This window comes from Onychomys torridus, chromosome 9, assembly GCF_903995425.1.
Source record: "Onychomys torridus chromosome 9, mOncTor1.1, whole genome shotgun sequence".
Taxonomy (NCBI): Eukaryota; Metazoa; Chordata; class Mammalia; order Rodentia; family Cricetidae; genus Onychomys; species Onychomys torridus.
This window is the reverse complement of record NC_050451.1, coordinates 91,611,320-91,683,408: the sequence shown is the minus strand read 5'-3', so window position 1 is coordinate 91,683,408 and position 72,089 is coordinate 91,611,320. Positions and strand designations below refer to the sequence as shown.

Below are 72,089 nucleotides of genomic sequence, written 5' to 3'. Positions count from 1 at the left end.
AGATACCAAAATCCTGCTGCATCCTTGAAACCAGTAAGAACTAAGTGGAGTAGAAGCCATCAGGCTCCTAGCAAAGGAGGAACAGTCTGACACAACATGTCAAGAAAATTGTCAGGGGTTGGAGATTTAGCTCAGTGGTAGAGTGCTTGACTAGCAAGCACAAGGCCCTGGGTTCGATCCTCAGCCCCCCCCCCCAAAAAAAAAAGAAAAAAAGAAAGAGAATTATGAGAAAACAGCTGAGAACACATTAATAGACCGGTTCCGGGTTGTGTGGACTGTGTCTGCCTCATTGTTTTAACCCTACTGTGTGTGTGGATATTTTCCTTATAACTACTGCACCTGCGTGGAGATCAGGGGTACGGGAAGTGAGTGCATCCAGCCACTGCTTACAGAGTCCAGCATGGTTACTGAGAAAGGAAAGGCATATCTGTGCATGTCTACTGCAGGTGACAATAGTCTGACCTACCTGCTTTAACTTCTTCTCTAGCTGCCTATTGCACAATACTGAATGATCTGTCATATCAATTTTATTTTATCGTTTCCCTATTATGCTACTGTGCAAAACACTTAGAACTAAGTAGAATCTTCTTGCAATTTGTGTTTTTTCATATTTAGCACATGACTTTCAAAAGGTCACTGTGTACACTGTCTCCTAGAGTAGATTTGGAAAACAATGGGACAGAAAAAAAAGGATTAGGAATACTTTCATACTTACAAGCTAGGTAGACTCTCAAATGTCTCTTGATAAATGAATGCATATGAAATTATGTGGGATTCAACAATAATTTTACAAAGAATCTGAGCATCAAGGAAAATACATATTATATAGAGCATATGAGATATGTTCTGTAAATTAAAATCCAACCATCATAGATCTTCTTTGATTCAGGGCTTGATACGTCCAAGAAGGAAATTTGGTTTCTGAGAGAAAAAAAACCAAAGTTATTAAGACAATTCTCTCAAAAAAATCACAAAACAAATTGGACATTCATTCTTGCATAGCAGAATCAGTTGGTCAGGTAGAACTTTTCATGAATTGTAAAGTAACTTTGTGCAAAATTTTCTAGTAATTGATATATTGCTGTCATTTACCCAATGCCTCTTCCACTCACCCACTTCAGTGTCACTGCTAGTTAACTTATCCATGTGACCCTGTTGGAGAAAGTGACTTCATTTTCAAGTCATCAAATAATCACTGAGCTGTAAATAGGTGTATGTTTAAAAACGAAACAACATGGCTTCCTAATGCAAAAAATCATTAATATGCAATATTTTTTCATTGGTTATGGTCAGTCAGACTTTAGTTTACATTTACTTTTAATTATGTAATTCCTACTAGAATATAAAATATTTAGGAGTCTATGTTTATACATGCATATACATGGGAGTACATATGTTATAAATATTTATACATGATTATATAAAGAGCAAACCACGTTACAAAATGGAATGGCTTTTCCTTCTATCTAAATTTGAATCAATTAAGTTTTGTAAACAGTGGTCTACAACAATGTTTCCAACTCTTTCAAGTATGTTAATGCTTACAATGTTAATATAGTTCATAAACCTTTTTGATGTAACAGTGGTTTTTCTTTCACATCATATATTGAGACCACACATGATGACACAAAGCTCTCACAAAGTCAGTACTTTTAAAATGGCTTTCTCATTCTTTATGAGCAGTCATCTATGTGTATATATGTAAGTCCAATTAAACTCTGGTAGTCTTTTAATAAATATTTAAATAGTTGTTATATAGTTATTTATGCATAAAAATTAATGCAAAATTCAATAACTTAAAAGTATCAGTCATTTATCAAATGTAATAGTCTCTGAGATCATAATCAGAAGTCCTGTACCCGAGTGACCTGCATCAGGGATTCTCATTGAACTGTGGACTAGGAATTTAATCGTATGAAGCCTGATTCAGCTTTGAGGATCCACTTCCAAGTTCATGTTCATAAACATGGGCCAGTTCATTATTGGATTTTAGCTATAGGCTTTGGTTAGTCTGTAGGAACACCATCTCTTCAGGGGAAGTCCTGCTAGGGTAGAAGAATTCCCTCAGATCATGGTGTGTGCTCAAAGAAGGAAGAAAAGAGACATAGAGGGGAGGAGAGGAAAGACAAGAGAGAAGAAGTAAAGTGTCTGATGGCCAAAACCTGGTTTCTGCCATATCCCTGGGGGCTTCTGTCTTAGCAAAGTGAAACAGAAACCATTTAAGAGAAATCTCTACAATTTGTCTGAGTAGGACAGAAGAGGGTTCCTAGGTAACTAGGTACTTAATTAACAAAGTGCTCACTCTTGATTTCTGGACCAAGCAGAAACTCCTTTGATTGCAATGCCTGTGGGAAGATGACCTACTGAAAATAATCTGGAAAGGGGAGTTATATATACTCCAGTATTTGAAGACTATAAGATATTAGTACTGTATTTGGTCTCCATGAGCCCGTAAGAAGAATGAAAGTGAATTGAGCCCCCTCTTCACCCGGCTAGCTGGATACATTATTCTAATCATGAAAATTTTCTGCTTTATTCAACTTTCAAACAAATAAACATGAATAGCTATAAAAGACAACTTCAGAAAAGGTCTTTTGTGGGCCAGAAAGGGTCAGGTTCTTTCACCAATTGGCTACAGCTAGTTGGATCTTACCGCACAGAAAAAATGGTTTCTCAAAATAGAGTGGAGCATTCAACTTTATCAAGATGATTCTCCAAGAAGAACCATGCATAAGTGAAGAAGCTTTTCTAAAAGTATCAATTATAAGTAGGTTGAGTAGAAGGATAATGTTAATGACTTCCAGGAAAATTCACCTACAGTGTAAGAAAAGGAAGATTTGAGAGTAGGATTTTAAATACAAACTCTTATAAGACTGAACTGCTTCATCGGTGTCCTTATAACATTTGAACTTTCATCTGTGTCAGTCCCTGTTATACATCTGAGCCTTTCAGTCCTCATACTGGAGCAGGAGGGGGAGGAGGAGAGAGGAGAGGAAGAGGAGGAAGAGGAGGAGGAGGAGGAGGAGGAGGAGGAGGAGGAGGAGGAGGAGGAGGAAGGAAGGAAGAGGACGAAGAAGAAGAAGAAGAAGAGAGGAGGAGGAGGAGGAGGAGGAGGAGGAGAAGAAGAAGAAGAAGAAGAAGAAGAAGAAGAAGAAGAAGAAGAAGAAGAAGAAGCAGCTGACTTTATGTGATGCCTTCAGGAAAACAGGCTGAAATACTCTTCTCCAACATTATCGTGACACTGGCCAGCAAGTGTTTAGATGCTGCCTTTCAAAAACAGCATCTGGAGACTGGATTCTTATTTCTTTTTGGCTTACAAAAATCACATTTTGTTGCTAAATATAGGACTATGTATAATAGACATTTAGAGTTTGGGTCTTTACCTTATAAGGTAAAAGTAGGTGTGGGACTGTCATAAAATAGATAGTGCTACAAATTCCGCTGGCACCATTAACAAGACCCAGCTGTGCATCTTAGACGCCTCAAAGATCAACTTGTAGGCACTATGTGCATTTAGCCAAGTCTCATTATTTCTGAGAACATTTCAGAATTGCTAACAGTTCTATTTTTGCATGTAACAGATGTATCAACAAATGATGACTTCTTTAAAAATAACTTTTTAAAAGTACTTTTGAAAATCCAGCAAGTTACAAACTATTAAGGTTTATGACATGATACTGATCACAGATCATCACTAAGAGATAGTTTATCTCTAACACTCTAGAACTTCATACCAAAAACCTTTTATCCATGCCAACACTACAGTCTTTATGTAAAAAAAGAATTCCAAATAGTAAAGAAATCAATCATACTAATTCAGAATGCCATAATTTATATGGATAATAATGTTAAATACAAAGCTTTAAGTAGTGTTCAGGGGCTGGTGAAATGCTTCAGTAAGTAAAGGCACTAGCCACCAAGGCTGACAGCCAGAGTTCTATGCTAGGGTCCACATGATGAAAAAAAGAATCAGCTTCAGCAAGTTATCCTCTGATATCCACACAGGTCTTATAACATAAATACACACACACACACACACACACACACACACACACACACACACACACACACACACTGGAAAAAGAAAGTGGCATTCTAAAGTAAAATTTGAGATTTCTGCTGTCTTGAACCAGGTATTTATACCTTATATTACCATCTATAAAAATAGCTTATCAGGAGCATGTTTTGTTTCAATAACAAACATGTCATCTGAGCTGGTATAGCTCTGAATCTGATGTCTACCAAACTGTTTTTGCTGCTTTCTGTTTTGTTGGATTGTTTTTAAACAGTTATTGTCAAACTGTCAAAAAGATCTCCCCTTTGTCTTCTGACCAGTGAAGCAAGTAATTGGTGAGTTTCTCCCCACCTCCCCCCAACTCAGAATTCCTGATTATCAACACAGTTGATCATCACACGGAAGCAATTCAGGGCAACCACAGATGCTGATGGTTATGCAGATTGAGCTATTGATAGTCCCATGAGTCCATCAAGGGTACTGGGAGGACACCCTTGCTAACGACACTCCAAACTGCAGTCAAACAATGTCACCACATCATCCTTACAGAGAACCAGGAAATATTTACATAAAATAGGTCTCTGAAAGCTAGATACAGTGGTTCACACCAGCAATCCCAGTACTTGGGAGACATAGTAAGATGACTAAGAGTTTAGTGTCATCCTTAGTTACAACCTGAGCTAGATGAGACCTGATGTCAAACAAATGAACTGTAACAACAAAAATTATCCACGAAACAGCAGTAGCAACAGCAAAAATCTTTGATGTTTCCTAGACAACCAACCACTCTATTCCAGACACTATACTAATGTTTTCAAATCTGTAATCTGAATCTTACAGTGGTGACACTATTCTCCTTTTCACCCAGGAGATGTAGTGAGCTGAAGTGATTGACATGGGCTTCACAGGGAAGGGAATGGCTGAGGAGCAGAGCCACTAGGCTCTATGTCCAGCCCCCACTTTCCTGAAAGCCTGGACGCACTCTTGGCTCTAATCCAGGGGTTTTAAATGAAGTTGTTATCAGGAAATATTTGCCAGCCATGACAAGTCAGTCTTTTAGGCTTTGACTATTAACTATTAGTAACTATGTCATTGCTCTGGTTTAGGAAGATTCTAATCCAAAAACTTAAAGGCAATGGTTATCCATAGAAGAGGAAATCTACTATAGAATGCAATCCTATGAAAATAAAGGCCATCTAAAGAGCACAGACATTACCCTATGAGTTCTAGATGAAGTCAGTATAACATTGTTAATATCAACGAGTATTCTCACACATATATAAACAAAAATACCCATTTATTATGAACAACCCTTGCATTAATTCCCTTAACTTCATTCTACTACATCGTATCTTTGATTCTTAGGTAAGATTTGATGCTATGTATTTGGTCCCTTTGCTCATATGCTATGAATATTTCTATGTTTGTTATATCTTATTTGTGTGTGTGTGTGTGTGTGTGTGTGTGTGTGTGTGTGTGCGTGCGCGCGCGCGCACGCGCGCACGCACGCATGTATAAACCCATGTGTGTGGAGGTCAGAGGACAACTTGTGGGAACCAGTTATCTCCTTCCACTATGTAGGTCCTGAGGATCGGACTCAAGTTGTCAGACTGGCATCAGACACCCACTGAGCCTTTTTGCCTCCCCACCGTGAGTATTTCTAACAGTCAAAACAATTGTCGGGTTTGAGTCTGAAATGTATTTCTTCATATTGCACAAAGAAGACATCTGCAGGGTTATTTCTGTTGTCAGTCACTTCCAGAAACTGGCTGTAAAGAGCAACAAAATGACAAGTACAGGAAGTGAATCACTGGCCATCTGACCTTCATCGATGTCCTAAGATGTAAAGCACACATGTACTTGAACATCAGTTTGTCAGCTGCAATACCTATCCCTGAAGCACCATTGTTCCTCCAATCCCACTTCAGCTTTGCTAATGGAGGAGGCTTCACATACATTTGACAACTATAGAAATTAAGTTGCGGCTTGGAAGATGGATTTGGTTATTGTCAAACTGAGCATTAGAAATATCAGGAAATACTCAGGAGTCTTAGATAATGTGATGAAAATGCTGCTAAGACAGTAACATTATGCCTTTCTTTCCTATCCCTGAAACAAATTCATCTTCTCCCTGGGGTAAAGGTAAGAATAGATAGCATTGTGCTCAGACAAGGTTTTCTATTGACGGGAAGAGGCTATGTTGTGTCTGGAATTCCGAAGGAAAAGGACAGTTTTGGTTTGTAGGCAAATCTATTCGCATTTATATACTTTGGATTAAATAACTTAAGTATATTGTTTTTCAGAGCTAATTTTAAATCGAACACTTTGTTGATGTTTCCAGTGACACCTTCAGGAAAGACATTCCTCCTGAAAACAAAAGCTCCTTAAGAAAAAGTCGTGTGTTTCAACTAGTTCTACACCAAAAATACCCCACTATTCCCTCTCTCTCCCTCTCTCTCTCTCTCTCTCTCTCTCTCTCTCTCTCTCTCTCTCTCTCTCTGACACACACACACACACACACACACACACACACACACACACACACACAGAGTAATAGTCACTTTGTGGTAAAGTAAAGGAATTAAATGTGCCCATAGAATAAATGATCAGATCATGTCACTGAAAATATAATAACAATAGAGAAAAATATAATATAGTACATATATGGAAAGAATAACATTTAATCATTTGAATTATATAAAATATTAATTGCTTATCTATTTGCATGCATGAAAATGATTAAATGTAGACAAATAATAGTAACATTTTTCTAGCACATGTATTACTACAAGATAAGGATTATTCATTGAAAATGCACTAGCAACACTTCCAATAATTATTTAAGAACTTATTATTCAAAACAAATTTTCTATTTAACATGACAATAAGAAATTCTATATTACATATTCAAACTTATAAAATAAATTTCATAGTTATTATATTTACTTAACAGCATAAAGATTAATCAAAGGGTTGGGAGAAATAAAGCTGCCACAATCTAAATCACAACTCATGCTGTACATGACTTCATCTAACACATCTCAGCAGAGATAATCACTCACTCTTTCAACTAACTTGAAATTAGAAAATTAGAGAAAAATAGAAAATTGTTGTAAAACTTTTTCTATCATGTTCCTAGTTGCCAGATTCACCTAAATCCCAGGTATATTTTCCCATAAAATAATTGTTAAATTTGTTAACAATTTCTTAAAAGAGGGAATTTGTCTCAGATTGGTCTTGAACGCTCCTTCCCTGTCTCCTTGTCCTTGTCACTAAATACAGACTTCCTCAATCGCAAATTCCCAGATGGGTGTACTCAAACTCTTATATAAAGCCTAGTTTGTCCAAGGCCTTAACCTATAACAAAGCAGGGTAAAGTTCCTTAGCCCAGCCATCACCCTACCTTTACTACAGAACGGGATCTGGAGACTCAAAGCACTTAGTGTTCTTCAACCTCAGACTTCTATATTCAGGAGTGTAAAACTAAGTAGTTATGAACAATGGATAGAGATAGATAGATAGATAGATAGATAGATAGATAGATAGATAGATAGATAGGAAGGATAAATAAATAGTAGAAAGGTAGCTATTTTATATACCTAAGAATCCATGTGAACAGATACATTTCAATGGATTATCTAAAATAATATGAAGTAATGCTGTGGATATTGCTCTGTGTAAATAAAATGCTGATTGGCCAGTAGCCAGGCAGGAAGTATAGGCAGGACAAGCAGAGAAGAGAATTCTGGAAACAGGAAGGCTGAGGCAGAGAGACACTGCCAGCCGCCACCATGACAAGTGAGTTGTAAGATACTGGTAAGCCACAAGCCACTTGGCAAAGTATAGATTAATAAAAAATAGGCTGAATATAAGAGTAAGAGCTAGACAATGGTAGGCCTGAGCTAATGGTCAAGCAGCTTAAATAATATAAGCGTCTGTGTGTTTATTTTATAAGTGGGTTGTTGGACTAACAAGGGTTGGCAGGGGCTGGAGAGAAGATCTCCAGCTACAAAGTAATTAGTTTTTAATGTACTCAATTTAATCATTCTACAATGTATATATGCTTCAAAACATCAAGCTACATTTGTGTATGCCTGTACTCTTATCTACCATTTTAAAAAGCCAATAATGATGTAGGCCAAGGCCACACCCCAAAGGAGCCTCTCATTCTGAATCCCCTTCTGTTGCTCTAGGGATTCCCCAACTTCATTCTAGGAAAAGACAATTGATTTTTTTTTTTTTTTTTTTTTTTTTTTTTTTTTTTTTTTTTTTTTTTTTTTTTTAGTTTTTAGTTTTGCTGCCTAAGGGAGACACAAATGGGAGTTCAGGATATACATGGGTGAGGGTCCTTTAGATTTCCCCACTTTCGGATAGAGATTCCAGAGTGTTACCTCTTAAAAATCTAGTGTAAGCCAGGCAGTGGTGGTACATGCCTTTAATCCCAGCACTCGAGAGGCAGAGCCAGGCGGATCTCTGTGAGTTCGAGGCCAGCCTGGGCTACCAAGTGAGTTCCAGGAAAGGCGCAAAGCTACAGATAAATCCTGTCTTGAAAATCCAAAAGAAAAGAAATCTAATATATTTACCATAGTAACTGAAAGGCGATGCGATTTCCCATCTAACTGCAGTACAGCATCAAGCTATCTGCCAGCATCATCCATCCAAGACTAGTGCCTCCCACCCTCAAACCAATGTTTATCAACACTCTAGTAAAGGACACTACACACCCAAAGATTTCTGTTTTCTGGACCCTGCCTGTCATTTCCTTCTTGTCAGTCTCAGGCCACCACCTCCTGAACAGGAGACTTCATGCTTACATGTCTTCAACTGGCTATTGAAAATCAGCCATGAGCTTTCATCCTACTCAAGGGACTTACAAACCTCATCTTCCATGAGTACTGTCCTTTGGCCTACAGTAGACCTGCTGATTCTCTCTCACCCTTTTTCAGTATTTTTAGCATGTAGATGGGCACATCCATCCTCATGTCTTCTGAATCATACCTAGAACCATCTCTCTGTGTGTGGCTAGACCTACCAACATGCTTATTTAAAAAAAAAAAAAAAAAAAGTAAGACATAATAGGACCATTGCTCCCCCATTCTCTTGCCTACTTAGAAGGAAACTGGATACAAGCCATGAGCTGCCCTATAGAGTGTCCCATGTAGTCAGAACCTGGTGTCTGGTAGTGAAGATAAGGAGTGTTCCAACAGTCACCTTAGGAGCTCAAGCAGATTGCCTTAGTTTCTTTTCCAGTTGCTGTGATAAAATACTCTGATAAAATCTACTTCAGGAAGAAATGGTTCATTTCAGCTCACAATTCAGGAGGCAGAGTCCATAACTTCTGAGAAGTCAAGCCGGTCACATGGCATCTTCCTCCAGAGGAGAACTATGAATTCATTTTTGCTAGTGCTTAGCTTACAGTCCCCATCAGCTCGGCATCTCCTTCAGGGAAATGGTCTCACATACAAATAAAATAGTTCTTCCAATATCAATTAACACAGTCAAGACAATCCCCAACTGGCCAACTCAATCTAACAATCTTTTCATTGATACTCCCTTCCCAGGTGACTCAATTCTGTCAAGTTAATAGCTACATTGAACATTTCATAGACCTGATGCCCTCACTATCAAGAAGTCTGTAGTTCAGAAGGCATCTGATTGTATCCTTAGAAAGATCCAGAGCAAACACCACTCACCTAAAAAAATCTCTAGGATTCTTGACCAGGGGGTTTATTTAACATTGTTTCTGATTCTAGCCACCAATCTCCTGCCAGCCTGCCTAGCATCTGATACCACCCCTTCTGGTATCTCCAAATACACAATTCTCTCTTTACTTGAACAGCCTCTGTTAGAGTCAGTCTCTATAGTGGAATCCATTTTTTGTTGGCCTTTTCCCACCCTGGCAATTCTCCCCACCTACCCAGTAGAAAATGCTTGCCCTTAAAGGAGCCAGGATGAGCCCATTTGTTTCAAAGTGTGGAATTGCAGGCATGAGAAAGTCAGAAGGAGAGATAGGTGATAGTGAGAGAAGGGGATTAGGCTTCCCAAATGTCCTGCATCCTCACCTTATTATGAAGGCAAGCACACTTAATGCTGCACTCCAGTGTTCTTTCTCATTCAGCCACTAGCTTCATCCATTTGAGCTCCAAAGGACGGAACAGCAAAGATTTTCAGTTGTGCAGTTTACATTATAATTTATTTATTTTGAAATCAGTCTTCTCCATTTCATTACAGAAGTGAGGGAAGGGTGATAAATCAGTTTCTTTAACCCCCAAACATTTAGAGAGTTTTATGATTGGACTATTTGTACTTTCCTATTATTGGTATTATAAACTAATTAATTTCTGGAAGATAGTTTGGTTTAAATATGAGCAATGGGTCTTATTGCTGTGGCAAATTAATTGAAAGATGAGTTTATTTTGGCTTACAATTTTTTGAGGGGGCACAGTTGATCATATGAGGAAAATGATGATCATAGAATTGTGAGCAGTCCAAAAGGAGAGAAAAATGAATGTTTATATGTGAGGCCCACAGAGACTCCATAATGTGGCCTTCCATCTTGACTCAAGGTCAGAGAGTCCAAGCTTATTTTGCCCCACAAGGCTGCATAATAGGATGCTTTAGCCAAAGATGTAGTTACCAAATGTCTTATACTTCAGGCTTAATTACAGGATACTTTGTCATAAGGCATGACTACTAGATGTTTTGAGAATTAAGGAAGTGTATACACTCATCTGTACTTTGTCCTTGAGAGAGGGAAATCTTTTGTTTCTTCCTTTGCTGGTGTATAAGAAGCCCATGAGAAATAGACTCTGTGTGACTATGGTGTTGACCCAGAGCCCTCCCGATGCTATTCTCTGTCTCTGTCTTTTTCTTTTATATTTACTTCTCTATTTTTAATAACTATTATTTCTCAATCTTCACTCCTCCTTCAAGACAGTCAGACGAGACTCAGAATTTACACTCAGCTCACTTTTTTTTAATATATATATTCTATGCTTTTTACTTATAGAATGGCACCAGCTACATTTAGGGTTGGATGCCCACCCTAAATAAACCTTTCTGACATCTCTGAAGACCATTCAGAGAATGTCTCCCAGGTGATTCTAAATCCAAGAAACTTGATAATGAAGATTAACCATCACACAGTTTAACTTAAAAAATTAATTATGCTGTTTGCTCAGCTATGTTCATATCAGCATTGTTTGTAATATCCAGAACCTGGAAACAACCTAGATGCCCTTCAACTGAAGAATGGATAAAGAAAATATGGTACATATACACAATGGAGTACTACTCTGCAGAGAAAAACAATGACATCATGAGGTTTGCAGGCAAATGGATGGATCTGGAAAAAATCATCCTGAGGGAGGTAACCCAGACTCAGAAGGACAAACATGGTATGTACTCACTCATAGGAGGATACTAGATGTAAAACAAAGATGACTAGACTGCTACACAACTCCAGGGAGGTTACCTAGAAAACAGGACCCTAGGAAAGACACAGGGTTCACCCAATGACAGAGAAATTGATGAGATCTACATGAACAACCTGGACGACAGTGGGAGTAATGAAGGGCAAGGTTTGAGGGAAAGAAAGCTTAGGGGAGCAGGAGATCCCAGCTGGATCAAGAACAGAAAGGGAGAACAAGAAATAACAGACCATGATAAATGATGACCACATGAGAACAGGAATAGGCAGAGTGCTGGAGAGGTCCCCTTAAATCCACAATGATACATCCTCTGTAGACAGCAAGCAATGGTCGAGAGAAAGCCTGATCTGACCTAGTCTGGTGATCAGATGGCCAAACACCCTAATGGTCGTGCTGGAACTCTCATCCAATAACTGATGGAAGTGGATACAGAGATCCTCAACCAGGCCCCAGGTGGAGCTCCAGGAGTCCAATTGTTGAGAAAGAGGAGGGACTGTAAGATTTGTTGAGACCAAGATTGGAGAGGCACAGGGACAAATAGCCAAATAAATGGAAGCATATGAATTATGAACCAAAGGCTGTGGAGCCCCCAGCTGGAGCAGGCCCTCTAGATAAGTGAGACAATTGAATAGCTTGAACTGTTTGGGAGGCACCCAGGCTGTGGGACCAGGACCTGTCCTTAGAGCATGAGCTGGCTATTTGGAACCTTGGGCTTACACAGGGACACTTTGCTCAGCCTGGAAGGAGGGGACTGGACCTGCCTGTACTGAATGCACCAGGTTTAAATGAATCCCCAGGGGAGTGTTGGCCCTGGAGGAGATGGGAATGGAGGGGAAGGGATGGGGGAAAGGTGGAGGCAGGGGGGGGAGGGAGGGGGGAGGACAAGGGAACCCATGGCTGATGTGTAAAATTAAAACACAAATATAATAAATTTTAAAAAAAGAAAACAAAAAAATTACTTATGCTGTTATTTTTCTTCATTGATACATACTCATTGTACATAGTACCAAGTTACATAAGGAGAGTTTCATACATATAAGATACTATGCAGCTATGCAAAGGTTTAGCCACCCTCTAGATTCCCCATTGTTGAACTCTGCCTGCCTCTCTACAGGCCACTTGGTACCTACCACCTCAGCAGCTTTCCTCTAGTGCCAGACTTGTATCTCCCGGCTGTCCACATAAGAAGTGAGTCTCTAGGTATATACCATGAGATGGCGTGAGTAGTTTCATTTGGATAGCTTAGTTGCCAATGAAGCCACTTCAAAATCACTTTCTCCACAGGTAGTGCTGGTTCTTTCTTCATGGACCCAAAAACAAAAAGCAATTTCCTGTGCATGAACATTACAGAGACTAAAAACAATCTAGTGACTTTGGGACAGCTCTGAAAGCGCCAGTGGTTCCTTCACCGAGACAAAGGAGTGTCGTCACTCTGAGCACCTCATTTTTAGAGGACTGTAGATCTCACTGTGAGCACCTCATTTTTAGAGGACTGTAGATCTCACTGTGAGCACCTCATTTTTAGAGGACTGTAGATCTCACTGTTCATACAATGTACAGTTAATAGAACACCCAGGAAAATCCTTGTTTCCCTTTAAGCTTCGGTGCCAGCAGTTCTGTACCCCTATGACTCAACTCCAAAGCATGACGGGAAACCTTTGTGTTGGGGAAGCTGGCCTCAAACTCCTGTTCCTCCTGCATCAGCCCTCTGAATGCCAAGATCACAAGTGTGCATCCCCACTTCTGTCTGTCAGCAGATATTGATGGCCAAGGTTTCTATTGTTAGAGCTTAATAATGCACAGAAATGAGGCTGAAATGTCTAGTTGGTTAAATACAATTGGAATACGGAACACAAGCCTGCTGTGGAAATTCTACTTGATGTCTCCTAGGATACTCTATTCTGTACTGCAAAGACCTCTTCCTGTCTTTAAAAGAAAGAGACTTCTATTCACCACTGGTTATTTAGGCCAAGTCTCTCTATTTCTTCTTTCTAACCTCTGAATGTTTCACACCCCTTTGACCACTTCTGATATCAGGAGAATGGAATGGGGAAGTAGAAACAAAAGAAAACAATTGCAGAAACTCATTGCAAATTACACACTACTACAATGTGAACTAATGTCCCCCATTGGTGCTTTACATGTGATTGAATTGTTCAGACCTCAAATTACAGTTTTATCTATGACTAAATGATATAAAGTTTCATAGATGTCCCGTGCACTGGCAAACACAGAAAACAAAGGTGTGCTTGCATTGGAATTCTGGAATTTTTAATATTGTGTCAAAGAATTCTGTGAACACTTTTGAATCTATAAGTCAAGTCATACATAGTTTTTGTTTACGAAAATTTTTGCATAAACATGGTAAGGAAAGATAATAACTATTTAAATACTATGATAAATCATTATGAAATAGCTGAATTACAATTCATTTAAAATAATTTATAAAGGAAGTGTGGTCTTTCTGGTTTTACTATTTCCTGTAAGGAGAAAATAATTGATTGTGCTTTGCTCATTGTAATTATTAAGCCTACCAACTACCCATTATATCGGAAGCACAGACTGTAGCTGGCAACCATCTATCACTATTAAAATTTCAAATCTTACATTCTCTTATAACCATACCTTTAATTACAAGCCATGTGCCAACTACAAAATCTGATCATGTGTATAAAATAAATCAGTAAGACAGAAACAATGTTATATGGATTTTTAGAAAAAATAATACCCAAATATAAGGATTCAGATTTTGCCATTTTGTAAGAATACATGTGGTTTATAAAGGGAACACTAGAATACATTCCTGTAATTGCAGTACTCAGGAGAACATGGGCCCTGGTATACACACCTATCATCACAGCCCTCAAGAGGAAAGATGATGCCAGGCTGGTATACATAGGGAGTTCCATGCCGGTAGGGCTATATACCAAGCCTGCCATGCAAAATAGGTTGTTACATATATATTGGTGGCAGGGTATACAAATTTCTCAAAAATCTTTAAGTTGCCTGTAAGATGGCTAAGTGAATAAAAGCACTTACCACTAAGCCTAGGTGATCACTAAGCTCAAACCCCAGGACCTATAGGGGGGAAGAGAGAAATGACTCCTGAAATTTGTCCTCTGACTTTCACACATGCATTGTGGCATATATGTCCACACATGCAAATAACATTCACATGCATACATGCATAAAAGGAAATTAAAATGCAATAAAATATTCATCAACTTGTGTACTTGTTCTCCATTTAGCTGTTCACAAACTGTACCTTAAAGTAACCACTAGACCAACACAGCTACAGAAACTTAATAGAAGAGAAAGAAAGGAAGGAGTAAATAAGTAAATAAATAAATATTGGTGCTGTTTGCTGTTGGTTCATATGGCGACTTTAAATCTTTTTTCTTCTCTCACTTCAACTGCCATTTGATCACTGGCTCTGGTCCTCAGGGAGTGTGTGGAGAAGCAATGGGGCCAATGCTGTCTGGTCTTTTCACACACCTTGTCCCTCAGCACCCATGACTTAGAGGGTTCAAAATAGGTTTCAAAGGGTACATCCATATCAAGAGGATTATATGAAAGCGGTAGCTTTTTTGTGGCTAAAAGGGTTTTTCTTTTCTTCTCTCACCAGCGGGAAATGTCTGCCTTGAGCAAGCTCCCTGTGGCAAACCTCTTTGAAGAATATATTCTGAAGTGTATTCAACCTTGTCTCCAGCTTCTTCTCAGCTAAAGCATTTAAAGATGTTGGGACATTGCCCACCACAGCCTTTCCGACTTTGGGAGGTTGCCTTAGCCTACGTGAAGCCTAGAGAAATTTCCTAGAAGACTGTCTTCATGAAAGGTACTTTGTAAATGTATTCCACATGGAGGTACTCTCCCAAAATCAGTTTTTCATAAACACAAAGTTAGATCAACTCCAAAAGTTTTAATGAAGTTATTCTTAAACTTTGGTACATTTCACCCAACATGCAAATAAAATTTTCACAGAACTAGTAAATTCATCAATAAAGTTAATAAGAGATTTCATAAAACAATGCAAAGAAAGAAATAGGTGTCTATGGCAGTGCAGCCCAATCCGTGATGAGACAGTGTGGAGGAGGAAGACATTTGGTGGAGGTTTGTTCCTTCCAGTGGATTCCGACACTCAGGTGGCTCTCCTTTACCCTAACCTCATTTTAGATTGTAGTTTTTTAATAAATTTTACTCACTCTGCTGTTTAAAAGTAATTCCCAAATTATTAAAACACAAGCTTCAGAAAAAGCTTCAGCCACTAGAGTTGGAATATTTCCCTCCATTTTACAAACTGAGAAATCGAGGTTTAACTTTGAGTGACACTGTGAAGGCCATCCATGAGGATGGGATTTTATCTTTGCATTTCATACAGTTTCCCTTACAGGATAAGGCTAAGTATTTAAGGTTCAATTTCAATTAAATGTCACCAAATCTATTAGTTAGTTTTCATTCTGATTATAAAACACCCTGACTGGGCTGGGGAGATGGTTCAGTGGTTAAAAGAACTGGCTGCTCTTCCAGAGGACCCAGGTTCAATTCCCAGCACCCACATGGCAGCTCACAACTGTCTGTAACTCCAGTTCCAGGGGACCCAACACCCTCACACACACACACACACACACACACACACACACACACACACACACACACACACACACATACACACACACACACATACACACACACACACACACACACACACACACACACAGGAGAAACACCAATGAACATGATATAAAAATAAATCTTAGCCGGGCGGTGGTAGTGCACCTTTAATCCCAGCACTCAAGAGGCAGAGGCAGACAGATCTTTGTGAGTTCGAAGGCGCAAAACTACACAGAGAAACCCTGTCTCAAAAATAAATAAATAAATAAATAATAAAATAAAATAAAATAAATCTTAACAAATAAAATTTAGAAAAAAAAAAAAACACCCTGACCAAAAACCATTTAGGGGAGGGAAAGGTTATTTGGCTTTCAGTCGCAGGCTGAAGGCCATCCCTGAGGGCAAGTCCAGGCAGGATCTCAAGCAGCTAATGACATCACCTCCACATATCCAAAGCAGAGCAGCTTATCTACTACAGGCAGCATGCCTGCTGTTTATGCTCAGCCAGCTTCCTTCATTCTGTGCAGTTCAGAGTTCAGCCCATGAACCAGGTGGACCCTCATTCTGAATGGGGCTTCCCACCTCAACACATATCAAGATGATCCCCCCCCCCACCACTAACAGGTCCACAGGCCAACCTGATCTAGATACTCTCTCATTCAGGGTCTCCTCCCAAAGTGATTCTAGGTTGTGGCAAATTGACATTTAAAGTATCCAGGGCATCAGTCAAGTATTAAATTATGTTAGCAGTCCAGAAAAAAAAAAAAATACTATAAAAACAGGGACAAGGTAGACCTCATTGGGAACTAGCAGGGACATTCCTGTTGCATGATGGACATGTGAACAGAGATGCTGAAAAAGAGAGAGGTGGAGGACAGAAAGTGACCAGGGAGTCCTGTGCACCGCAGGGATGAAGCCTTGCCTAAGAAGGTCAGGTTCAAAATTGCCCTTGGTGGAGTGAGCTGGGCACATCCTTACTCCAAAAGCACTCAAAGAATTCCTTATTTGCACAACAGTATATGTTGTCACTTGAGTCTACTGGGAAGCGGTTCAATGTTAACCCTGTCTTCACCAAGAAAGTAGGATGAAAAGACAGACTGGCATTAGCACTCACACCCAGACCATAGTTCTCATTCCTTAAGCCTCACTCTTAATCACGTTCTTAACTATATTCCACATTTAAAGTTAACCTTTTAAAATAGACATTCATGTTCTGCTTCCGGCTCCATCGAAAACCGTTTGACAGGAGCCAACAATCTAAGATTTGGGTCCTAGCTGTACGATTAACTAGTTGTGAAAAAGGGGGACGGGGGAGGGAGGAAAGGCTTCCAATTAACTGGCTGTGAAGTCCCTGGTCGCTAGGAGAAACTGCTGCATGGGATGATTTCTTCTGCTGTTTCAACTTTGCAGGCACTACAGAATCTTGCTGACAGCAGAGTAAAGCACCCGCACCTCATAGCTTTGAGCAAAACCGCGCGTTCCCTTCTTTTCCATAAGTACGGAACTCAAGAACCGACAGGAAAGAATTTGTTTCATTGCTTTATCTGGTAAAACAAGCATCAGGTTGAATTTGCGAGTCTGCTTCCTGATTATTTTCCTGTCTCTTGTCTCGGGTCCCTTTTAGGCACAGTAGAAAAATCCCTGTAGGGCTTGATGACACTTCAGCACACAGGAAGGGCTACACAGCACACAACGGAGGAGGTCTTTTAATCCTTTGGCTGGGCAATCCCTCCGCCTGAGAAGAAAGAATCCTGCCCGTCATGTTGATTTGAAACTTAAGAGCAAAACAAAAAACTAAAGGCAGTTCCCCCAAACCAACCAGATTTCAAGTACCACTATGGGACATTTCTGTGAGAAGTCAGCGTATTCAAAGTCAGGTTAATACAGAACCTTGCCCTGGTCTCCAGCTCCCAGAGTGCCATGGGGTATGTTAGGATCTTAGTTAAACGGCAAATAAACAGCTTCGTGTGGGACACAATTCTGAGCTAGGACTGCCCCGTCCAGTGGGCAGCTGGGGCTGACACTGTCCAGGGATCGCCCAAAGGGAAAGGTTGTGGCAAGGTCGCTCAGAAAACGCGGGAGGAGTCTGGCGGTGATTGATGCTGAGGAAGGGACGGATGAATAAAAGTATTTGTCTGGGGACAGCCGAGCCCCCAGTGAGCTGCTGAAGACCCACTGCCTGGCATTCTCTCAATTTTCGTCAGAGCCAGGGCTACCTAAAGCTGTAGGAGGCGTGCTGGGGAGCGGCTGAGATCCGGCTGCGAGCTGCAAGCCCCCTAGGACCTGGGAAGGAGGTTCCCTGCTGGTGGCTCTGAGCCTGGGGCTTCCAATTTGTAAGCCGGTAACTAACCACTCCGATTTAGTGTTGAAATTAAAATCTGTGAGACTGGATCTTGCTCTGAGGCTTCCCGCTTGGCTTAGTAGTTTGGGGACTTGGAAATAAGTGCAACTTAACACGTTACAGCGATTCAAACTGAGACTGTGTTGTAAAGCGACTGAGTGAAGTCACTGGGAAAACAGGAGAGTTGATGCACACAGTCTTTCCAGTTCGTGCTGAGTGCATTGATTCATGCCCTTGCCCGCTAGGTGCCTTCATGCCGGGTCCCCACGCTTAGCTTCTTCCCGGCAAACACGAGTGTTCTTTCCCTGGGACACCCAGCCTCCCCTGTCTGAAACACCCTTGTCAAAATGCTCCGCCCCGCCGCGAGTGGTCTGTGGCAAGGCCAGGAGCTGGGGATTAAAACGCAGAGAGCAGGGTCAGGAAGGAGACTGGATGCGGGCGGGCGGGTGGCGCACACCCAAGTTCCCCATTGGCGCGCAAACTTAAGTTACTGTTACGCGGGTAGTGGCGACCGGGCTAGTGTGAGTGTTGCAGAGGCGTGGCTGGCTGGGGTAGCTGACAAAAGTGTCCTGTCTTCATTCCCGTGTTGGTCTCCAGACTGAAAACAGCGGAGCAGCTACCGGACTCTCACTGGAGCAAGCTGTAACATGCAGCCGCCGGCAAGCCAGTGCGGACGCGCCTTGGTGGCGCTGCTGCTGGCCTGCGGCTTGTTGGGAGTTTGGGGAGAGGAAAGAGGATTCCCACCTGCCCAAGCTACACCGTCTCTTCTGGGGACTAGAGAGGTAATGACGCCACCCACTAAGACCTCCTGGACAAGAGGTTCCAACTCGAGTCTGACGCGTTCCTTAGCACCTGCGGAGGTGCCCAAAGGAGGGAGGGTGGCTGGAGTCCAGCCAAGATCCTTCCCTCCTCCGTGCCAACGAAATACTGAGATCAGCAAGACTTTTAAATACATCAACACGATTGTGTCCTGCCTCGTCTTCGTGCTAGGCATCATCGGGAACTCCACGCTGTTGAGAATCATCTACAAGAACAAGTGCATGCGAAATGGTCCCAACATCTTGATTGCCAGTCTGGCTCTGGGAGACCTACTACACATCGTCATCGACATCCCCATTAACGTCTACAAGGTAACGCACCTGATGTGAGGGGCTGGGAGCGGGAAGGGGGCGGGGAGTCGGTAAGTGAAACAACCTCTAAAGTATGGGGGAGGGCTTCCTCGAGAACACTGCTCCTCAACTACTAGTGACCACTGAACCACATTTTCTTCTGAGTTTTTTTCTCAGCCTCTGTCTGACAAGTGTAGCGTTTTGAGCAGTAACATTGCTATAATTGGAGACCTGTTACGAAAGAAGAATTGGAGTTCTCCAACCCAAGCATCCTGAATCAGGGGCTCTGGAGTAGATTATCTCAGTTATATATTTTTAAAAATCCTTTCTATGGGACTATGACAAAACTTAACGTTTGAGGATCACAAGTCCTGAAGTCAGTCTTTCTAGGTACAGTCTCTAAAAGTCTGGTCTACTAACTGAGAGTTTGCTAGGAATGCAAATCTTCCCCAAACAGATTTTACATCTTTAGACGGGCAAGATAATTTTAGAAAGCATTGTTTTGAGGACCCAGAAAGTAGGGGTCCAGTAAAGTTTTAGGAAACAAATGGCTTAGAAGAAAGAGGCCCGGACTGGTGAGTAAGTAAAACGTAATTCTTTGCTGCAAGTAGCCTTGGATACTCTTCATGGAATAAATATGTTCAGTTAGATGTGTTACTTCCTTTATCCATTCCAGCAACCCACAAGCAGACAGTTATTGCCATTTTACAGATGCCTAATCGGAGGCTCCATGAGGTAGAGGCGGCCATCAGGCTCCAGTATGTCAGATCCCAAAATGTAAGCCTCCTGATACTATCTCTGTTTATTTCATGGACAAGACAAAGGAGAACTCTGCCATAAAGTCTACAAATTTTTCAGTAGTAACATTGCTGTGGTTTCCACAGCCCTCAGAAGAAATAGGCTCAGAGAACAAGGCAGGACATGAATATCCACAATGTTGACTCCAGGTGGTTTTGGAAGTCGGGAGACATCCTGTCACCTGTGAATCTCATTTTCTTCCACTCCCCAATAAAGTTTCTAGTGCCCACCTATAACAAATTTGTGATGTTAACAAAAACAGACCAATTGAGAGAACCAGAAATGTCTGGAGTTGTACAAATGTGTAGCGCTGCTTCCCGTTCTTAGCAATAGAAAGTCACACAGAGTAAAAACAACCAAAGTGTAAAGGTATGAGAGTACACTTTGTGGACCTGTTGAAGGCCAACCCTGGCCTCTGTACAGAGTTGGGGAAGGTCACATGGAGAACTACAACCTAAGTGACAAGAATCATTATCACAAGACAACCCTTGACATTTCCCTTCATCAGTCTCTGGGAATCCTAATCCCAGTAGCCACATTTTAAGGGAATTCCAGACATTTCTGAGGCTTAGAGATGGGACATAGATTAGGATCCAGACCCTGGAAGGAAGTGCTACCAGAAATTTAAAGAAAAAAAAAAAAAGGAAATACTAAAATCTGAGGTAGCAAATGCTTTGACAAACTATGGGTTTGTCTGGAGACATACAGGCTGAACAGTTCCTTATGTGTAGTCAACTCTGGGAGGATCAGTAGTCAACTCTGGGAGGATCAGCAGTGACCCCACTCACTTACTTCTTATAGAGTGGTAGGTGGGGTCTTTCCATGGTGGCTGAGGGAAGCATGTCAGTTCAACTCTTCAAAACTGAGCTGAGAAGCTTTGCAGTGGAAAGTGTGAGAAATTTAAAAACAGCTGCGATTAGAATCTACTTTTGCTAGGCATGCACAGAAAGTTGATGGAAGTTCTGTTGGGAGCAGCCTTGATTGACCTATATGTTTAACCAAGTTACAAGCCTCCCTACATCACCCAGCCATTGAACGGTTGTGTGGAAGGTGGGGTTGAGAACATTTTCTTCCCTGGTGTTGCCATCAGACCAGATATAAATTGACTCTTCTAAGACCACTGTGCTTTCTGTCTGGTCAAATGACACTTTTGATAAACCTGAGAATACCTGACTGAATGTGCAAATTTCTTTTCAAAGTTTGTCTTTTATTTCCCTGGGAAGTTATATCCTTTACCCTGAAGCTATTCAATCTACTAAAGCTGTGTTTTTACTTCTGAAACAAACTGATGAGTCATTATATATAAAACTAAACAGTTAGTCATCTAAATCTGTCTGAAACAAACCCAAGTCATCAACTTGGGTCCCACAGCTATGAGGGTCAGTATGAATTCCTACAAATCCTGTATTGTTGCCTTTGGTTTAGTTTGAGGCACTAACGGTGGCCAGTATTTATTGGGCAATATGTACTCATTTTATTTAATTAAATTACTTATATGACATGACTCAGAATGTGTTGCTATCAACCCTGATTTAAGTCACTGAAGAGGTGAAGAAGTAACTTGCTTGATATCACACCATTAGAAAGTGATTACTCTGGGCTTGAACCCAGTTTATGTTGTCCTAGAACCTGTGACCTTCCTTATCACACTATACTAAGAATGCTAAAACACAGCACATCCTTCTCCAGCCTGAACTTCCTTTACCTCAGCTTGAGTGCATAGGTGGAATTGTGACACATGATCACATTAAGTAAGACACATGGTAAACATTTTCAGAATTCATTTGAAATGTCAGAATTGAAGTCTAGGAGTCCTTTTCAGATAGTCTATAATATACATTGTTAGTGGGTGCTATTCTAAAGACTATTTACCAAAACACCTAAAATGAATTAAAAGTCATTTTATTCCCCTAAAAAAGTTATGGCAGCAAGTAACTTTTTAAAATATATCTTTAGAATTTCAGATCATTTGGCATTATCATTCCTAAAGCATAACTTTAGTGAACTGTGACTGCTGTTTGAAATGTCTTCCAAAGTGAGAGCTTTGGACTGCTAAAGAAGTAAGCTCTAACTCTTTGACAGGTTGTTACAACTCTCTGTGGAAATCCAATATATACAATTTGGGGGGATTCTGAGTCCATCAGCTCTTTATTGATATGCACTCACAGCACAGAAGTGTCTTTTTGAATCTATTACATTCATCTGAAGGTCAATAAATACAGAGTTCCAAAATGCTGACAAACCACAGAATGTCACAACTCTTGTCAACCCTTGAAGTCATTCTAAAATGTGGGCAAGGTTTTACATGAATTCTGGCAAGGAGCTGACGACCTTGGGAAAACTGTCTGCCTTGCCATGCCCTGCCATTCCCTGCCATACTTCTTTATAGCACAGGGTCCCTAGAAACTTTCCATTGGAGCCATTTTGCCCTGTGGTATCCTTTATCAAGAGGACCCTGTGCTGATGCCAGGGGAGATTTTCAAGAAACTAAGAAATCTGAAACTATTCAACACTTCAAACACTCATGTAAACTATGTGAGAAACAATAACTTCTTTGAATCCTTCACACTGGGATGCACAAGGATGAGCTTACATTCTAGAACATAAAACAGATGAAAACACGGAAAATCCAATCATCCACAGTGTATATTTTAAAATGACACAAGGATATGATACCAAATGTCATATGAATTTGTAGATAAATAAGTAGACAGATAACATGTGGCCCTGGGCCTAGTGCATAGTAAGCAAATAATAAAAGCTATTAGAATGTTTGTGTTTGTGTATTAAAATAAGAAGGGAAATTGATGTTTGGAGTGTTTTCTTTTTCATTTTCTGTCATTACAAACATGACTATAAATAATTCATACACACAAATTTGTACACATGCATATGTGTAATTGCCTCTAAAGTGTAAATCTCTAAAACTACAATTACTAAGTCCAAAAGTGTATGGATTTGAAATTTTGATAGATTTTGTCATATTGTATGTTACTAGTGTACTCTTGGTTCTGACCACTACCTCAAATAATACCTCTACGTTGATATGAATATCTTAACATCTGTGATATGCTTGTGTGTATAAGACAACATGGTGTGTATATACACCTGAACTAAAAGCTACTGTTCAAATACCCAATATAAGGCTTAATCTCTCCTTATTCACAAGCTGCTTACTATGAACTTCCTACTTATACTAAAATGATGGAGGCATCTACTTTGTTACATATAAGAACCCACTGTCTGACCATTGAGTTGCATTAGCCCAAGTATCAAAGCTATGTAGAAAGCAAAAGAGTTGAGAATACCTCTGGATGCTAAAGTGATGTAATATTTTACTGATTGACTGCTCCATTGCTTTGATTTGGTTTGGCTTAGCAGTAAAATATTTTAAAAAGATTGATGGATGGCTGGGGATAGATTTTTAAGTTCTTAAGCAAATAATGACCTTTTGAATTAATTCTGTATTTTACTTAAAATGTAGTTCTCTTTTGTATTGTACTTACAACAATAACTGAATATATATAATAATTGCTTCCTTTTTATGTAAGCAAGTTGAACTTTATAAACCCTGCTTGTAAACTGGAAGGCATATTGGATTTTTATGTTAACTACTGTGATAAGGATCTAAATGGAATCTGTGTGCAGTGGTGGTCAAGAGCTTAAAATTAACCTAGGAACACACTGGAGTGATGTTAGATGGCCTTGCTTTTAAGACTGGGTATGCCACCATAAGAGAGAAAGAACTATAGAGACATAGTCCTGACAGGTAACATTTCTGGTCTTTAACATCTATTCAGGTATGTTGGAGCACACATAACATTAAACTGCTGGCCTGTAGAAATGTAAGAGTCCTTCACTGAACCCTCAAATGAGTTTTGAATGAGGTGATCATGGTAGGAAGTCAGGCATTTTATTTTTGCTTGTGACACCATCAATTATCATTATGAACAAATTCACTTTTCTCACTACCTTACATAGATCCCTTGTAGTTCTTAACAAATTTGAGTAAAGTTAACTAATTGGAAAAGTAAACATTGAGGGACCAGCCTCAGAGTTAACTTTTGAGGTAACAGTTTTTCTTCCAGTAAAGGTGAAGAAAATGTAGACACAGCAATAGAAGAGGGCTCAATGTCACTGGGAGGGGAGTATCATCATCCTCCAAATTTAATAACAATGCTCTCATTACCAGTCAAGTAACTGAGATATTTCAGTAATATCTTGGTGCCATTTAAAGACACTGTGATAGCAGAAGCATTTTGTGCCAAAAATGAAACCAAGGTGATCTTTGAGATTCATTTATTTAAAAGAGAAAAAAAGGAAGACCCAATTAAGCACATGACAATTAGTCTCTTTGGAAAAAAAAAAAAAAGCTAATACGTGGGAAAGCTATTGTCTCTGGGTGACTTGAAATCTATTAACAAACAGCTCTATGCACATTCCATATAGTGGCTCCACCAGTCACTAAGAGAGGAATGCCTGTGCACAAGTGATGTCATACAAAGGACATCAGATCAAGGGGCTTTTTTCCACTTAAGAGTTTCTACAAATGTCTAAATATAAAGAAGCAGGAAAGTTGATCCCTTCTGTTTGAGGGTGTTGGCCAAACCAAAGAACAGATCAGTAGCAGATTCAAGTAACCCAGAAACTGAAGACGTCACATCCCCAGTGGACTGCTTCACATGTTGGCTGCAGATTCCTTTGACAAAACACTTAGCAAGCACTAGGATCTTCACAGTGAAAGCTTACATTTGCCTTTGAGCTGACACTTGAACCTCCATGAATTGAAGCCTCTAAAAGTGCTGTGTAAAGTTTCTCTCAATATTGTAAGGTTTATCTATCAAAGGCTTCACATTATTTTCTTTCCTTATTCTCATAGAGTGAGTTGTTCAAAATTGAAAATGTTTTCATAGTTGTACAAGATGATGACATGGCCAAGCTCTTGTGTCAAGGCCAAGACACTCTGTTCTTCAATTCACAAGGAAAACCATATAAGGTTATCTTTGTGTAGCTAATATTCTATAGTTGATTATTTTTAGAGAAACATGTCAAATGCTACTAAATGATTAAGTGATTTAGAGTGTGCTGACAGAGAAAGCCTGAGCTGAAATAAGATTTTAGCTGTAATTTATGATGTGAAACAGTCTCCTTCAGAACTTTGCAAAGTCTTCAAGAAGTTGGCTTTGTTTCTAGATGCATACCACTGTGGTGTCTGAGTATACCTTGGTCCAAACATGGCTTATTTCAGCCTTCTGTATTCTTGGTGGTTTATATTAAGTTCTCACTCTTTTCTATAGACTCTCCAGTGAAAATGTAGAACAAGAAAATGACCAAAGCATGGTGGAGAATGTGGGAATGTGAGTGGAGAGTAGAGTAGAAAAGGCTGGTAACAATCATTCTTGAGGCAAAAATGTATCAGTCAAGTTGACTGAAGCTTTTTCCCAAGCAATTCTCCCATTTGAGGGCTCCTGCTCCACTCCCCCACTTCAATTTCACTGTGGATTCCAGGAAGAAGACAAACTAACCTCAGAATGTTTACACTGTACACAGCCTCCTTCCCCTCACCCTGTGATTTAAAGGGCTTTCGGGTTCTGTAGAATTCAGACATCTGAGAGTAGATTATCAGTGTCCCACAAGTTATTATACAGACAGTGCTGTGCCTAACTATGGTATGAAATGACTCAAAAGCCTTTGTTACATTCATTCCATCTATGTTTATTCTGAGTCCTGTGGCTATAAGGACCCCAGTTCTCCAGTCTCTTTAGGAATTGGGGGAGGGGAAGACTTCTTAGGAGATCCAGCTCAGATAAACGAACCTAATGGTTTTGCTATTTCTCTTAGCTGGATTTCTTAAGAATATATAATATGTCAAGAAATCTTTTAAGCACAAACTGTGGATATGTTTTTAAGTTCAGATAATGGGACAGTAATAATCTTTATTTTTCTTTGCCATGCTTGTTGCTGACTTAGAAACAAATTTCCCTGTAATAGTCATAGTGAATATGTTTAAAGTAAACTTGAATTTCTCCTAAGAAGCGTTTTCAATATTTTGATATTTCTGATTTTCTTAGAGATTTGTTACAAGCACTCTATTTGACACCACAAAGCCAGCATTCCATTCAGTCATGAGGGGAATGCTCTGATGTGTCAATAGATAAAACAGGTTCCCAGGGCCCCTGCTTTGCACAACTATGCTTGTCACTGTGCACATTGGGATCTACTTAAGTGTTGCCCTGAGGGGCACTAGTTGATATAATTTCTGGCCACACATCTCTAGCCCACATAGCCTAATGTTTAAGAAATTATTTTGATCCAGGCTAAGAGCTTGTAATTTATTCTTATCCCTGAAGGCATGGGCACAGTATTTATAAATGCTATGGACTTAGCCTGAAAGATAGAATAAGTTCTTTCAGTGTATAAATAAAATCAGACATGGATGTCCATGAGTGAGACTGTCCGATCTTATTAAAACAGTAGTTCAACTATCTCCCACCAAAATAAAACTTATCTGCTACAGGAAACTGAGATTGAAAAAAAGAAGAAGAAGACTATTTTCTTTCCCAAAGTTTGGACATGTAACCAACCCATTATTCCCTTATTGTGGCACTTATACAGTAAAAGCTCTTCTCCAATGCCAGGCATTTCAAACACATGTTCGAAGCTCATGGGACACAAGCAACTGGCTGTTTATCCTATGCATTGCTCACCCACCCTCTTAGAGACCATCTCTTAGCACCTGTGTGTACCAGCACTGGGGTCCATCCAAGAACACAGGATCTCTCTGCACAGTGAGAAGCAGCAGAGCCTGCTTCATGTCAGTCACTTCCTTGACAGCTCTGCAGTAGGAAGACAGCTGTGGGAGAGGGATTACCTTTCACCTCTTCCTGTCAGCTGGGAAAGCCAGAACTCAACAAGACCTCAGCTCACCACTGAGCCTTTATCCCAGAGGTCCTGACTCTGTGTCGGAGAATCCAATCAGCTAGGTAGAAGATACAAAGGGCAAACACAAACTGGCCTCTCCATTCTCTACAGAATATATCTACAATATGAGACCATAAGCATTATGACAAAGCTCAGCATCAATTTCTGTCTTACCGTCAAATTCAGTCACTTGTTCACTCATTTTTATTCAACATGCATTTAATGAATGACCGCCGTGTGCCAGGCATAGTTCTGGGTACTCTAGGTGTCATAAAAACATTCTACAGGAATTTTTACTCAAAACTCAGCAGACACTCCTAGTTTTAAAAATGTAAAAAGAAAATGGTATGTGTGGTTAATGAGGTGAGTGAGCATTTCTTTGTGCATGATGATTAGCTTTGGTATTTCCTGGCTTTATGGGCTTGATTCCTTTTGGCATGAGCTGGGTATTAACAGGTTTTCCCCCCATTTAATTCTCAAGAATGTAATTTTTAATTAAAAAGAGAAATTAAAAATGTAAAGCTTTTTGGAATGATTTTGTATTTGTTTAATAACCTTATAGAAAGTATTTGTTCCCTATTCATGTTACTTATCCTTTTAGAAAAAAATTTTACAGCTATGTAATATAAAAATAATTTCATAATTTGATATTGAAATAACTTACTTGGGTTCTCATGCCTTTTCTTTCTAAACTTAGAAAAGATTATAAATTAAAGACATGAAAGTGGCCATATTGAGTACAATTCTTATAATCAGCCTGGTGGTGTCTATTTTCAATTTACTGTTTATTCGTTTGCTTTTATCGCTCAGAGGAAATGTGCTGTGGAATCAGTATAAGCAAGCCTCAGGGAAAACAGGCCAGTACAAACACAACGTGCCATTTTGTCAAATAAACACCACAGTGCAGTGCCTGTGGGACCCATCACTAACAAAAGCTATTGAATTAGGTAAGACAAAATGAAGTAGAAACTGGTGTCAGTTACAGGAGTTGTTGCTCACTGGCCCACCATGGTGACAATTACATCACATATATCATATATATCTTTTTTTTTTTTTGGTTTTTGAGACAGGGTTTCTCTGTGTAGCTTTGGAGCCTGTCCTGGAACTCACTCTGTAGATCATGCTGAACTCGAACTCACAGAGGTCTGCCTGCCTCTGCCTCCCAAGTGCTGGGATTAAAGGCATGCGCCACCACTGCCTGGCTCCAACTTTGATTTTTTAAAAGTATCTGTAAGTTTAATTTCTGTAGAAAGGACACACTGACGTTCTTCTTTTTCTTTCGTGATGGGGATTGAACCCGGGATTTCACACCATACTAGGCTTGCATTCCTTCTACCGTAATAGCTTCAGATCAAGACTGATTTTTTTAAATCACATTTGTTTCATATTCAACATCAGGTCAAACCCCTAAATTATCCAAATTAAAGAGGTAAAACCCAGAGATAATAACAAAAATTAGAAATAATAAATGTGTTGTTGCTGCATTTAAAATAAAGTTGCTTCTTCTTCAACTAAAATATATCAGTGTCCAGTGATTGGTGAGTGAGATTTCCATATATCACTAAAAATGTCTAAAAATGTCCACTCACAAGGTTTTAAAGACTCTGTCTTGGTTAAGAGTAGGTGTCTGGCAAAGTTTACAGGTTTTCAATAAAGATCCAAGCGTTGAAGAAGTGGATATCTCTACAATTTCAACAAGCCCCCAAAACTGACTTTCCCAAAGATAACCACCTGAGACCATGTGAATGACAGAGCTGAGCACCTATAGTGGGCATGGATTCTGTCAGAGGGCAGCAGACTTTGCTGGGTCTCCACAAAACCTTCTGACTTTTCTTTTTCTGGGTAGATAGCTTAAGGGTAGTGTCTAAATAGAGAAGATAGATCAGGCATGTCATTTAAAACGTCGGTTTGGGGCTTTGTAGAGGAGAAGCCCTAGAGACACCCTGAAGTTCTCTTCATCATTGTAGGAAAGCACTGAAGGGAGCAATGGTGTGCAGGCTTTCCCCTCTCACCTCTCAGAACAGCAGCTGCCAGTTTGGAACTGAAAGTGGGAGATGCCGAAGGCTGATGAAAAGTAATGCTCTCTTCTTTGTAGCCCCTTTCCCTTCTAAATTGTAGACTGGAGAGCAGTAATCACTCAGCTATGATTAGGCTCCTTACTATCTCTCTGTTGAACTAGAGCAACACTGTTACAGTTTCAAGTTTATGTTTGCCTGTCTTCTGTGATAGCACGGGTCAGAGGTTGTGCTGCAGGCCTCCCAGTGGTATGAAGAGCAATAGTCCAAAGCCTCAGCTGAGCCAAAAATAATATTAAGCTAAAAACAGATCCCAGATGCAGGACAAAGCTCATTTTCATTGGTCAGCATCCTTTCTCTTTGTTGAACTGAGCACTCACATGTCTTGATTCTTCTTATGGCTAATACCCACCTGCAAGGTGGCAGTATTAAAATATTTAGATACAGTTTGAGAAAGACGGAAAAATTTTTAAACAACCATATATTTGAATATGATATGAGTAAACAGCTTGAGATTTAAACCAAGTCTCTTCACAAAATGAATTGCTAAATAAACAAATGAGTGGATAGAAAAGTGATAGATAGTAGATGATACTGATGATAGATGATGATGATGAAGATAGATAGATAGATAGATAGATAGATAGATAGATAGATAGACAGATAGACATATAGACAGATAGATAGATAGATGACATATAGAATGGGAAACTAAGAGTATTATGAAGCTGAGAAGTCCCACTATCTGCCATCTACAAGCTCAAACATGGTAGTATATCTCCATCCGAGCCCAACAGTCTGTCAACCAAGGGAATCATTAGTTTAATTCCTAGTTCAAGCACCACATGAAATGAGAGAAATCCACGATCAAGCAATCAGGCTGGAAAGAAAGAAAGAAATTATTCCTTCTTGCACCTTTTTTTCCATTCAGACTCTCAATAAATTGGCTGATGCCCACTCACATTGCAGAAAGTAATCTACTTTACTAAATCCAAAGATTCAAACGTTAATTTGAGGTCTTGAATATTACCTCACATGAGCCGAACACTGGATTTAATCCCTGTTAATGAACATACCATTTCACTCAAAAATAAGGTTGTGTTAGTCCCCCACCCCCACCCCACAATGTCTGCCAGTCAAGTAGGTATTTAAAGTTAACCATCACATTAGATGATTAGGACACAGTCTTATGCTGCAGATAGTTATTTTGCACACAGCTACAGGATTCAAAACAGTTTTATTTAATCTAAACATGTTCTTTCTGTAAGGCCAGCTTTTGTAAACACTTTGAGGCAGATATCTCCTCGGATACAAGCAGACTCTAGAGGTATGCAGTTTGGTGCAGATGTGTATCTATTACATAAGTTGTTAACTAGAGCCAGACAGGGTGAAGATGAAGAAGAACAAATCATCCTACAGTTTCAAGACTCAGACAGGGAAGCACATGTTATTTCAACCTGTGGCAGGGATTGAGGAGCAGCTCAGCTGGAAGAGTCCAGTGTAGGTTCTTTCAACAGGGTGCACTCCAAAGACTGGATGGCCCTGGTGAAAGAACCTATACTGGACTATCCTGGAATCCTTGACCAAGCATTTGCTGGCTCCAACACTTGTCACCACCTTGCTCCTTGGTTTTAGGAGACCTCAAATCTCTGCCATGTTAGCCATTCAGAGAAATGTTTGAATGTTCTAGTAACACAGCCGCTGGCCTCCTCCAGATCAAGTGAATCCAGAGAGATGGCAAGGTCATTGTATGTCTTTTATCAACTTTTCAGAAACATACATGCATTTCTGTTTGCCATATTTTATACATTAAAAATAATGTGTTAAGTCTAACCTCAACCAAGAGAAGGTAAATAAGCTTGATATTTGGAAAGGAGATATACCATATACTGTGTAGGTATGTATAAAATTATCATATCAAGTGAATAAATGTCTAAGTGCCTCAGATTTCCCTTCTGCAAAATTGGAACAGCAGGCACAGTGTTCCTCAGAACTCCTTTGAAGAGTCAATCATAGAAGAAACATGAAGTATATCATAAAGTACCAGGCACCTTGCAGACAACATGCAAACATTAATTTTGCTTCATTTTCTTGATTCATCTGTGGCCAATGAGAATGATTAAGCAGAATATTATGGCCTGAATTATTTATAAGCGATAGGGTCTACTAGTCCATTCCAGCCATTGGAGATCTTTTTATTCAAGGACAAGCAGCAATTCTTTTAGAACTAAGTTCACAACTGGGTCAGAACTAAGGTGCCCAGAGTTTCCCATCTACATAGCTTCACTTTTCTCAAGGTAAGTTTTATGAATACCTCAACTCTGAGCATCTCATGCCAAAAACTCATCAGGAGTTCCTACTACATGGCTCATATATTGAGAACGGTCTTAGAGAGATGGCCCAGTACCTAGTTTTTTGAAACTAGTGAAAGAGACCAGATATCCCAGGATATCCCAATAGACAAGTTCTTTCTATTCTCCAGACATGTCCTCAAGCCCAGGGTTCCTTCAAAACCCCTACAAACAAGTACCCAACTGGAATGCACTGGATACCTCAATAGATTATTTAAATTGGGCTCTGGGCTACAGGATTTAGATTTATACAGGCTTTACAGATTAGGTCAAATAGGAAATCTATAACCACTGTGTTTTGAACATTTGGTCAATATTTTATTTGTTGTATTTGCCATTAACCAAGATAAATATCTAGAGTGGTTGGTTACCACTATACCAATGGTGCCCTATTGCACACATTGGCACATCTTGCTTGGCAGTTTGGTTTATAATCCATGGAGTTCACTGTTAGATAAGACTAGTGTTCCATTTCTCCCCCAGCAACCCACAACACCTTCCAGCACTTTGAAAGCTACTCTGCAGGGAAAAGGGTTCCAGCTCAATTATTCTATATTTTACAGCCACGGTAATATGTGTCTTCCAATGAACTGACTGTTAAAGGTTTAAAATAGAGGGACTGTGGACCCTGAAGATAGCAAGTACTGAGTCCTCTATAGGCCAAAGAGGAAGGGCGCAGTTACTTTTCTTACCAAGGTAATCCTGGAAGACAGGGCCATGGGGTTTTGCCTTACACAAAATGTAGCTAAACTTGTACTAAGAAAGGGAAATACAATGCTACTTTTTATTATAGACAAGATCCAGGGTATGTCTATTCATGGGGTCTACAGCAGAACTAAAGTTTCACCATGGAGAAATTGAAAAAGGGGGTTCTAGAACTAGAGAGTTGAGTCGACAGTTAAGAGCACATTCTGCCCTTTCAGGGACTGGGGTTCTATTCCAGTACCCACAGCTAACAATCACCTCTGATTCTACTTCAAAAGTATCGTCTGACCTACACATGAACCATTGCGTACACACATACATTCAAGCACACACACACACACACACACACACACACACACACACATACACATAAAATAAACAACTAAGTCTTTTAAAAAGTGTTGACTGATTATACATGGCCTCTTGAGTAGTTATCTTCACTTGGTATGTTATTTTGGATAGCCATTTTATTCTATCAGATACTCCAGTAAAGTTAGGAACCATGGAATTAGTTATTGGTAAAACTAAGAAGCTGGTATGGTCATGAACCAAGAGGGATTTTGGATGACATATCTCTCAGTAAAATATCCTGCCTAAGCCAGGTTTTAGAAGATCCTGATCAAAGAGCTACCAATGCAAATGAATTCAAGATTGTGAAGGAAATAATAGAAATAGAAATCATATTGAATAGTTCCAAGGAGAATAAAAAACAAACAAGAATATAAAGATAGATATCTGGAGACAAACATCTGTTAGTAACTGTGGTGGTTGCAAAGAAAATCGTCTCCAAAGGGAGTGACACTATTAGGAGGTATGGCATTGTTGGAGGAAATGTGTCACTATGGGTGTGGGCTTTGAGGTCTTTTTCTCAAACTTAACTCAATGTGACAGTCAGTCAACTTCCTGCTGCCTTCTGATCAAGATATAGCCAGCACCATGTCTGCCTGCATGCTGCCATGCTCTGCATCATGATGATAATGGACTGAACCTCAGAAACTGTAAGCCACAACCCCAATTAAATATTTGCTTTGTGAAAGTTGCTGTGGTCATGGTGTCTCTTCACAGCAATAAAAAAGAAGATACCCTAACTAAGACAGTAATAAACAACCTGAAATCAAAGATAGTCTTAGGTTATTGTCTGTTGAAGAAATTCTTTTGAAGAGAAATTTTAAGTGTCTGCGATCAGATTGCTTGTCCATTTCTTGTTGGTTGCTCAGTCAAATTGTGATAGAGTGAACCTGATTGGGGTGTGGTATATTTAAGGTTTAATCACTGCATACTTAAAATCCAAGTGGGCAGTGAGCAGAACATCCTAGCTTCTGCCCTGTTTTAAGGCTCCAAGGTCATTGTTCTTTTTAGGACTTGAGGGCTTAGTCTGAAACCTCAAAATGATAAGGAGACATGTCTATAAGAACAACTGGTTGCAAGCAGACTCATGAATAGAATATAGGACTTCATTGAAGAGTTTTAAACAGGGCCTAAAATGATTGCCCTGTAGTTTAAAACACTTCTCTTATAGAGGACCTGAGTTTAGTTTCTAACACCTGCAGTGGCTCATAGACACCTATAACTCCAGCTCAAGAAACTCCAATGCCCTTCAATATGGAGACAGGCATACACATACATGTACACGCATATACACACACACACACACACACACACACACACACATACACACTAATAACAACAACAACAACAATTTAAATAGCTAATTACTGAGCTTTTCCTTCCCTAGTATCAGGTCTCTCTCTGGTGGAGAATCTGGAGTAATCTCTCCTATGTTCATTAATCTGGTCGGAGCTGGATCCTGTCCCGAAGTGCTACTCTTACCTGATGCTAAATAGTATACACACCTTATGCCATGTCAAGTTAGCTTCTTGGTGGATTCTTGAAATCATTCTTTTTAAAGTATGGTTCATTTCACTATCTTTCTGGTAGATTGTGTTCTTGAAGTATGTCATTTCCTGGTGACATTAGGACTTTGAATACTTCCTGAGTTATTTAATCACAAATCAATCTCTTTATCATCCACATAGAAACCACAAAGTAAAACTTGTGGAATTACAGGATGGTATAGTGGGCACTAGAGACCAGGAAAGAGAAGTGGAGGGCAGGAAGAATTAAGCTACTAGAGTGATGATGGGTGGAAAAGGATCCTGAGCAGAAGGGTCTAGATACAGTCAATGAACAACATAGAGAGAGAGAGACAGAGAGAGACAGAGAGAGACAGACAGATAGATAGACAGACAGACAGACAGACAGACAGATGATAGATAGATAGATAGATAGATAGATATGTATGTATGTATACTTTCTACAATTAGTATACAACAAGACTGTAGATTAAAAAATAAAATGGAAGGAGGAAGGAAAGGAAATTCTTTCTAATTCTGTTTTGTTGATAAAGCTTTTACCTTATTTTTCAACTCTTGTGGCTTCTTCAGTTTAGCTCAGTCTTCCATCCCTCCCAGGTCTTCTTCCTTGCTGTAAGGGTCCTGATTATTATCCAAGGAAGGGTTGTTTTTATTCATTCTCTTGGTTCTTGTCACAATCCTTTCCATTTTCCATACAACATTCTGAGTGAGTGCTACTACATTTTCTGATGTTCTTCAAATCCTCCACTAGACCTCCACTGTTATAAGCATTAAGAGCAACTTCCATTATATGTGAGATGCAAGTTCTTACAGTAGCATTTACTTTTTGTCACTTTCTTTTTATCTGAGGAGCAGCTGGGCTGATGGAAATCATATTTATCTTTTCTATTTCTGGAACAACAAGATTGGAATCTCTGTACTACTGGTATGCCCAATAGCTGCACCTCCAAAGTTCTGAGAGTCCTTCCTAATAATTTATTTAATCTCCTTTATTTGAAGATGCTTTAATTTTTCCCCTCTTGAAGTCCTATCAATGTGCATTTGCATAATTTCAAAGGCACAGCATATTATCACTATTTACGTCTTACTTGGACTCTGTCCTAGGGAGCTACAGCTGTCTGTGGTCTAACAGGAGTGATTTTGGATCTGATATATGTATGAGGTATCTGTTCTTCTCTCTTACTTTCTCAGAAACCACTGGGGTTATTTAGCTAACATAATGTTCACAAAAGCCTGAATATCAGCCCAAAGGAGTGATAGTTAGGGTAGAGCAATTGCCAGCACTATTTGGAAAACTTGTGGTGACAGAACACTGATGAATTTAGAACATAAGTTATTTCTCCTTCTTCTTCCTGTTTTGTGTGGGAAGGATAGTCTAGGGTTGTTGCCTGCTGAAGCAAAGCGGTGCATTTGCACCTAACAGGTTCATTCTGATAAAGTAACATGAAGGCATCTACGTAATGCACTTCTTCCCATTTTTCTTTTACCTTGTACAACAATTCTATTAGCTAGAGGGCATGATCATGACTGAGTGTCTTGCTTCTCAGCCATTTTCCTCCAGAACATGAAGTATACTGAAAGCAAACAATGTTACAAAGAAAGATCATTTTCTTTCTTTTCAAAGGCTTCTAAGTGAAAGCAGTCCAACCCATAGATGAAAGCTGTAATTTAGGACTAAACTGGAGTTGCTTAAGACATGGAGACAGACAAAACACACCACACAAAACAATGATTCCTGCAGAAGAAGAACGAAAGAATAATCCCAGTAGTTCCTCATAGTTGCTCAAAGCAAGAGTCCTTAGGTCAAACTGCCTTGAAGGTACCTGTGTTTGCAACCTAAGAAACCAAGGACAAATGGAAAGAGAGAATTCTGTAAGTGCTGAGGTGGCTCACACAACTGGTTCAAATCAAAAGGACATTGAAGCTTAGAAGTCTCACTACTCAAAAGGGTTTTGTGCCAAAGGTACATTTTCTCCCAAAGAAGAAAATACTGAGAAATCTGCAGAACAAACAGCATTCCTTTCTGAAGCTTCAGGTATTCCTATGGTGTCTGACTTGGTGTGAATGCCCCAACCAACTCACCCTGATCACAAAACTCCTGGCTGGCTCACCCTATTTTTATACAAAACCTAAATACAAGTCAGGTACCTAATATACAGTACAAACTAAAAATGTAGAGAAATAGAAGCTTGGGGAAAGTTCAAGCAAGAAAATAACAACTGAGAAGGGTAGGGACAAGACCTCAAATCCCCCTCAATCCGTGGTTGTGGAGAATATAAAATGAAAGATCATAGGAATAAAACTGGTGGCCTTGCAAGTTTTAATGAAATCAAAATTTCCAGAATTCTCAAAGCCAGTGGACATCTGGTATACCTTTTAGTAATGTACGATTCTGAAAACTAAGCTTGTAAACTATCCTGTGACATGCTTAGCTTATTTCTTGGTACATATATAACAAAAATGGTTATTAATTTCAATATGAGGCACCTCATTGTCTAGCCCACCACCACTTTGTACAAATCCTTCTTTTCTTGACCACATCTCAGCAGCAAGTTGCCTTTTAAAAATAACATTATAACATTTTCCTATTCAGACAGAGCCTTGCAAGTGGATACCACTGAGCAAGCATTGGAAATCTTACACCTTCAACTCCTGTTCATTTGGCTAGTCACCCACTTCCTACTTTGAAGGCTTCCTGCTATCCTTCCAGTTCTGACCATAGGACCTTTGTGCTTGCTCCTTTCTCTTCCTAGTATGCTCTGGGATGGTTTGTGCCTTCCTTCAGTCAACTGCACACTTAAGCTCTCTCTTCAGAGAGATGTCACTGAGAAGCTTATTGATAAAACACCTCATGCCAGGTGGTGGCACACGCCTTTAATCCCAGCACTCAGGAGGCAGAGGCAGGCAGATCTTTGTGAGTTCAAGGCCAGCCTGGTCTACAGAGCGAGATCCAGGAAAGGCACAAAGCTACACAGAGAAACCCTGTCTTGGAAACAACAAAACAAAACAAAAAAACAAAAACCACCTCACAGCCCATCAACTTCTTTCAAGAATTGGCTACTTCTGTTGGACATCTTGTCAAGTTCTGATGTATTTTTCTCTCCCTCATTATATGTAAGCTCTGTAAGTACCAGGAGTTTGCCTTGTACTTAGAATAATCTTTGTAGTGAAATCTCAATAAACATTGCTTAGATGAATTAACTAATCAGGAGTTGATTGACTAATACATAAACTATAATACTATAATACATGTTGCAGAATCTATTTAATTAATAGACATAATATAATACTATCTTTTAAAATGTGAATTAACTGAAACTTTTTATGCATTATACAATTTTATATAAAAATTGACATTTCTGACTTCTTTAGAAAAATTAAGAAATTTTTGTATTTGAGGTTCCTTAACAAATAGCTCATGATGCTTATTAGACAGAGATTATCCCAGACCTCATTACTCCTTATGACCTTCCTGACACCCATGACTGGCTTGTACTGGCTACCCCCTTACTGCTTTCTTAATGTGCCTGGCCCTGTAAGTTTCCAAACCCTTACATTAAAGACACATATGGAAATTCTCCCAACCTTTGTTCCATATATCAGTGTAACTTTTCATATCCAGTTTAGAAATTAAATCGGTTTTGTGTTCATTCTTCCAATCTCAGACATAATGAGACACACACTGTAGCCTGTGGTGCTATGCTGATCACAGAACAATCAGCCAAGCTTGACAAACTCACCAAGTCTCCATTACTAGTAAAAGGGAGGATATATCCAACTGTGTTTCAGAATACTTGTCACTTTTGTAAAGTTATTTAAAAAAAAAAAAAAAGAGTATTCAAAACCCATAGATTAAAAATGTTTTCCTTTATTTTCAAAATATCGTGAATATGAGATCCAGATGTCTACCTCAAGTGATTCGTTTACCAGTGGGGGCACCCAGTGTCTCATGAGGAAAACGGCTACATTTAATAGTAGATGTTGAAGCCAGACAAAAAAAATACAATGTGTAAATATGGAAAGAGAAAAAAAAAACCACATCCTTTTGCTCACCACCTATGTATTTTAGCAGCATGAGTATTTGCCAAGCACCTGCTGTATGTCAGGCACCATTCAAAGCAATTGAGGAACTCTTACTCAGTCTCACACTCCAGAGAGTCAGACAGAAAAACTAAACAAGCAATAAAATAACTTTTATTTGCAGTAAGAGTGAGTGAGAACTATAATAAAAAAGGAATGAGAAGAGAGGCCTGGCCAGTGACTGGAGTAGAAATTTGGTCTAGGGAGGTCCTGTGATGAGAAGTGATCTGAGCAAGACCTGAAGGAGGTGAAAGAAGATATCTCTATCTGTAGTGAGAAGACTGTGGGATAAAGAATGGCATAGACCAAATACCCTGTAGCAGGCACGCAGTTGGTGTGTTCAGGGAGCAGTGTGGCTACTCTGGCTGAGTTAGTTAAGTAAACTGACTATTGATAAGAACAAGACCATAAGTCCTCATGATGCTCTCTACAGAGTACTATCCCATGGGGGCAGTCCAAGCTTCTCCATACAAGATTATTAATCTTTTGGTTTAATAAACTTACATTTTAGCATGGTCATGACCTGAGGTTTGAGGCTTTACTAAATATGCAGGTTCTATTTTTCTAAAGGGGCATTAAGCAACTGGAGCCACTGGCCTTGCAGATGAGACCCTAACAAAGCCACCATCTACACACAATGAACTCACAAACTGGCTACACATGTGTTATTCCAAATGTAGTCTCCAGTTGTACATACAGACACAGGTGCTGTTATTCATTTGCACTAAGAGATCATCAGTTCAGAGGCAGCTTTGAGAAAGCCTCTCTAACAGAACTTCCTGTCTTCTCTACACAGCTGCTTGCAGAAGACTGGCCATTTGGTGCTGAGATGTGTAAGCTGGTGCCCTTCATACAGAAGGCTTCTGTGGGAATCACTGTGCTGAGTCTATGCGCTCTAAGTATTGACAGGTAAGAGTCTATTCTAAGGCCAAGAAGGTCCTAAATATCATATAAGTGCTATGTTACTTAAGGGGTCAGCTGTGCAATTCAATAAAACCAAGCTCTGCCTGCTTGAAAAATATCTCTGTTTACATCTTCAGATATCGAGCTGTTGCTTCTTGGAGTCGAATTAAAGGAATTGGGGTTCCAAAATGGACAGCAGTAGAAATTGTTTTAATTTGGGTTGTCTCTGTGGTTCTGGCAGTCCCCGAAGCCATAGGTTTTGATATGATTACGACAGACTACAAAGGAAAGTCTCTGAGGGTCTGCCTGCTTCATCCGGTTCAGAAAACAGCCTTCATGCAGGTGCGTTTACTTTGCTTTTTCCTTCTGCACTTTCCTTATAAATATTTAACTATTTTCCCTAGTTCCCCACCTTGGTAAGCTATTGATTTATGACTACCTTTGGCATAAATTAAGAGTCTGGATCCCAAGACTGTGAGGTTAACCATTACTAATGACCCAACCTACAAGAATCAGGATAATTACTTCTCCAAGATACCCTAGATAGCAGGGATCCAGATAAATCAGGTTCCTACAAGAATGACTATGGCTTCATAGCTTTTGTATCTAAAGTCCCATGAAGATAGATTACTATTGTTTAACCTACAGAAGACAACCCAACATTGTCAGAGAAGCAGATGACTTAAACTATGTTTAAATAGAAGATACCTGATAGTATGGATTTGGAATGGCAGCCTGTCTCTTTATCTCTTCATGTAAGATATATATATATAAAATTTTGGCCATCTATTAAAAAACTCTTGATCAGAAAATAGGGAAAGAATGGGGATATTAGGCTCTAAAAGATAGATCCTAAGTATAAGAGTTATTTCCAACAAAATTGGTTAATACAAGGGGGATTGGTCTAATTATCACCAAAGACTATTTTCTATTTTACATGGACAAAGATTATATAAACTTTATGAACTATGCATTCAATAATAAATTTTAAAAAAACCCAAAGACGACGCCAATGTGAAATAGAGAATGAGGTTGTTGTTTACCAATGGGAAACATAAAATCCTTCCTAAGGTGGGTATATCTGGACTGATAGTGTTTTTGAAAAGGTAACAGCAGAAAAGAACACAGGAAAGGTAAAACTCACAAGCGTTTTCTAATTTGACATTACATGTATATACTACAAACCTGAATAGCTAATACAGATCTCTTCATGCCTGTTTCTCACACTAAACACACTTAGTAGAGAAGGGAAACTTTACCTAAACACTGTGATTTATTTACATACTTAAGACTAATAATACCTAATATTTGAAATACTTGGTTATTCAATGTTTTATCTTCACATAAGAATTTTGCTCAGTTGCATAAATCTACTATACTGTCTCAAAGAATTGAAAGTATGTCCTGTAATGTTCATTTCATTTAATGCTGGCCTTTAGTTATGTTTTTAGTAGATATGACCCAAGAAATTCTATGAAATATATGAAAGGTCTGTTACAAAATCATTGTGCTTTTATAACATATTTTGCTTTTAGTTGGCATTTGATACATAAGGTTTTTTTAAGAAGGTGTTAATCATAAAAATTCTCTCTTCTTCATAGTTCTACAAGACAGCCAAGGACTGGTGGCTGTTCAGTTTCTACTTCTGTTTGCCACTAGCTGTTACTGCTATCTTTTACACCTTGATGACCTGTGAAATGCTGAGGAAGAAGAGTGGCATGCAAATTGCCTTAAATGATCACTTAAAGCAGGTAAGAGGAAGCAAGGGTCTGGTGGGTCCATAATTACAGTCACAAAGATGAAATTCATGATGATGTGGATGATGACTAACATTCAACATTAGAACATAGTTTCACTTTCTTCCTTCATTCTGCTATTTTTGTAACAAAGGGCATTTTATATTACTTAATTCAGATACCGTGTATATCATCTAAAAGGATCTGGAGAGAACTATTACCTTGCGTTGTTTTGTTGTAAGATAGAAGCTCAGGCAGCCCAGGCTAGGCTTGAATTCAAGGATGACCTGGAACTTCAGATCCCTCTGTGTCTGCCTCCCAAATGGGGTTACAGACCTGCACCAGTTTGACCACACACACACACACACACACACACACACACACACACACACACTTTCACATATACACATTCACACACATACATAGTATGTATGTATAATACATAATTTTTAGACTTATTTTATTTTGGATCAATGTTTGCCTACATGCATGTGCACCACATGCCTGGTGCCCGTATAGCTCAGAAGGGGGCATCAAATCCTCTGGAACTGGAGTGATGGATGGTGGTGAGCCACTCTGTGAGTTCTGGGAATTTTACCTATATCCTTTGAAAAGCAGCAAGTGCTCTAAGCTGCTGAGCCATCTGTCCATCCTCCCAAAACCTTAATTTCTAAAGATGAATCTCTAGCGGTTTTAATTCTAATTCACACTATCTAGTTGAAAGCTCATTGCCCTGGGTCTTTGGTTTTGTAAATACTGTTAAATATCCTGTCTGAGGAGAAAGTCTGCTGTGAATGCCAAGGGGTAGCTTCACACAGGTTTGTGGTCCTATTTCAGAGACGAGAAGTGGCCAAGACGGTGTTCTGCCTGGTCCTCGTTTTCGCCCTCTGTTGGCTTCCGCTCCACCTCAGCAGGATTCTGAAGCTCACGCTTTATGACCAGAGCGATCCTCACAGATGTGAACTTTTGAGGTAGGAAAGGAAGACTACTGTGGACCTGGGGCACGTGTGACATGAAAGGGGAAGTGGTGACTATTGGGAGAAAGGAGACCAGCAAGCAGAAGACCCAGGGAAGGGGAGGGTGCTGAGCGAGAGCGGTGAATAAGAGCAGCATGTGACAACATGTGAGAACACCCTAGGATGAAACTCATCTGAATGCTAACCTAAATTTTAAAAAGTAGGAAAATAGAAATAATTATGTAATTGCCATTCAGATGTTTCTCCATCAGTCCTCCTAACAGGCAGGAAGAATGCTATTTTCTTATCCTTAGAGGCCAATTAAGACTCACAGTTTTACCTTCACTCCTGTTTTAGATGGATAAATAAAGAAATGTAAGAAAAGCTTGGAAATACATAGGCACAGAGTTGTCAAAATGATGGGTGAATGGCAAGAGGAAACATACCAGAGCTGAGTCTTCGCTATACATATAAACCCTTTCTGTTCTGAAAGTCTCATCGGTTCCAAATGAAAGCTTCATTTTAAGAAGAGAGCTGGACATGGAAGATAAAGATAGGAGAGGGCTGTGTAGATGACAAGGACCCACTATGAGAAGAAAGGCAGGCAGAGTGGTGAAGACAAATACCTCCACTAGCAAATTAGTGGTTAAACTCAAATCGTTGGATGTGGGTGATTTTGGTTTTCTTCATGAAAACATAAAGGCATGAATAAAATATATACTTGAAGAAACATAATTTTTACAGACACATTTTGGGCTTCTTGCAGCTTTTTGCTGGTTTTGGACTACATTGGCATCAACATGGCTTCTTTGAATTCCTGCATTAATCCAATTGCTCTGTATTTGGTGAGCAAAAGATTCAAAAACTGCTTTAAGGTAAGAGAATACTCTAAAAATAAAACATTTCTTGTGATCTGGCATCAAATATAGGCCTTCAAAACCACTAATATTTCTACCAAGAGAGAGCTGGAAAAATTCTAATTTTCCCTGCCTTGCAGCATATATGATGTTTTTAAATAACACTTTTGTATACAAAGCACTATAGTATTTATTTGCTTGTAAATCTTTGTCAGAATCACGAATTAGTGAGTAGCCACTCACTAATACTATTGGAATTGCTCAGATTAACAAAATTACATGCACTGGTAATCAGTGTTATGTAGTCAAATAAGAATGGAACATAATTAAATGCACTGTTCCTCTGATTTTGGTAGATTTTTTTTTTATTGTCCAGCTACAATGTCTGTTATAAATAAGTTAATTGTCTTTTCTTATGTGCTATGGGAATAAAGTCAAGGGCTAGGAGATGCTTCAGCAGATAAAAGTATTTGCTCTTCAGGAATGTCTAAGTTCAAGTGCCCAAAACCGACGTAAAATGTCAGGCATGCTGTGCTGGGCACAGTGGCATACATCTTTAATGCCAGCACTTGGGAGGCAAAGGCAGGCAGATCTCTATGATTTCAAGGTCAGTCTCATTTACATAATAAGATCCTATCTCAAAACACTGAGAGAGAGAGACACAGAGAGAGACAGAGAGAGAGATCAGACGAAGCTGCTCATATGCCTATAGTTGTGGCATGGAGATGAGAGAGGCCAGAGGATTGCTGGGGCTTGATAGACACTGGCCTAGCTCCAGGTTCAGTAGGGGACCATGTCATGAGGGAATATGGTAGAGGGGGGCAGATTAGAACACTCAATGGCCTCCTTTGGCACATACATGACAGACACACACACATGCACACACACACACACACACACACACACACACACACACACACACGTGAATAGCAAGTATAAAAAGTTAAAATCATTTCTACTTCATCTTTTATACCTTCTATGTATAATGGCAATATGTCGCTCCATGCAAAATATAATTACACCTTACTCAGATGTTGGCACTACTGCATTCATCCATCATTCATTATTTCACTACTACAACACCAAGTAAAACATGCTTCCTCTCACATGAGAATGAGCTATTGTCATGGTATCTCATTATTTGAAAACCAAAATTCATTTCATTGTAAACACTAAAAAAGCTAAATAAGTCTTTGTCCATTCATGACTCTGACATTAGGGGTAGAAGGGAACTTTTATCAAAATCAAGGCCCTTCTGTACAGAACAGAAAACCTACTATTTCCTTAGACTCGTAGTCTATCATAAAATAAACAGAGTGAACAAAGTTTTAAAAGATTTAAAACTCTAGTGAAAAGTGGAAAAACAAAATCGAGATGTTTGCCTCCTTTGTATATTTATTGCATAATAATATTGAAAGGACCTGTGAGAATAGCATATATGTTAAAATAGCAAGGCAATATTCAACTTGCTTACATGTGGAGAGGTCAAGTGAGGAAAAGCAGGTAATGGAGCATGTGCACACGTTACATAGACATAGAAACTCAAGCAGGTGCGCAGTTGTAATATTTCTGTTCTCAGAGGGAAATGCTTGGCTTTTACAGTTGCCACAGTTTTTTGGTTTTTTTTTTTTAAGTACATAAGAAAAAGGATGAAAAATTAAGAGTGGCTTTGGGGGCTAAAGAGATCATTCAGTGGGAAAGATCAATTGCTATGCAGGCTTGAAGATCTGAGTTCAAATCTACCATGGAAAAAGCCAGGCTTGACTGCCTATGCCTGTAACAACAGCTTTACAGAATGGAGACAGATCCTAGAGACAACCTGAACAGTCGGCTGGGCAGAGACCATGAGCTTTGGATTCAATGAGAGGTCATCTCTGAAGGGAATAGGGGAGAGAACACTAGAGAAAACAACAGACATCTTCCTCTGGCTTCTTATATATGCATTTGTATGTACACATACACACACACACACACACACACACACACACACACACACACACAAACAAAAATTGAGTGGATGTTTCTTGGGTAATGTTGATCACATAAGTTTTTTTCTTTCCTTTTTCATACTTTTTAATTGCAAAAAATCAGCACATGCCACCAATGCAGTCATCTTTTCTGTTTTTAAAATTGTATTTATTATTACTGTGTGGGTGCAGTGTGTGTATGAACATAGGTGTGTGCACACTATGGTACACAAAGTTCTGCAGTGTGTGTGTGTGTGTGTGTGTGTGTGTGTGTGTGTGTGTGTGTGTGTATTCTCTTTCCACCATTCATTCTGACACTCAAACTCAGGTCTTTGGGCTTTTTTACCCAGAGAATCATCTTGCTGACCTTAATTACATCACTTTCGAGGGGGGAAATGAGTGATGTGGAAAGGCGGGGCCAAGAACCGTGTCCTTGCAGGAAGAGTCAGAGCCGGGAGAGCGGGAAGAGTGGTGGCCTCAGGACTGAGTAAACACATAACCAGTTGTTCTGTTTTGTACAGTCCTGCTTGTGCTGCTGGTGCCAAACATTTGAGGAAAAACAGTCCTTGGAAGAAAAGCAGTCCTGCTTGAAGTTCAAAGCTAATGATCACGGATATGACAACTTCCGTTCCAGCAATAAATACAGCTCCTCTTGAAGGAAAGAATATTTGCTTAATCTCATCGTCCTCGTTTTGGACAGATATCATTGGGACAAAATGAAACCTTGGCCAACTCCAATGGAAAGCAGTGTTTGCAGAAAGGCATGCACAGATAGATGTAAGAGAGGTTATTTTCAACAGTTGTGACTTTTAACACCTGATATTCATGAGCTGTTTACAAGCTAAGAAAGCAATGAAAATGGATGAAGCCTCCGTGGGAAAGCACTTAGGTTTTTAGTCAGCACTTCAGCACAGCTCTTAAAAGCTCCCAGTATAGTCATATGCCACTTACATTTAAAAACGAGTTAACTCAGAACTTCTGTGACGGAGTTCATCAACCAATCATATGAATCTGAGTCAGGGAATGTGTGACATTGGAAAAGAAAGTTTAAAATGAAGTCCCAAGTACTCAATTTGAAACTTAAAATAAATCCATTAATAAACTTTTTTATGCATAATGTCATGCTATTTAAATTGCAACTGTATGTGAAATGTGAAAGCAATGTGGTTGGTGTACTCTTTGGGTCATTACAAACACCAAGATGATCAGAAGCGGGTTTAAGGAAGAGAGATGGGGTAGTGTTTGGAAATCATTATGCTCTTTACATTCAAATAAGAGTAAATGTCACAGTGAAAAAAAATGGGGATGTGTGAACTGCTCTCACTGAGACTTCTGAACTTCCCATTCACACACACTAAAGAAAAATGCAGAACAGAATACTACCTATGATTTTTCATAGTTCTTTCAAATATCCTTCCATTTGATTTCCATTTGATTAGTTTCATCATCTGTAAATACTTAGTTATAAGCACTACATGTAGATGATTTAACAAAGGGCAGGTCCCAGAATTCATAGCTTTATGAGGAAGAGATGCCAGTAACCAGGTAATAGACAGAATGTGAATTGCCCGGTGCAGTGTCCACATGGCAAAGAAGCAAGGTGCATCCTTTCAGCCGTGCTACTATGGTTAAAATGGTCACAGCACAATGTGATAATTAAAAGACCATCTTTTAGAGTCATAGAAATTAGTCACTGTAACCAGCTATGTTGGAGCTATATTGCTATTTTTTTTATGTTATTTCTGGAAATAGTCAGTAGAAAGGTGATCTGGACATGGTGCTTTTTCTAAAACTTAGAGGCCAAACTGCTTTGGGAGAGTATAAAACACTCCACACTGTGTGCATTCTTAATCTGCTTCCACAACATGCCCTAGGTTCACTCCGGATGAGCAGTGTGTGAAGAATGCCCAAGAGAAAACCAAGAGAGAGGAAATGAGGTGGGGTAGGAGGAAGCCTGTGGGGGAAGAGTCCCATTCTTAGCCCTGCGTTCGTCACTGCCACGTCATATCAGAGCGAAAGGTCCTGGCTTGGCTCCAGCAAAGCACAGTGCAGCGTTCTCAGAGTGACTGGGGAACAAGTCAAGCCCAAGAGCTTTAACTTTGTCTTAAAATATAACAGAATTTCCTTTTTTTTTTTTTCCTTTTAGTAACCCAGGCCACATGTTGAAAATGAGCTAAGAATGCAGTTTTCTGCCAAAATCCACTGTGACAATACAATAAACCTAAATACGACAATGAGGTAAAAAGAAAGGACAGTAATGAGCTGGCATGCCACAAGGACTCCACTTAGAAGTCACCCAGAGTTCTGGTTTATGGGTTCTATCTCATCATTTTTTTTACAAATACTTTTCATCATAAAAGACACCCCAGATTTTCAATTGTAAATTAGTTATGGGTCTCCAGCACTTTGCCAGTAAGAACGAACGTGTTTTTAATTCTCATTACGTTTTAGATCGATTTTATTGCTGTGTACTAAGTTCTTGTGTCTTAATGTCCTTCTAGTTTAACCCAAATGCTTTTCCCACTAAATGTCAGACTCGTGAGCAAAAATCATCTTGCCAAATTATGAAATGGCATAAGAAAACTATTCATACAGTATTTGCAATACAATTGCATTTGGTGGCCTTTTTTATTCAAAATTTTATCATACAGATAAAGGATAATAAGAAACAAACATAATCTCTGCATAATTAAAAATCAAGGTAAGAAAACATGCTACCATCTAACTTTAAAGCATATTTTCTAATATTCAAGCTACCTAATCTAGCAACGCATAAAAATAGTGTTCATAGGGATGTTTTAGGTCAAAAGATTGATAAGTGATTTTAACCTATTTTCTCCTCAATTACCAGTTCTAGCGTTGGTCTGTGTTCAAACGTTTCTTATATCAACAATGTACAACAGGCCCAGGAACACTGTTCTCACCGAAACTTGTGCTTGTTGTATCTAACATACAGTGGCAGTATAGCCATGTAAAATAATTGGGTTTTGTTTTGCTATGGTCACTTAGAATGGCAGCTGGTGCGATTGCTGACTTTGTATTGTGTGAACAAACCAATAAATATTCAATTCATTTCCAAGAGCAGCTCATCTTTTACTATGTGGACATTCATCAATTCATACTTCTTAAATGGTTAAAAGAATAAGGATGCTGTAAATAGGCATTATTTATGTTAAATATATAGTTATCAAGGAATGAAAGCTAAATCAAAATGCCATGATTCTGACTTTTGCTATGTTTCATTATATATATATATATATATTCATTATATATATATATATATATATAATGAAACATATATATACATATATAGCCATCCTTCGCAACTGATTATCTTCTTGACAATCACTGGGATCTCTACCTTTCTTTGCCTAGCTTCTTTTGGAGGCTTCCCATCTTTAAGTCTGATTGTGCTACATTAGGATGACATGAGACATGGGGATTACTCAATGCATTTCACAAGTAGCCTTTTAGTGTTGACTATGTGCATGGTAGAATAAAATTATTATAGGCTATGCACCTCTCATCAGAAAATCTGAAGTCTGAAATACTCCAAAACCACAAACTTTTTGAAAGTGAAAAATTCCACATTTGATCTCCTGCTACATAATACAGTTAACATCCAAATAAAACTAAAAATGTCAAATAAAATGACCTAAATACAAAACAGGTAATTTTAAGTCCAAAGGACCAGATCCTAGCATCCCAAACTGCTGTGTGTAGCTGGTGAGTGCTACACAGCCCTCTAAAGACAGGTGGCTTACTTTTTTTTAAAGACTGAGCTATATATAGAATTGTAGGTATGGTCACAGCAGGGACAACAGAAGGAAGGATTTGTTCTTTTCCTGGAATTGAGGGTTGAGGAAAACTTTACTCCATCAATAGTGAGATTTCCAGCCCTCACCAATTTTAATAGTAACTAGGAGCCATGTACATCATTGAGCAGGAGGATGAAGTCTCTACTTGAAGAAAAGAACTACTCTGCAGATGGAGGATCTTCAGATACAAACATGGAGAGTAAGAAGGGTTCTCAATGAAGGGTTATGTGCCTTCTCCGTTCTGTGCACTGACATAGAATTTTTAAGCTGACTCTTGGTGCCACATTTTAAAGTATGAATGAATATCAGAAGTCTATAGGTGTTTGGGGAACCTTTGTAGTGAAAGACATAACTGATCACTAATGGGAAAATAAAATGTGAGGAGGCCAAGGAAGCAAATGGAAAACAAACAAACAAACAAAAACAAAAGACAAAAAACAAAACAAAAAAAAACAACTGTCAACACAATTAGACTTAATTTTCCCAGAGTAATAATACTAAGAAAGCAAAATCAAGGTGTTTAATGACCAAAAGCACACTTGGGGATTCAGATACTGCTCTTGAAAGCTGAAAACATGCTTGAAGAGATGAAAGACAAAAGTAAAGAGCTCCAGCACCCGGAACTGACGACAAACAGGATGTGAAGAGACTCTACCCAGCTGTCCTCATTAAGTTGGACTCGGGAAGGGAAACCAAGGAAGAAGGCCAGGAAAGAGGTGAATCCAATGCCGGAAACTCAACAACTGATGTCAGCAAGGTGAAGTGGCAAATACCTCAACTGTCTAAGGAGCGGGCAGTCCAATAGAAGCAGAAGAGTGGACAGAGGACAGCTTCAAGAGAGAAAAGAATTAAAAACAGAAAGACTGCCTGGTATGTTTAATGACAGCCACAGGCATTTATAATTGTGTGACATCATCTGGCGATAAATGAATAATGGTTCCAAGAAAACACTGATATTAGATGGTTGTGAAGAGTTGGAGAGAGTTAAGCAGTTAAGAGCAGTAGTTGTTCTTGCAGAGACCCGGGTTTAGTTCCCAGCACCCACACTGTGACTCACCACCATCTTATATCTCCAGTTCCAAGGGATCCAATGTCATCTTTTGGTCTCCACAGGAAACAGGCATGAATGTGGTGCAGAGACATAATACAGGCAAAGCACCCATACGTATAAAAAATTAAAATAAAAAATAACAATAAAGATTGGTTTTAAAAAGGCAACAACTTCTTGTCTAGATTTAAAAAAACAAAAAAAAACGAAAACAAAAACAAAACAAAACCAAAAAAAAAAAAAAAAAAAAAAAAAAAAAAAAAAAAAAAAAAAAAAAAAAAAAAAAACCCAGACATTCATAGCTTCAATGGCTTGGATAAAAGCAAATTTATCTTAATGTGCTGCAGTAAAGCAATCACGTATCCACTTTTAGAGGCACTTGGGAGTTAATATAGGAAAGAAATACTTATCCTAGAACCAGACATTTCCACTTACAGAGAGTTTCTCATGGGATCATGATGCAAACACCAGAATGTTCACAGGGAGCACTGTTTTAGTCTCCAGATGAAAACAACTCAAACTCCAATAGCAATGTTTTCAATTACTAGACCATATAATATGTCAATAAAATGGGAAATAGATGCTCTCCATAGGTTGATCAAGCTTGTCATGATTAAAATTTTGATCGAGCAAATTGTCATGAGTGCTGCCCTGTGCATGTAAGATGTTTATCAGACTACTCAGCCTCTCTCCACTAAACATCCTCTCTAGTTGTGAGAGCCAATGCATTCCCAAATATCATCAAATATCTCTTGGGGGTGGGTGACCAATCCTGCTGTAAACTTCCGTGCAACAGTATCATTCTGATGACATAAAGTTCAGAACCTGGCACAGTGAAGCTCTGTGTACAGAAACACATATGTCATCAATAAAAGTCAAAGGAAATTATAAAACAAACAAGATCAGTCACCATTCTTGGAAGACAGGTGACAACTGAGACTTGAAAAAAAAAAATGTAAGGATCTTCCGTCCTTGGATCTGTAGAGGTTACTTACAAATTTATATTGTTGTTTTGCTTATAACATATCATACAACATGTTTCTGCAATAAACTTCTAATTATTTCCCTTAAATAAAAAGACATATGCCCTCTTCTATATAATGTATAATTTAAAAAGTACAGAAAACAGAATGTCTTTAGTTACAATTAATTGAAAAATTAGGACACAGCATTCAGTGCTGTCCCGGCATGTTTAGCAATGTGAAGAGGGAAGGATGGAAAAGCTAGGGCAGAGAAGGAAAAAGTTACTAGTGGTCTAAGCCACCCCAGAATGCTGTGTATCTTCTTCCTACTCACAAATGGCTAAAACTAAGCAGCATAAAAATGGAGTGGTAAGGAGATGCGGACTCAGCCCTTCTACCTTATGTGCAAACATGACAAGCTGACCTCATACTTAAAGATGACTTGCTTTAAGATCTGCACATAATCATGCCATTTAAGTTGTGACAATTGAAAGGTGAGTAATAAAATAAAATTTTCTAACCGTCTATGCCCCCTTATCCCACCCCAGCACATGCACACATACAAAAACACACTTACACACACAGGTGGACACTCACACAGAAACACTGCACCTCCAGCTTCATAAGACATGTTTTCAACTCACCACTAGACCAGGAAACCTTTTTCTAACAGGGTGCAGCATGTTTTCAGAAATAAATCCATATCCTGGAAACTCTGTAAAGTCCCTAACAAACAGGTTGCAAGTGCCTTCTTTTTCATATTCACTTGAGCTAAGATCATTCATCTCTAGGCAATCTAGGAAATTTTAGAATTATAGCTGTATAAGAATATGCTTTCCTCACTGGGGGATATCCCAGAACTAAGGAGGCAGAGGCAGGCAGATCTCTGTGAGTTCGAGGCCAGCCTGGGCTACAGCCAGAGGTAGTTCTGGGACAGCTAGGGCTATTACACAGAGAAGCCCTATCTCAAAAAATAGAATATGTTTTCATCTAAATGACCTCACGCTAACCTGGATTTACTTTATTTGAAAGTGTTTATTTATTTATATTTACTGTTTTTTGTTTTATATTATTTTCATACAAAATCTCACTATGTAGCCTTGTAGCACCAGGTTGGCCTTGAACTTGCAGTGATCCTCCTGTTCAGCCTGAGTACTCGGATTACAGTTGCCAGTTACCACACTTTGGTTAACATATAAAAATGAGCCCCATGGTGATATTGTCATACATATTTATCATTACACATCCCTCCTAGTACCCTGACTGTCTCCAACTATTAATGAAAACCCCTTTCTCTGTCTCCTGTCATTTAGTGTCTCCTGTCACAGGCCATGACATGCATACAGCAGATGACAACTAATTGCCAAGAGATCGACCCACCAGATGACTAGCTGTCTGATGGGGACATCAACTGTGGAAACTGATTGCTTTTGTCTGTAATTTTTCTCATGTGCTGCCACAATTCCTCCCTAAAAAGAACAACTATGGGGTTCTTTCCACAACCCACTGGTGATGTGCTTTCTGCTTTTTTGTGCATTTATTCTGAGGATGGTCAGAAAGATGATTTCTTCAATAAGCTGTATAATTTTGATGGATAGAAATATACTAGGGTATACTTCATAACTACATCTGTTATCCCACAAGGACTGTAAGACACTTAGAAGCCTGTTTTATTTCTTTAGCTCAAGCTAACAAGACAAGCTACATAAATTCAGCTGACTGAAGACCTCAAAACTAATTCAGAACAGACTAGTTGTCCCTACAAATGAAATGCTCAAGGACAGATTCTCGGGTGTCTGTTTATAGAACCAAGGTCAGGCATGAAGCAACTTTAGTAGAGATAATTCTCTCCGCAATTGGCTCTCTGCACGTACTCCTAAGTCTCAGTATTACGAGACACAGCTCAAGGTTCAGCCAACTAACTGTTGATTGCTTAGGTCCTCAATTTCAGTGTCACTCTCTATAGGGGAACCACTCAGAGCTAGGTGCTTACATCACAGACTACATGTCAGGGAACTTGGCTGATAGCTGAAAGTTACTTGCCTTGGTTACTGACCATGCCCAGTCAGAGCAACATTTCTAGACTGAGAGAGGCTTTGTGATTTCTCATGGCTCTTACTGTTTACTCAAATAATGCTTTGTGACCCTGAATATGCAACTCATTTATTGTTCAGAGTTTGTTCTTGGAAAGAAGAGTGTGTGGATGAGTGAATGAATGATGTAAAAGAAGAATGAGTGTGTGAGTAGTGAATGAATGAATGAAGGAGTAAGTGAGTGAAGTTGAGAGTGAGTGAGTAAGTAGTGAGTGAATGAGTGAGTGATGTAAAAGAAGAGTGAGCATATGAGCAATGAGAGTGAATGGAGTGAGTGAATGAAGTAGAGAATGAATGAGTGAAGAGTGAGTGAGTGAATGAGTAGTGAATGATGTAAAAGAAGAGTGAGTATGTGAATGAAGGGAGAAATGAGTGAATGAAATAGATAGTGAATGAACAATGTAAAAGAGAAATGCAAGTTATGGATAAAGAAATGCAACAGGGTAGAGAGAAGATAGATGTGTAGAAGAGAAATATAGGAGAGAAGAGATGTAGATGAGATGTACAGCTGTGCAGAAGAAGTGTGCGGAAAATGTAGCTGTGAAGAGAGAAAAGAGTGAAAGAAAAATGTATGTTGTATGGAAATAGAGAAGGAGAGCTGTGTAGGGAGAGCTGCTGCGTAGAAAGAGGTGTAAAGGGGAAAGATGATGTGTAGCTGTGTAGGAGAGCTGTGTGGAAAGACGTGGAGCTATGGAGAGAGAGGTGTAACAATGTGAAAACAGATGTGTAACTGCATGGAGATAGAGATTTTTCAGAAAAGTACTTTTTCGGAATGAAATGAAAAGGGAAGTTGCCATCAGAAAGCATGTATTTCTTTCTTATTTTCCCAGTTAGAAAAGGTCTCGCCCTCACCACATTTGTGGGTGCTGCATGGAGACTGGCTTTCCAGGCAGTGATAATTTCCCTCTTCTGTTTTCATCACAGCCCTGAAAACATACATACAAGTATTTTCATAAAAGGTTGCATGCATATATAAAATACTAGTAAGTAATTCTGTTCTGTATTCACCCAAGAGAAATGAATGCATACAGTCACAAAAGATCTGTACACAAATCTTGATGGCAATGTGGATTCAAGTTCCTAGTGTTGGGGGGGCCACCATTCCAGTAGAAATTCTATAAGGTTGACAGATTAGAACTTCTGTGGCCACACAGATCCAGAGACAAAATATCTTGGACTATCATCAGTCATTATTGCATCCCCTCCCTTCATTTTGACAAGACAGAGTCCTGGCTAGCCTGGGAGCCTGGAAATCAACATGTAAATTGACCTCAAACTCACAAAGATGCGTTTGCCTCTGCCTCCCGAGTGCTGGATTAAAGACATTAATCCTAGTAATAACAAGTACTTCGCCACCGCTGTGTTTGGCCTAACATCCTGAGACTAGCAGGTCGTCGTATGAGACATACAAACACAGCCTTAGTTTCCACCAACCCAAAGACTGAGAATGTCACCAGATAACATCTGGGCCTGCAGCAGAGACTTCTTTCCTTTACTAAAACGTGTCTACTTGATGTTCCTACCAATTACTATGAAAATACTTTCATTTATGACATTCTTTATTCTATTTACTATAAAAAACATCATAAAACTGTCGCCATGTTGGAACCTGGTATTTGGGGTAACCCTAACCTTTGTTCTCAGGTCATAGTCACTTACACTTGGCTCCAGAAAAACAAACAAACAAATAAACAAACAAACGGTCTTTTCTTCCCTTTGAGCTGAGAGCTGTGTTGTTTTGTTTCTTAGTTAATGTCAGTTTGGCTCACAATATCCTGAACCTGGAAACAACCTAAAAATCCACAACCTGGTAAAGAAGCAAAGAGTGGAATATCCATGTTGTGGAATTCTGTCATTAACAGAAGGGAACAAAGACTTGATAAATGTCATGCTGTGAATGGGTCTCAAAAAATTATGCACAGTAAAGCAAGACACAAAATTCAGACACAAAGACTACTTACATAGTCACTTTATGAAGTGCCTTAAGTAAGCATGAACAAGAAAGAAGACTACTGATAATCTAAGACTAGAGTCTGGAAAAGGCTACTGATGCCAAGCAGCTTCCTGGTGATGAGGCTTTTCCAAGAACAGGTTGGAGCAATAGTTGAAAATTTGTCAAATTACTAAAAATTATTAAGCTTACATTGAAATCAGATAAATTTTGTTAAATAAACTGTATGGAAATATAGTTGCTTTCTTAAAAACAAGGCATAGACATTTATAAGATGCCAGTAAATCCTGCACAAAGAGATATGACTTACAGAAACTCCAGAGTAGTAGTGTTCCAGAGCAGAGTCTACTAAAACTTAAGGTAACTTAGGCTGGACAAAGTAAATGTTATCCTACCAGAAGATTCTTTGGAACACAGCCCACAATAACATTAACCCTTCACACTGCCCTTAGTGTTCCATGTGCTGACCAGTTAGGATTTGTTTTATTGTGGCAGCACACTAACACTAACTTTTCCATCATAAATATTCTTTTTTATTGAAAATAGATTTTTTTTCATAAATTTATTCTGATAAGGATTTCCCCTCTCCCTGCTCCTCCCAGATTCTCTCCTCCTTTGAGATTCACACCCTTTCTGTTTCTCCTTGGAGAACAAACAGGTAACTCAGGAATAATAATGAAATAAAATCAAGTAAAAACACAGAAACTGAAACAGGACAAAACAAATAGAAGAAAAAAAGCCAAAGAGGAAAAAAAAATACAAGGAACACATATAGACACAGAGACACATATTCATACACACAGAAATTCCACAAAAACACAAAACTGGAAAATATAACATGTACACAAGGGACCTGTAAGATTAAAAAAATGTCCTTCATCAAAGAACTTCCAAAGATGCCATTGAGTTTGTTTTGTGTTGGCCATCTATTGTTGGACCTGGTGCCTTCCTTTAAGAGTGGTTTGTTTCCTCAATGACACTCCCCTGGAGAAATTAATTTTCCCTTGACAAGTGGCTATCACTAGGAGATGGCTTCTGGATTATGGATGGGTCATGTGTCTACTTCTCCTTTGAGCCCTAGGACCCTATTTGTTGCAGACCTGTGCAAGCCCTGTACATGCTACCATAGTCTCTGTGGGTTCATATGGACATAGAAGGCCTTGTTTCCTTGGTGTCCTCTGGCTCTAACATTTTTTTCTGCCTCCTCTTCAGTAGGGTTATCTGAGCCCTGAGAGGAGGGATTTGATGGAGACATCCTTTTTAGAGATGAGTGTTTCAAGGTCTCTAACTCTCTGTGTATTGTCTGGCTGTGGTTCTCTGTATTTGTTCTCATCTGCTGCAGAAAGAAGCTTCTCTAATGAAGGCTGAGCAAGGCACTGATCTATGAGTATATCTGAATGTCATAACAAGTCATTGTATTGCTTTTATTTTTTAAAGAACAGTAACATCTAATTTTACCCTAATTCTCTGGGCTATCTAATCTCAGGTTCTTGGTCACACAAGCAGTATTGAATATAGGTTCCATACCAAGGAGTAGGCATTAAGTTGAACAGATATTAATTGGTTACTCCCACAAATTTTGTGCCACCATTACCTGTTCCAGGATATTTGATCACACTGTGAAACTTCAAGACTGCTAATAAAATTGACTGGTTCAGGGGTGGAGCCAGCAACTAGTTGACAGGAATTAGACATAGAGAGGATGTAGGGGCCAGGAATATGGATAGAGAGACACACAGGAAGGAGTAGGGAGGGACTTAGAGAGTCATGGTCTTTTTGTTTTGGGACAAGTAGAAAGATGCTTCTCTTGCTGGTTCTCCAATCAAAAAGAAAGGTCAACTTGTTGCATCTCAGCTTCTCTGATCTAGCAAGTTTTCACCCCAACATCTGACTCCCAAGTCTTTATCAGTGAATAGAACAATGGAGACTTAGTTAAAGTCGACATTTAGTGGCCATGACCAAGCATCTGCCAGCAGCACCAAACACCCCACCAGGCCATGGGCTGACCAGTGGGAGGCTGACTGTGGGGCTGCAGGGCACAGATGGGAGTTAAAATACTGGTAGATTCAGGTACAGCTGCTAAGCTGTAAGAAAAATATTTGTCCTTCCAATGTGGGTCCCAACCACATGGAAAAGCCACTGAGCCCCACCTCAGTCAGCTGCCGCTCTTGCAAGGCTTGGCTCCAGCCAACAAATGCTGCTTGCAGGGACAATAAAGGATGGACTAGCACTCAGGAATTGCAGAAGGGACCATGGTCTTACTGCTGATGCCACTGTTGCAGACAAACTGAGAAGTCAGCAGATATGGTGAAACACATGGTTAATTCTTAGAGAGTTAAGTGATATTTTTTAAAAGTAAAATAAAAAATTTTTCCCACATTAAATGGTAGTTAGGAGTCTGTATAGTGCTATAATGAATGGCTTAAAAATGGGAAAAAAATCAATGAAGGGATAACCAACTTGACATAATGACAGTTATAATTGCTATCAGTTTGGTAATTCACATTTTATCCTTAAAAAGTTGGTTTGATAACTGTGCCAAATTTGAGAATTTGATTGACAAAATACAAGCTTTAGAAAGACTTTCTATTGATAAAATACATGCCTTAGAAAGACCTACTAATGAAAATAAGAAAAATACTCAGACACAAACAGAGGAATTTAGACAAGAACCTATCACACCACTGCATGATAAAACTGAAAAGGGGTGGTTCAAGGTTATTAGAAAACCAACCTTATTAGTTTAGTTTATCCCGTTACTATATAAGAATAGCTAGCAGACAATAGGCACCTCTGAGGTTATAGAGAAGTTAAATTGAATCCTACAGAAATATTAGGTTTGAGGAGATTTAAGAAACCATTCATTTCATATGGTATACATTCACCCTATGTAAAGCAGATGTTAAATTCATGGGCAACTCAAAATAGAATTATCCACCAATACTGGAAAGATTTAGCTATGGCAATATTGGAAGCTAGTCCTCAGTTACAATGGAGAACATGGTGGAAAGTGGAAGATAGGGCCACAGAACATTGAAATAGGGATAGAGGTATTGATATTCCCCAAGAACAGTTTCTCAGTGAAGGTCAATATGATGAATTCCAAAGACAGTTTGAATTTAATGATCACACCTTAGCCCTATGTTGTTTAGCAGCTTTGAAAGCTTGGAAAAAGTTGAAGAATCAAGAAAGAGGTTTGAGTCATTTGCTAAAATTATACAAGGCCCAAAAGAAGCCTTAACTGATTTTTTGCAAAGATTGATTTTAGCTGCAAATAAAATAGTATCAGATCCAGAAGTCAGATGAATATTAATTGAATATGTAGCTTTTGAAAAAGCTGATTCAGGATGCAAAAGAGTGACGAGGCCTTTAAAGGCAAGATCAACACCAACAGATGAAAGGATTAGAAATACAGCTGATATGGAATCTCATGTTTGTCATGCCTCTTTGAAAGGAAAAGTAATTTCTAGAAATTTTATGAAAAAACAAAATGTCAAATGTTTCAATTGTGGTAAACAAGGTCATTAGAAAAGGGACTGAAGGCAAGACATTCCAAAAAACAAAGTTTTTTCAAGAGATAATCCAAACAGAAGTCCCCATCCTTCTAGAGTGTGCAGAAGGTGTGGCAAAGGTTGGCATTGGACTGATGAATACAGATCAACAATGGACAGGAAAGACAACACTTTACCATCAGGAAATGCCTTAGCAGGTCTCTCACAGGCCCCAATATCAAATTTTGTTCAATCATTCCCTGCCAGCATCAGAGAAATTCATCCACAGAGCAATTGAAAGGCTTAATATCTGTTTTTAAAAATGCACTGCTATAGATGTGATTAAGGGCAGACCAGCTTCAGTAGATACAAGAAAATTTTCAGGAGAGACCAGAAAATAAGTATTTTGGCAGTCTGCTACAAATGATCAGAGACCAAAACTAACAGTAGAAATAAATGACATTATAGGTTTGTTGGACATAGGCACAGATGTAGCAATAATTTCACCAAAATGCTGGCATCCAGATTGGCCTCTTCAAGAAGTAAATATTCAACTTCTAGGGACTGGACTTTTTTCTCAGGTAAAGCAAAATATAAGATTGGTTGAATATATAGAGCCAGAAGAACAGATAGGAAAATTAAAGCCATATGTGGATGACATAGCAATGTATTTATAGGGATGTGATTTCTATTGTTTCAGAAAAACACAGATTAACATTCTTCCCAACTCAGAAAGAAACCATAACAAAAGAATACTTCTGAGAAAAATAGTAAAATGTACTATCATCAAGAACAGTCACAGACTATATAGGTTGTATACAAGCAGGGCACAACAGCTGTTGGTCTTTCCAGGGTACCAACATCCCTACCTTTAAGATGGTCAACTGATAGACCTGTGTGGGTGGAACAATGGGCTTTGTCATTAGAACAATTACAAGTACTGGAACAGCTGGTACAAGAGGAGCTAAATACTCAAGATATTGAAGAATCAGCCAGTCCTTGGAACTTTCCTGTATTTATCCTTAAAAAGAAATCAGGGAGATGGAGAATATTAATAGATCTAAGAGCCATAAATAAGGTGATTCAGCCAATGTCTTTACTTCCTGGAGTATACACTTACCTTCTTTATTACCAAAGGATGGTCTATTATAGTGACTGATTTAAAGACTGCTTTTTCACTATACCTTTATAAGAACAGGAGAAAAAATTGCCTTCACAGTGCCCTCTTATAATAATTCTCAACTTGTTAGAAGGTACCAGTGGAGGGTTTTACTACTCCAGCAGATGTTAATGTTAAATAGCCCCAACTTGTGTCAATATTTTGTATTACAGCCGTTAGAAATAATTTGCAAATATTTTACTCAGTCTAGGATTTACCATTATATGGATGATTTCTTTTTTATTATTTTATTATTAAGAAATTTTCTATTAATTTTAAATACCAACCACAGATCCCCCTCTCCTCCCTCCTCCTCCTCCCAGCCTCACTCCACAACTCACCCCCTATTTCCACTTCCTCCAAGGCAAGACCTCCCATAGGGAGTCAGCATAGCCTGGTACCTTCAGTTGAGGCAGGTCCAAGTCCCAAAGGCTGTATAAAGTGTCCCACCATAGGCACTGGGCTCCATAAAGCCTGCACATGCACCAGGGTCAGATCCTGATTCCACTGCCAGAGGGCCCTTTAAGCAGGTAAAGCTACACAACTCTCTTGCCTATGCAAAGGGTCTAGTCCAGTCCCATGGAAGCTCCACAGCTACTGGTCCACAGTTCATGAGTTCCCACTGGTTTGGTTTGTTTGACTCTGTATGTTTCCCCATCATGATCTTGACACCCCCACTTACTCATATAATCCCTCTTCTCTCTCTTCAACTGAACTACTGGAGCTCAGCCTGCTGCTTGACTGTGGATCTCTGCATCTGTTTCCATCAGTTACTGGATGAAGGCTCTATGATGACAGGGTATTCACCAATCTGATTACTGGAGTAGGCCAGTTCAGGCACCCTCTCCACTATTGCTAGCAGTCTAAGGTGGGGTCATCCTTGTGTATTCCTGGGAAATTCCCTAGCACCCTGTTTCTCCCTATCCCCATGTCTCATTCCATCATGGGATCTCTTCCCTTGCTCTCCCACTCTGTCCCTGTTCCAGCTGGGCTATATATGGATAATATCTTACTGGCAGATTCAGAGGCAGATACCTTAGAAAAAAATGTTTGATGAAGTAAAGAGAATTTTGCCTTGTTAGGGATTACAAATTGCTCATGAAAAAAAAAAATACAAAGAGGACATTCTATTAATTACCTAGGACAAATTTACAAAAATTCAACCACAGAAAGTACAAATCAGGAAAGATCAATTATAAACTCTTAATGATTTTCAAAAATTGCTGGGAGATATTAACTGACTACAAGTCACAACTGGATTAACTACTCAAGAGCTAAGTCATTTATTTCAAATTTCACAAGGTGATAAAGACTAAAATAGTACAATTACAATTCCCAGCTAAGGCTGAGAATTAGCTTGTGTAGAAGAGAAACTACAGGATCCACGTGTGTGAATCACTTGGATCCAGAACTTAATTGTGTTCTTGTTATTTCACCTTCTGTGCATTCTCCCCCTGGAATTTTTATGGTATTTAGAAATAACTTTCTACCTATCTGACAGGTAAATAAGAAAATAAGTGTGCTTTCTGGTAACTTTCTCTTTTACTTCATCTTAAAAATTCTCTTTCTCTAAAAATCTCTCTGTCTCCATACAGCTACATCTCTTTACACACAGCTAAATATCTCTCTTTACATACATGTAGCCACATCTCTTCCTGCACAGCCAAATATTTCTATATACAGTTACATCTCTTTTTTTACATAGCTCCAAATCTCTCTTCTATACACATTTCTCCTCTCTTCCCTGATATATTCCTTCACACACTACTAGGATCATTCACTCACTCTTGCCTCACTCACTCTCTCATTCATTCACTCTTCTCTGCACACACATCTCTCCCCTGCATCTCTTTTCTATACTGCTACGCAAGCTCTCTCTTCTACAAAGATACTCATCTTCTACCCAGATCTCTCTGCACATATCTCCTGTTTTCTTAGCAGCCTACAGAAAAACAAAGAATCCTCTGGTGTCCTCATAGCTGTGGCCATTGTAGGTTCCAGGTAAAATGTGTTTCTGAGCATTGGAAGCTGATACATAGGCAGTCTGCTACAGAGCTGGAGGTGAGGCTCAGGGTTGGATTTGGAAGAGGGAGGGATAGATGAAGATCTGCAGTTAGGCCACCTACATTCCTGGCTTGAGTGGTCTGTGGGTTCCCAGTGAACGGCATCTTCCTGACTGTGATTTGTGTAGGAGGTTCCAGCTCACTGTGGTTGGTTTCAACCCCTGAACTGGTGGTGGTCCTGGGTGTTATAAGAAAGCTGGCTGAGCAAGTTATGGAGAGCAGTTAACAGATTTCCTCCATGACTTATGCATCAATTACTACCCTGCTTGAATTCCTATCCTGACTTTCTTCAGTGATGGCCTGTGATGTGGAACTGTAAACTGAAATAACCCCTTTCCTCTCCAGGTTGTTTTTGGTCATGGTGCTTTATCACAACAATGGAAACCCTAACCAAGACATGTACCTTGCTCAATAATTCATTATAGATGGGAATTTGGTCCTGGGAGGAATTAGACCTAGTATATTGCTTGTTTAATCATAGTAGCATACCTTTCCCACATCCTTCACTGTATGACCTCCCTATAAGCCCAGATACAATGCTAGGAACAGATAGATAATGGGTTTCAATTTTTTTTTAGTTGTATGATCTAGTTCCCAGGCTCTGATGAGAGGACACCTTCTAACCACATTCCAATATCTTCCCTTTCCCTCCCCTCCCTCCCCAACAGCCTTAATGGCCTCAGGGCCAAGCACCAGAGGATTATGAGCCATTTCTTTGACCAAAGTATTCAAATTAGCCAATTAGTTGGGAAGCCAGAATCCTGGAAATCCACACTCCTTTGACACAGATAAACTGCCTCCTACTGTTTCAGCTTGCTATTTCCTTCCCTACCTCAGAGTCATTTGCTACAGAGCCCTCTATGACAACCTTGGCCTTCTCTCCTTTATACCCACTGTTGGTTAAGTGGTGGCGCTCATGGCTGGCCACTGCCCATGGTGGTCATGCCAATGGAGGAGAGTGCTGGAGGAGAGTCACAAGCCATGGTTACCTTTTTAGAGCTTTATTGGGAAAGAAGGGGGGAGAGAAAGAGGGGAGAGGGAGAGAGAGAGAGAGAGAGAGAGTGAGAGGGGGAGGGAGAGAGAGAGGACCATGTGGAAAAGAAGAGAACACACATTGGGCATGCCCACATTTTAGGCTGGGACGCCGTCACAGGATGGTGATGTAATTAAGGACATAGTCCTTACATCCCAGACTTTTGCTTATTATTAAAAAAAAAAAAAAAAGCAGGTAGGTGGGAATAGGGGCGTCATTCCTCTCAAAAACTGCTTCCAGTTGACTTTTGGACGTCCGTTGGCTCTTGGGGGAATGGAGAAGGGGAATCTTCTGAGGTAGATAGGCGTTGTGGGATGCTGTCTGCCATCCCTTTGCTCTGGAGACATGTATCCCTCTTGGCTATGGCTGGGAACATTTTGTCTGACAAAATGCTGGTGACACAGAAAAAAGCTTAGAGAGAAAAGAATCATTATTATTTTATGTTGGTAGTTCCGGCTGTTAAGCTTTATCAGAGACAGATTATTTTAAAGCACCTGTTTCCTTTACTAGTTTAGCATCCAGGAGACAGGTGATCAATTGCATGTTAAAAGCTTCTCACAGTAATAGATGTTTACATTAAAGTCTTTTTGTAGCACCCAGACACTTTGGGGTCTGGGAGTATAAATACCTTTTAGCTGTTGCAGTTTCTTACTTGATGATCTCTGGACTCCAGTTCTGTGGTGGTCCTGTACCATTAGCTGAACAGTGAGTAAGAACAGGGAACTGGGAAAAGAAAAGCTTATGATGCATGAGAATTTATTTTTTTGGAATTAGGGACAAGGCAAAGATCAGGGCCCTGTCTGTATGCACATGAGAAACACAGGCAGTAACTTTGAAGTGAGACAATGAGCTCTTATCTTAGCTGGAAATCTTTTTTCATTAAGTAACTCTGAAAGTGCAATTAAATCTGGTGAGGTAAGTAAGGCTGTCCTCTGTACCCAACAATAAAGGAGAGATGACATCCCAAAACTCCCAGGACTGAGTCAGTGGTTTGGTGTCCAGAAGGAAAGAAATGGATGGCTTCCCTGCTGCATTCTGGGTTCCCTGCTGTGTCTGTAGCCAAGCCTAGGTCTGCTGAAGGTCTTAGCTTGATGTACCCATGCGTCTTGGTGCCTAGGGGCAGTCAGCTGACTGATTGTCTTTCTAGGTGGCACTTTTAACAAGGCTATTGATGGCCTGGCAGGGCATTTGCTAGCCCGTGGCCTTTTCTCATTTAAAACAGGGATCCAACAGCTTTTGGGAGTCTAGGGAGTGCCAGCACTTGGCAATTTTGTTTTCGGGCTTTTATCTCTTCCCTGGCACATCTGAAATGCCACAGCTGACTCTTTTGCAGGGACAGGAGCCTTGCTCTCCAGATGCTTAAGTTTTAGTTGGGGAGGTCTGGGGAACAAGAGACGGATTTTACTCCGTGTCCTGAATTTTTTTCCCCTGATGATTGGTGGCTTAAGGACAGCTTTTGGAAGATCTACCAGTAGTCACACTATAAACTGATACTTTTGGAAGACTCGTCTGAGGCTATAAGTTGATTTTTGGCTTAAGAGCCATCCTGACTACTGTAAACTTACTTGTATGGATCTTAGCCACTTTCAGACCTGTCTGTGTCTCTCAAGGCCGTTTGAGAATGAGTGGGTGGAGTTAAGATGAGTTAGGGCTAGAGTCATAGAAGCTGCCCAAACCCGCCTATTTGAGCTTGCCAACTGCTGATGGAAGTCAGACAGAAAAGGTTGTATGTGGCAGATGCAGAAAGGGGGAGGGAGAAGGGTTTAGATCTTCAGCAGAAAACTTGGGGATAAAGTAACTCTTTTATTTGCCCGTTTGCTGGCAGAAGTGCCCACAATGCTGTTATGTGGCCAGATTTATTGGTACCTGCCCCTATCCGCCAATGTAAGTGGTAAATGTATCTGCCCCTTTGTCTCATGGTTGTGGCTGAGAGAAAAATAAAAAATTAAAATAACAAACCAGGATCAGACTCCAATCTTGGGCATCCCCAAAGAGTGGAGAGAGATCTAAAAATCAGCTCAAGTTCCCGTCCTCCTCTTCGTCAAGGGATGGAAAGGGCTGCAGCTGCACTGAAGTTGGTCCACGGTGGACCTGAGACAGCATTTACCCCCTTGTCAGGAGCGAAAATGTGCCTGCCCTTGTCAGCACAGCCCGAGGACAACCCCCAGGGTGTCCGTCACAGAATATAGCTCAGACTACAGCTGGAAGAACAGCAGACTCACTGTGAAGAATCTTGGCGGTATCAGTAGCAGTAGCTGAGGGGGGGAGGGGTCCCGTGGAGGTGAGGGAGGCACACGCTAGCGGTCTCATGGTCTCACTGGAGGGGGAGGAGGTGGCAGGCGGTAGCGGTCACAGCAGGTCCTCGGTCATGTATCCAAGTCTGAATGGCACCAAATGTTGATTAATGTTGGTTAAACATTGGCGCTCCTGGCTGGCCCCTGCCTGTGGCGGCCATGCCAAGGGAGGAGAGTGCTGGAGGAGAGTCATGAGCCATGGTTACCTTTTTAGAGCTTTATTGGGAGAAAAAGGGAGAGAGAGAGAGAGAGGGAGAGAGAGAGAGAGAGGGAGGGAACCACGTGGAAAAGAAGAGAACACACAGAGCAAGCACCCTTTTTAGGCTGGGATGCCGTTGCAGGCTGGTGATGTAATTAAGGACATAGTCCTTACACCCACATGCAAGGAACTCTTCAATCTATCCAAGTGTTGGTGTGTTTTGTCCCACCTTTCTAAGGACCCTTACTTAAGTCGTGTATAGCCACAGAGAGGCTATGTGATGGCTAAGGAAGAAGGAGATGCATGTGCTCATGGATCTTTGCATCAATAGGGGTTTGGAATAAGCGACTCAAACCTTTTCTGTACTAAGTTCTTTGGGAAGCCAGTCTAACTAGACCCAAAATATCTGTCCCCTATTTTTTCCATATGTTATTGTATTCAAGTAGTTGCTCCAAAGTAATTTGTTGGCTGTTTATTCTCAGATGGAAGACAAATAACCACAGAATTTTTTGGTTGAAGATGATTTTGATGATGAGGCAGCCAGCATATCTTTTTATCAACCCTACACAAAGAACTACAGGTAACTAAGCAATGTTGAGAATGAAAGAAACAGCCTTCCCCCAGGAAGAGCACACCAATTGGTTAACCAACACCCAAACATATACAGATAAGTAACATTATACAGACTGAGCAAGTTATATTTAGGACTATGTATGTGTATAAATTTACATATATGTATTAGCAACAATTAATGAAAAAACAATTATTTAGGGGGAGCCCAGTGCCATGAGGCCTGGGTGCATGGAGGATAACTACAGCTCTGCCCCAGGACTCTCACACAGGGCAGGCAGAGATCAATTACCAGTAACCTGGTGCTTGTGGCTCGCTATTATGGTAGTCAAGTATATAGTAGAGAAATGGAAGAGAGAAAGAGGCAGAAAGGTTCCTGTGTACAGATTGCCCAGAGCTCAAGGAAACTACTATAGCATGGGATATCTGAGGGGGAAAAAAATCAACATACACTATGCTCTTATGTCTGTTAACTTTATTCCGCTAAGACAAAATTTTATCAGTTCAGCTACAGCTCCATCAGGCATTCAGGGCAGAAATAAATTTAGATGCACCAAGCTCCTTGTCTGTCTACTTTATTTCTCTGGGATGAAATCTTGTCTATATAGCTTCAGTTCTGTACTGACACTCAGTTCCTCTTTGTCCTCTCTTTTACTGCCCTCTCATAGTCCTGCTAAGCTCTTACGATTCCAGCCTCATCTTTGTACTGTTTAATCACCCTCCATCTCTACTTGCTCTCGACTCTTGGATCTGATGAACTCTACAAGAGTTCTACCTTGCCATCTACAAAACCTCTATGTTCTTCTCTTTTCCCTGGCCATGCCTTTCTATCTCTACAGAAAATGCCTGTTCTTTCTTATCCTTGCCACACCTGCCTCCTCAGGAACATTGCTCCACCCTACCTTCCACCTTGATATGTAAAAACCTCTGTTGCTCTGCAGAGCCACTAGGTCTCAAGGCAAGGGGATGGTCTGAACTTCATTTGCACAAGAAACAAAGCTATGTGTCTCCAGCCAGCTTGTCTCCTAGGCTCAGTGAGGGGAGTTAGTAGTTATCTAGAAGTTCAGCAGGTCTGAGGAGCTGAACTGTTTGCCAAATAGTCTGGGAAGATTTGGGAAATGCAAGAATTTTATAGCAGAAGACAGCTAAAATATTAAAAGCTGGATAACACCAAATATTCATAATAAGTGGCTTGCCTTTTGACAGATCCTTGGCCGGTCAAAGTATAGCTATAATACACAGCTGAATCTCTATAATATGTTCTTGTGGCTCACCACCCATGTGCTGAACAAAGAGGCAGATTTGAAGAGTCCTGAGCAGTGAGAAACAGGCTGAGGTGGGTGGCCTTGTAGCCACCCAGGGCCATAGTGATGTCTGTGCCAGGGCTGCTACCAAGGGCCATGTCTGGGTCCATGGCTATGCCTCAGTCTAGGTCTGTGCTGATGTCCATGGCTTCTATTACAACTGAAGATGGTGAGGATAGGACTACACTGGGTTGAATCTACCCCTCACTGGCTGCAGCACTCAGGAGAACAGCCCTGTACCTTGCCTGGACAGCACAATAGAGCTGACCCTGTTGCTAGGGAATGTTTCTGTATGTTGTAAGTATGTGTTGCCACCATTGTTCAATAAAGAAGCTGCTCTGGCCTAAGTCAAGACAGGTTATAGTCAGACAAAGATACAGGGAGAAGAAAGGCAAGATGGGGGGAGATGCTGCAAGCTGCCAAGTTGAGCAAGGTGTAATATAGAACACAAGTAAAGCCACAAGACACATGGCGATACATAGATTAATAGAAATGGATTAATTTAAGATGTAAGAACTAGCTAATAGTAGACTAGTGGAGCCATAGACCAGTCTGTAATTAATATTAAGCCTCTGACTGGTTATTCAAGAATAGTCAGGCGGGAGAGATTTGTTCATTTACACCCTGGTGACAGGGGCACAAGTGATCTGACCCCACCCCTCACCTGCCATATGGTGGAGTGGGCAAGAGAGAGATGCCCTCTACCACCCCCAACCCCCAACCCCTTGAAGCCTGTGGCTTGTGGGAGAGCTGGCCCTGAGGTCATAGGAGTTGAAGAGGGGCACTGCCTCTCACCAGCTGCAACACCAGGGAGAACAGGCCCTGCACCTTCTCCAGACATCACAGAAGAGCTGACCTTGTTGACTAGGGTGCAGGTGAGCTGGCCCGGAGGGCGTGAGAGTAGGAGAACTATTCCTGTTCCTTACTACCTGCTGCAGTGGATGAGCTAACCAGGCAGTGTCAATGAGGGAAAACTGGCAGACTGACCAGCCCAGCCACCACTCAGGCCCAGAACCAGGGCTATGAATTGGCCCACCCCAACATCCACACCATCTATGAACTGCCGAAGAATATAAAGCAACCAGACCTGCAGATCCAAAGCTGCATGATCTCCGTGACACAGTCAACAACAGGATATCCAAGAGGAGTCCCAGTATTAAAAGCATAGCAGAAGCCAGAGGTTGTTTTTGCTTTTGGTTTTTGTTTTTTGTTTTTCTTTTAAATTTTGATTTGTTTTGTGGGGGAGGTTGCAAGGGCAGAGGGCAGATGTGAAGGGATGGGGAGATGGATGGGATTGGGACGCATGTGAAGCTCACAAAGAATCAATTCAAAAATAAAATAAATGTGAATACTGTCAAGAAAGATACTGCTAGACTAGACTTTACACTGTACCCACACAAAATATAGAACAACAATTTTATAAGTCAAAGCCCAGTTGAAATGTACTAGTTGTTGCAATATAAATAAGCCATATTAGAAATGCATTTTAAAAATTGTTGAGCATAAAAAAATTAACTTCTAAATAATATATTTAGGAATGTATATTATGTACATACATATATGTATATATATATACATACATATATATATACATATATATATATGTATATATATACATATCAACAATTAATGAAAAAGGGGACCCTGAACTTTAAAGAGAGCAAGGAGGGGTATATGGGAGGTTTGTGGGGGGAGGGAAGGGAATAAATAATGTCATCATATTGTAATCTCAAAACTACAAGAAAAATTCTAATACACAGACACACACACACACACACACACACACACACACACACATATATATTCACTGCTGTTAGGATTTTATTATATCCTAATACTGCTGTCTAGGGGTCTTGAGTTAAGTTTGCTGTCTCTGCTGCTGAAAGAATTAATAGGAAGGAAGTAAATCATGGTCACTGTAAGCAGATATTTTACTGAAAGTGTAGGAACCCCCATCATACACAACACGCAGAGTCAAACTTTCCACACGTGAAAAGGGGATATGGAAACTGAAATCCATTTCTTCCTAGAGGGCTTGGGGTTTAAGGGTTTTGGGTAGCCTGAGAAAGGTACCCCTCCCCTCCTTTTGGATTGGTCAGCTCTTAAAAAGTAGACTTGCTCACAGCCCATGCAAGCTTAGACACAGGACCAGAGCCTGCCTAGGACATATCTGGGCAGGTCAGCCAGAAGGGAGCTCTTGGTAGGTGTGAAGGAGAAGAAGCACACCAAGCCTTGCCTGGCTTAAAAAGAAGCCAGAAGTATGCCACCTTGTTGTTTGTTTATGGCCTTTTCCCTGTTCTATCTGCCTGTCAGAGTCCTGTCTAACTCCCATATTCTCTCATTAGGAAACTTCAAAATGAGAGGTCAGTGAAATTATAGCAATCAATCACACCTCTTTGCAAATATAAGTAACACTAGCGCTTTTCTCCTTATAAAATTTGAAACTGAGATGTAGACTTCCAGGGGAACAATCAGCATTTATTCTCGTGACTGGTGAGTTAGAAGTACTTTAGATAGTTAAAAATCTTCCTCATCCATCTGTCTTCCAGAAAGCTGACTGCTATAGCAACAAGGTAACCACTGAGAGAGTAGCCTTTAGTGCTTCCAGATTTTCTTTGGTAAACTCTTACATACAAAAATTAGTAGTGTGACGTACTTTAGTGAAGAGGAATGCATTGTTTACTCCGAGAGTCTGTCTGGAAGATAGTCTCATTCTCTACACTCAGAGGTTTGCTCTTTACCCTGCTCACTGGTACAGAAGAAGTCAACAGCAGGCCATGTGGAGCATAAGGTACCTCTCAGAAGTGTGTCTTGCCTTCCACCTCTAATAGTTGACTTGGATGGTCTCAACTGCTTCAGTCCAGCATTCTAAAGTCAAGTAACAGTAGGGGATACAGATGAGACTTAGTGAATGGCAAATGCTGAAGTTCATCCAAATGAACATTGGACTTACCTCTGTAAATCTCTGTTTTCCCCATCAGAAGAAAATTCATCTGCACAACCACAATCATTTGCATTTATATGGACTTCTGAGAAGTCACTCAATTAAGTTATCAAATACTGTCTGATAGAACATGGTCTATGGAGACTTTAAGTCCTCCAGTCCCTTTACTAGTTTGCCAAGTGCTAGAGAGTTCTTTTTTTAATGTTGGGAAGGCAGATGTGGAAAGAGGTTGTAGCAATGTTATATTTTTGAATAGTTATTGCCTTGAGAATTTCCATATTAAAGGGCAACACTGTCACATAGGAAGATTGTGACCATAGATGGGCTTATGGAATTTCCCTGTGACAGAGAAATGACGTTCTGAAAGAATGTGACCCAGCATTGCCTGGTTATCCTAAAAATCTGCTTTTGGGACAGTGAATATGGAAAGACCTTTTTCTTATTCATGTTTATTTGCTTGCACAAACCTTAAAGTTTTACTACTCCTGGGCTATCAATCATCAAAAATTTGTGACAACTCTTTTATGCCTGGCATGAGCCCTTGAGAAGTCATGGAATTCTATGTCCACCAACTTTATCTCCACTTGAAATTTGACATAATGAACCACAAAGACTGTTGTCTTAAAAGGTTGGTAATTTAGATATAAGAAATTATAAACAACCTGTTTTTCACACATAAATTCAGATCTGTACCTTTCCAATGAATATGCATGATTGCCTAGGAACTGACTAGCATCATGTTTTCTATATAAAAACCAAAATTCTCTGGATTTCACCAGTGAAACAAAACTTTTGTCTATGAGAAAATTTTACAAAAAAACATATTTAGAAAACACTGAGGAATGTGGAGGAACAAACCTAAGCACTCAAAGAACAAGAACAGAGTAGGGACTCTGCTGAGAGTATTGCGTGCAAATTCTTGAAGTCAAAGTCTCTACAACATTAGAACAGAGAACTACCAACATTCTGAGTAAAAGCTGTAACCATAGTTATCCACAGGTATCCAGCCTCCAGAAAAGATGTGTATACCCATATGGGTATTTTAAATAATTACGTGTTGAAAAGAGATAACATTTTAAAATATATTTAGATTAACTGAAGATTTTGCATGAGCTAGATTTTATATTTTAATTCTGTTCTCTAGTAAGTGTTACTGGAGATTTGTTGACTTGTCATAGGGAGTTAAAAAAATATCAGCGTCATTGGCTTGAGAATTCTGATTCTATTATTTTGTACACCTTAGCCTTGACGGAATGGCATTAATTCAAATAAAGAAAGCAAGGCTCTGTATGATTAGAAAACGTAAGAAAGGAGATGGAGAATAGACCTTTGGCAGACTGCTGCTATCAGAGACTGAGTAAGCATCTTTGTAGAACATAGAAAATACAAGTTCCCTCCCAGCATCCATTTCTCTATAAAATGATTTTTGCCCTATTTACTATCAAGCTTCAGTGTATGATGATTTTGATAGAAGTATAAGAATTGGGCATTTTATATTTACAGACCCATACATTAAGCCTCAGCGTGTAGATGTTTATATTTTGCTTTGTTTTCTTAAGTATGCGTGAGCCCAAATCACCCCTGATTCACTTCAGACATTTGTTGGAATCCTCAGTTATAACAGGATATTGCTTGGATTTTTTTAAGCTAGAACAGAAGAGCTCAATGAAAAAAATCAAAATTTCTTCTGTGGTATGTTGTGGACTTTAATTTCCTTTTGATTCTTCTTAAAGAAGTTATTAAAACCTTAGTTTTATTTTTTTTAAAGCATGTTTTGCTTTCTCTGATGGCAAACTCTAACTGGAATAGAAGTGAAAAATGAAAGTTGAATACTTATCCTTGAACATTTAACAGATATTCCTGTGACGATGACCTCAAGCAACTGAAAAACAAACTGGTTAGATTCAGGGGGCTCCAAGGAGGGATGCGAATGCCATGTACAGGCTCCTGTTGCTTCAGTGTTTTAAAAGGCTATCCTCATGTACTCATGCATCATCGGTACAAGTGCTTGAGAGGGATAAACCTTACATTAAAATTCCGGTTCCAACTGTTGGCTCCACTTTTACCCAAGCACAAGAGAAGCTTCTATGGATTACAACTAAAGGGTTGAATTTGGGATCCATTCAGTATTGCTGTCCTTTAATATGGAGTACCTGCTCTACAAAATCAGAAATAATTTAGTTCCATTAAGCTGGTGATAACATTTCCAACTATCTAAGAGTTGAGAGAAAACTGAGAGCTGATTCTAGCATCAACTACCAGGTCTAAGTCGCTTTTTATGAGCCTCTCACCTTACACATCAACACCATTGCCTGTTTATTTACTACTGGGTCTCTTTAATTTGCCTCAAGCATCCACTCTACATTTCCAGGCATCCAGCACTACCAGTGGCATGCAGCAGAGACACCCTTAGTCCCTCTCCTCAAAACCTCCCTTAACCACAAATCCCAAACTAATTTTAACTTTTCCTTAGCCCACTCACTCATACCTC

General features: G+C 39.7%; 1 protein-coding gene across 1 annotated transcript; it reads left to right on the top strand.

The window, feature by feature from the left end:
- Positions 1-18,803: 18,803 nt before the first annotated feature.
- Ednrb (endothelin receptor type B) lies at positions 18,804-47,748 on the top strand. The gene is made up of 7 exons (XM_036199447.1): positions 18,804-19,527; positions 39,047-39,159; positions 39,291-39,495; positions 40,755-40,904; positions 41,727-41,860; positions 42,612-42,720; positions 45,191-47,748. The coding sequence occupies exons 1-7, from the start codon at positions 19,045-19,047 to the stop codon at positions 45,323-45,325; spliced, it is 1,329 nt and encodes a 442-aa protein (XP_036055340.1). The 5' UTR covers positions 18,804-19,044; the 3' UTR covers positions 45,326-47,748.
- The last annotated feature ends 24,341 nt before the right edge of the window (positions 47,749-72,089 follow it).

What these genes read in the sequence shown, in the direction of transcription:
- Ednrb (XM_036199447.1), top strand. Translation starts at nt 19,045, where the DNA reads ATGCAGCCGCCGGCAAGCCAGTGCGGACGCGCCTTGGTGGCGCTGCTG. An exon ending in AGAAAACAGCCTTCATGCAG is followed by an intron (nt 39,496 to 40,754) that starts GTGCGTTTACTT and finishes TCTTCTTCATAG; the next exon opens with TTCTACAAGACAGCCAAGGA. An exon ending in TAAATGATCACTTAAAGCAG is followed by an intron (nt 40,905 to 41,726) that starts GTAAGAGGAAGC and finishes GTCCTATTTCAG; the next exon opens with AGACGAGAAGTGGCCAAGAC.